The following is a 62,317-nucleotide window of genomic DNA, read 5'->3' as shown; positions in this document are numbered from 1 at the left end:
GAAAGCTGTAGAGCTAAGTACATGATCTCTTTAGTAGTCCAGTATCTAAGGATTCTCCCAAATATGAATATTCCAGAGCAGAGTGCAATATAAAGGCCAATAATGAATTCGGTGTCAAATGCCTAAAAAAATACTTTAAAACGTTCTTTGAGCCAAAACAAGAACACACTTGCCACAAAAGGTGTGTGTCTAAATTAGTACAATACAGGATCAGGCTTTTGTTTGCTCTCCGTCTTCAGCTCAATAGATCTTGTGTTAAATATTTCATTCACAGAAAATTGAATTCTTTCAAATCACAAGAAGGCAGGTGATGGGGTTTTGAAGCTGCATGAAAAAAAAGTACTAGAACACAAGGGTCCCACATCACAAATGAGTGCTTTTACTCAAAGCCCAGTGTAGCTGCTGCTTTGGCCGTGTTTCAGAATAAAGAAGTGCCGCTGTTGCTGCCACCTTGCCTGTACTGCCCTGCCTGGGAAGCGTTTTCAGCGTGACCTGCTGAAACCTCCTTGGTTAGGCTAGACATCTCAGAAACTGTTTTCAAGAGGGTGTTTTTGGATTTGGGTGCCTACTTTCTGCTGAAACTCACTGCAGGTACCTAAAATCTCATAGAAATTTGCCTATAAAGCACAGCTGAATTCTGAAGCAAAAGAAGTAAGTTAAAAAAAATCATTAACAGGTTTCTATTCTTCCCTTAACATGAAGCTTATTGATGATTTTCTCATCAGTGCTTGTCCTGGTTAAGGGGAGAGGAACTTCTCCCTTAACCAGGCCAAAGAGACCATGAAAACGACATGGCAGCCTGAAGCCAACCTGCGACCACGCAGAAGGCAGGACATGGTCAGTGCTCCCCTACGCTCCCACAGGAAATCTGTTATGCAGGTACTTTCATAGCATGCTTTCTAACATTCACAGGCAGGCTTGACATCCATGAAAAATATAACTCAAACTGCAGCTAGAGGAGGCACAGAACATCAGCCTTTTGACTGCTAACTCACTAATGAAAACACTTGTGCAGGACCAGAGAGACCAGTGTTCAGTCTCCTCCTCCAAACTTTACAGGAAGCAACCTTCAGATGGAAAACAGAAGAACACTTCCCTCTTTCTCTCTACCTTTTCCTGGCCATTAGACAACAAAATCTTAACCTTTTCCTGATCCAATAAATATCTAAATCCTCTCTGTGGGGGAACTAAGTGCAACTGGTAGAACTATGGCAGGAAAGCTGGAGAATTCAGCTCCTTCCCACCACAGTAACACCACATCACTAACAATAACTGAGCTCTTGGAAGAAAGAGATGAGTGAGTGAGTTTTGACTAGATCAGGTGGAGAAGGGAACTGAAACCAATCTCTCCCTTCTGCCATGGCTGCTTTATTTCAATAAAAAGCAAACGAGAATAAAAACTGTTTGCTCATGTATGGGAGGATAGGAAGGTGTAATATGTCTTCCAACAACCATGTTTTAAAATAAAATGATATTCTCAGTTCTTCAAAAAAAAAAAAACTTATTCTCATAAGTGAGGTTCCTGGCAGTGAATTCAAGCTGACAGAGCCCTGCAAAATGACAAGCAAATGGCTAAGGTATTTGCCTCAGACGTCAGCTATAAGCATCTCTGCCTCAGAGGCAAGCTGGCTGTCACCTCAGGTAGTGCTATTTTGGATTGCATTCAGTTCTAACTCTTCCTGGGCATCAGATAAAGAGCCTAAATGTCTCCCGGTTCCTCTGCAGAGGCGAGTACATAAAGGTTTGATGTGCCGCCCAAGCTCTTAATTGGATCCAACCCTGTAATTTGTTCCATAATAGGATGACGCAGCAGGATTATTTACAGCACAGCATGAAAGCGAATGCCACGGAAGTGACAATGCAGCAGAAAAAAAGTTGCTGTATTGATTGTACAAATTGCCTCATTCAACAGCCTTAGGCTATGAATATTTCAGTGTTGTACATTTCTTCAGTTTCACATCTAATGTGTTTCTTGAGCAAACAAGTGATGCTTGGGAAAGCCTTCCTCCCTTATAAACAAAATAAGACAAGGGTTCCCAAAGAAAGCTCAGCAGTAATCAGAGATTTTAAAATTAAGTGAGGCATAATGGAAGTCTCTTATAAAACACATCTTCAAAATAATTCTGTAATAGCCTGATGGTTTTATTCCACTGAATTTAAAGGAGGTAAATTTTTTCAAAATATAATGCCAGTAGTACAAAAAAAAGTTATTGAAAATCCTGTGATACTGAAAGAAAATGGAGCTTCAGATTGGCAGTGTTCAGACAGCACTGGGATTTACTACTCTGCCCAAACAACCAAGAACTTCACAACAGGTTTCAGAAAAGCTGTGGCAAAGTGCTGCTGGATGTTTCAGCGTATTTCTCTACTACTTTAAATTTTGTGAAATGGTGTCACACAGTTTTGAGAGCCAGTTACCAGCAAGGACCTCATTCACAGATTGTGACTGGGGATGAGACAAGCAGGCGTCCACGCTAACAGCGCACTGGAGGAACAAGGTCTTGCCTAGTAAACAGGCAAGATGTGTCTAAACATGCCATCCATGTGTATAACAGCTATAAGAGTGTCTCTGCCATCCAAGCAGATACCAAGGGTGCTAAAACTACTTTTTAAGCTTAAAGTTATAATTTAGCAACCCTCTCTGCAAGGGGAGAGAAGAGGCTGTGCAGTCAGACAGTATTATATCACGTGACTAAGTCCACACATGCTGGAGACAGCTATCTGTAATAGGAAGACAATTTTCCTCATAGACTTTCTGGCTTACTTTTTTTCTGTTCGTGGTAAAAATGTTTATATTACAGGCAGTCAGACTTCTCAGAACTTAAACACAAGTATTTGCGTATTCAGATCAGCCTAGGGTATGCAATGTACAGAACTACTGGATAGCATGACCATGCACGAAGTGCGACCTAGAGAAAATCATGAGTGATACGCTTTAAATTAACCTCTGTTTAAGGCTCGATTTGTGAGAGGTGCTGAGAGCCCAGATCATACATCCCAATATTCAGAAACCAGAAACAGCTCTGGAAATGTTTAACTGAAATTTTTTATCTATCTCTGTCCACAGAATGGGACTGGTGATGATACGTACAGAAAATCTTAAAACTTGTAGTCACAAGCAAGGTATGTAAATGCCAGCTATTATCATGAGCATGTCTGAAGCTGGCTTGACACTGTGTGAATTGAACAGCAGATTACACATTACCAAAAGAACTTTCTGAAGGAAACATTCAACACTGTCGGGAAAAGAGACATGCTAGCTTCTTGCCACCTACAGGTGAAACACTAAAATCCTCATGGTCCAGCAGCTAACTACATCTCAGACTCCAGTGTTAGGAGAGCAAATTGCCTCTGACGTTAAATACAAACAGAACTGGGATTCCAAACATTGTGCAACTTATTTCTGGTTTTATTTCAATGTTGAAGCATTTTAAATACTTCATTTTTTACAATCAGTCCACTTGACAAGGCTTTGTTTGGTTGTTTTTTTTATGAAGAATAGCAGAAAGATCTCCTTTTTTCTTTTTTTTTTTCTTACTCCCACTCCATGCCTCTGCTAATTACCATTGATTAGCAAACAGCTTGCCAATTAAGCCTGACAGGGTAGTCATCGATTTGATAGCATTGTATGTCATCCAAAAGGTAGGGACAATTCAGACAATTAGCGAGGGGCTGGTAGTGCTCACAATCGCCTACAAGCTAAATGTTCCAGAACCGCTGAGACAAATTATTGAATCAATTAAAATGCATGATTAGATGTTTGTAAGTCTATTTAAAGCTAGCAAACTAAGCTTCTAGCTGTTATGGAGTAGAATCAAAAATTAGTGGGAGGAGAAAGACTAGCAGGGTTTTTTTTGGTGTTGTGTTTGGGGGGTTGTTTTGGTTTTTAAGCTGTTGGAGTATGTTCTGTTCTAGTCTGCCATTAACATCAGCTAAACATAGCTAAAAGCTAGTATTGATATAAAGCAAAAGCATCTGTCAAAGAGTAAGATCTAAAATGACTTTCCTTCCAAAGTGGTTAACTTTTCTAAAAGGCAAAGAGGTTGTTATTGCTAATGCTATAATTGCAATATTGACAATTGGTGGGCAGCAACTCTTCTCTTTTTTTACGTTCAGCTGTCCCTGTCATGTTGGGCAGAACCTTATCTATGGGCTGGCTTTCCTAGGAGCTCCTGCGCTGATCCTTCTGGTTGTTGGCTATGCCCTGAATAACCAGACTTGGAGGTTGGTTACAGGCAAAAGGTCTCCTCTTCAGGAAGAGATTACACCAAACCGGTTACTGCAATGCAAACTGATCTGCTTTGTCTTGTGCAGCATCACTGGGAGAGCACTGGTTGCTCCAGTAACATGGCTAGCAGTTACCCTGATAAATGGCTCATATTACGTCTGTGCCATCAGTGAGTATGTCTCTGAGCATTATTATGAAGCTAATCCTAATGTTACTGCTAGTGAACGCAGAAGAATATTGGCTGAATTTCCATGCAGTCAGCTAGTTCCTCCAGAGCTGAGCCGGGCAAGAGATGAAGTGATTCTCCTACTCCGATACCAGTCACAAGTGAGTAACTCATGTTGCTTCTGTTGCCTGCAGATCTAATGATGAGAACTAGAGTTAATTCAGCAGGCAAAGTGTTAGGATAAAACAGTATCTGTATCTTCTGCCTTCAGTGCCACATCTCTGTGTTTTGAAGCCTGCTTTCTTCCTCTAAGTGGAACTGAACTTTAGGTATATAAATTGTCCTGTTTGTTACCTGCTACTGGAAGATACATTCTTCCTTGCTGTAGTATCTTGAAAAGTACTATGAAATAAGACAAATGGAAGTTCAAGAACCAGGAAGGGTATGAAGTTTCTTCATTCAAGCATTAGAAACGTGCGACTAAGGGGCCCAGGCTTTGAGAGCTCCATGTGAAGCAAATTAAAACCTTCTTTTTAGATCAGACTCAATTCTAAAAGCTTACACACTGGGTAAATAATAGAGGGAACATTAAGTTGTCACTGCAGAGAAAATTGATTTTAAACAGGCTATAAGCTAATACAGGCTAGGACTTAGATGGCTTCTCTTCTCACAACAATAGCCGTGGAGGCAAAATCCTTGACAAATTATAGAACAGAATTTCCTTAAACTTGACAGAAAGAAGCGACTTTACTACATAGCTGCCTCTGGTAGACAGGGATTGGGTTTGATGGCACCAGACCCTTACCAGGCTTATACCTTGTTAACCTTCTTATTTGGGAAAAGCATGTAAAGACCATCTTACAGATTTTCTGATGCTCAGAAGTTACCACTGTGAGTATTTTTCAGCTGTAACTGTTTGTTTTTCTGTTCTTTTTCTTTGTAAGGTGGCTGGCTGGCTTCTGATTGCTGTGGTAGTCATCACTGTCTTCTTGTCTTACTGCCTGGTAAGCTGTTTCTCCCCACTCAGCTTTCTACATTTCAGATACTGGAGGAGCTATGTCCATAATGAGCAGGAGCTCTTTGATGAAGCGGCAGACCAGCACTCCAGGTTCTATGCCATGCAGCACGTAAGGAAGTTCTTTGGCTTTGTCCCAGGGAGTGAAAATGTAAAGGAAATCCGTATTCCATCTCTCAGAGAGTGGCAAGCCATTTCTGGACTGGCCTTTCTAAAACAAGTGGATGAGGAGCACTATGACTACAGCCTCCTCCATGACTGGGCACTCAAGGAGTCTGTAAATGGAAAATACCTGAAGACTGATGAAGACCCTGTGATCAGAACACAGCTCTGAGGGTCCAAGCCCCCACTAACACCTTGCAGAAAAGCAGGAACTTGTCTAGCTCCACATCAGATCTGAGCTGCTCTGGAACTCTCCAATGCCTTACTACATTGATATACAAAGTATGTGAGCAAGTACATCTTGTAAATGTGGTCCTTTAGCACGTGCTTACAGCCACCTTTCCTGATGGCATCTGACTCCTGTGGGATGTGATGGTCTGTGGCTAGATTGGGGTGGGCTGTTTCAAGCTGCAGGTCTCTGCTCTCTAATACTTCTGCTAAAAGAATGAGTATCTACTGGGAGAGAAAGTTATTCCCAAATGCTTTTTATTTCCTCCCATTAAAAAATATTTAAAAATTAATAGCTAGACTTTGATTGGATCCTATGAGTCGGTCCCTTCTTTACAGAGCAGGTATCCAGATTTGTCTTAGTGACCCCTAGCAGAAATGCCTTATTTCTCCTCTTCCACACCTTTCTTTTATTGTGTGAATAAAATACACTGGGCTAACTACAAGCTAAGTCTGTGGCTACAGCAGCACAGATGAAACATATGGTGAAACTTCAGCAACAAAGGCTGGGTACAGATACGGGGATGAAAGAACTTCCAATTCTGGTAAAAAAAACACCCACTGAGGGGAACAGGATGGAGGGGTGCAGCTCTATGAACAAACACTTTACATGTGGAAAATTGAGTTCAAATGTATTCTGGCTGAATGCAATAGCAAGGTCAGTCTCCTATTCCTTTCTGATATACTTCAAAATCTCTCAGGTGTTTGTGTGCTTGCCTACTGTACAAATAACAAATCAGGATGAGAAACAATGTGTGTTTCTCTGCACAGTAAGGTTTGCTTTGCCTGCAAACTTACAATTTAATCATACTACTGTGCCCATAAATATTCTGATTAAAATCTACTGAATTTAGTGAAAGAAGGCTTAATGATGTTTTTGTGTTAATTCAATGTGGTATGATGAGATGTTACTGCATTCCCCTCTCTTAACTCCCTATGCAGACGTTTCTAACTCTAAGGGGGCAAAAATGCATACCATAGGTTCTCCTAATGCCTCCAGTATTGCCTTGCCATGTACACATGTGGGCTACAAAGCCATATGCTAGATTATAGGATGCTATCTGCTGTTAATGACCCCAGAGTGTTGTATAATCTAGCACATATTACTAGAAAATGCAGGAACCAGAAGTAAGTTAAATTGCAGATGTTGGTCAATGTGTTTGGTCTTGAAGATTTAAACTTCTAAACAAAAGCAAGCACTGTAGCAAATGCAAACAACATATGTGCTGAATAGCTGGAGAATGATGCATATTTTACATTACTAAACAAATTCTTACAAATTCCCACATATGTATTTCATCTGAATACTAAACTTTCAGGTAATAGAACTGCACTGTGTGTGTGAACTCCTTAGGAAGCCAAGCACCTCTGTTAGTAAACTCAATCTCTAATTTCACTTTTAAAATCATTGTAGCTTTTTATTTAACTAAGATGGAACACTACGGGTAATCTGGAATACATGCAACTGATTTGTGTATCTGAAAGTCCTGGCAAAAAAAAAACCCTATGCTGATGTCTGGATCCAAATGACAAAAAACTAACTGCTGTCTTTATTGTATGTGGGTTCTTTCCATTTCTTCCCTGGCTTTACAGTACTACTATAAAACGATGCAATATTTGCAGCTAAGAGTGAGCTGTCAAATTCTTTTAACTTCCTGCTAAACTAACTTTAAATAAACTTATGTTTTCTGATTTTGTCCCAATTACTATTTGCTCTGTATTTTTTTTTTAATAGTTTATAACTTAAAATAGTGAGTGGAAGTATTATTTGTATCTGTTGTTGTGAAGTCAGCCTGATAATATACAAGTAGACTATGACCCTGTTAGCATATATCAATCCATAGTACTAAATACAGAATACAGCTGTAGTACTATAGGTGATTTGGTGTATTTCCCTTCACTCCTCTGCTCCCTGAAACGTGTCATGGATTGGTAGAGAAGGCACAGATTTCAAAAGAATTTATGATTACAGAAAAATCAAGAAGTTGGTACTGAACAGTCTGACTGTGTCTGCTAAAACCTGAGTCATCATAACCAAAATCAATTTAGAATTGCAGTTTGCTCCCTTGAAGTGAAAATGATTCTCTTTATGTCCATGGTAAAAGTTTTCTGGAAACTCTGGGCTTGTAAAACGCACCTGGGGGAAAAGTGCTGGCCGTAAGCCCAGGAAACTGATGCACTTTAGAACTACTTTATGTACCAATTACCCATCTGGGTCTGCTGTGATTAACCCTCAATAGTCTTAAATTCATGTAATTCCCCCAAGTATGGGAGCTCCCAACACTGCTAGCCTTGACTCCTGTTCTGCACTCACACAATGATGCTGGCTATGCAATGGGAGGTCTGAAATCACTGTGAACATTTTCTGGAAAGTTTACAGGTGCTTTTTATCTCTAAGCTGCACCACCAACTGATTTTTCCAGCTGCATCAAATGAAGTTCCAATTTCAGGCCGAAATGCCATTCATCTGCCTCCATGGCACCCTTATGCTATTCCTTACAGCAACAGTTTTGAATCCCCTTCAGTTCGCTGATCCCTATAAATTCTTAATGAAAGAATGACAAGTAGCGATACCAGCGGAACAGCATTGCCATTTTCATAGTAACTCTGAAGCCCGCGTCTCTAGGTGGGAGTGCAGAGGCCTTCCGAAGTCTAACAGAGCCTGGGTGCCTCACCCACTCAGCACACGGCTATTCCCAGCTGGGCGGTGAGGGGGAGGCCCGAGCGGGTGCCGTGCGGATGGTGAGGGCGGGATTTTTCCAGCACGTCAGGTACAGGTGGGGAAACACATCACGCCCGCCCTGCCCAGAGCAGAACGCCAAGCAGCAAGTACTGGAATTAACTGGCCAGAGGGCGCCGTACTTGATCACTCTCCGTGAAGGCAACAGAACACCCGTCAGGGCAATTATTTCTACCCTGACAACCGCCGGCCGCCTCAGCCCGCCCCGCCCCGCGCTATGGCCGCCCGCCTCAGCGAAGGAGCCCGCCACCTCCCTCCCCTTCAGCCCAAAGGCATCCACCGCCGATCGACTGCGCGCGCGCGGACGGAGCTAGGCATGCCTAGACGATGCCGGAGGGGAGCGCACATGCGCGGGCCGGCGGTGAGCAGCGTCGCGGGGGGGTGGCTTCGCGGTGCGGGCGGTCCATGGCCGTTGTTGGCGGCGCCGGGCGACGATGACCGACTACAGCGAGGAGCAGCGCAACGAGCTGGAGGCCTTGGAGTCCATCTACCCGGACTCGTTCACAGGTGAGCCGCGGCGGAGCCCGCGCCTGGCTGCGCCGCACCGACGCGGCGGGCCGGTGTGAGGGAGGAGCGGGAGGCCCCGCCGGGCGGCAGCCGCCCCCCGCGCGGCAGCCGCCCCCCGCGCCCTGCCCGCCCGGGCTCCCGCGGGCGCCTCCCCGCTGTTAGCCGCACGGGCTGAGGATCTGTCGTCTTTTTCTTGGTTTTCCCTAGGCGGGGAAGCCAAAGCACTCGATGGCGAGGTCTGGGTGGCTCGCGTGGGCGATGCCCGCCTCGGCGGCGTTTAACGCCGGAGTACGGCAGCCCGGCGTGGGCTGCCGTTCCGTATCTGAACCCGAGGTGTGGCTGGTGGAAGGGTGCTCTTTGGAGAAACCCTTCAAAAGATGCGGCCCTAGGTGGAAATTGGGGAACTGGCTTGTGTGTCGGCCAGTTTTCCTTTCTAGTAACAGCTCCTCACAACCGTGAAGCACGGGGTGTGTTGGGTACTGAAAGATGCCGTTCCCTCTGTAAGCGCATTGCCGGTATCTGCCTTATTCTATTGCAGATCTACGGTGGAACAAAGGCAGTGTAGGTGCCTATAGGGAAGTACCTATAACTTCCCAGGTGCAGTACGTTATAGTGCTAAAACTTTCATATGATGGGTACGTTGGATCGTCAGATTTTCAGGACTTCCTATTACCAATTAATAATACCAATAATAAACAATTAAAGAGTATCTGGCATGCTAGCTAATCCAACATGATTTATGGTGCTCAGTATCCAAAGAATTTTAATGGTGAAAAAAATCTGTGCATTTTCTGTTTGCTTCCTGCACAGTAGCTACTCTGCCCAAAATCCCATAGTATTTTACTTGGCAGTAGCTTCATCACACAGACATTTGCCTGGTATATTTGCCTATTGCTTTAAGCTGAAAACATTTTAGGTTCTTCAGTTTTATGTTGAAGGTATATGAATTGATCTCTGGTAGCTGGGGTTGTGGAATCACTGATACATATATGGAAGTAATGTACTGTTATATAGCCTCTACTCTGATGCTTACTCTGAGTTATTGTTTGTTCATGTAATGCTCTTATGCCCAAAAGAAGAGGGAGGAAATAAAGATGGTGGTAGTAGTAGTACGTTAGCAATTAGGCAAAGTTCACTTAATACTGTGAGAGCATATATACTAGATTGAGCACAGGTTATAACAGTGATACAGAGCAGTCCTTATTTGCGGATATGGTCTGCAACCTCCAATTGTGCAATGAGGTTTCTAGTCTGTGAAACTTTAGATCACAAGGCTTGCATTTTGTGCGTCTCTATAGAGCCACTTGTCTGTCTTCTAGCTGCCTCATTCGCGCAATTTCATTCTAGTACCTTACTTAGGTAGGACATTCACGAAGGAAAGCACTGTGTATTCCTTTTTTGTTTTAAGAAGCATTTGTTATGTTAAGCTGTCCTAAATATAGAAATTGGTGCATACATACTGTAAAAATAGCCCAGGGTCAAGAGCGCACTGGCTGCTGGGCACACATATCTAGCGCAATAAAGCAAATTACCTTGGGAGCTTTCTGTACGTATTCAGTGTGCTAACGTAAGTCATTTGATAGTAGGTAGATTTGCACTTTTTTCAAAAAGTGAAACTTCCAAAGGAGAAACTTTTTGGTATTGTTGATGTTACGTGCTCTCATTCAAAGAGCGCTCCAAGCATCACATCATATGGAAAATACCTGTTAATTGAAAAGTATTTATTAGTAGGGTAAAAAGGCCCTTAACACTGTATAGAGAGCTTTCTTGCTTCATTAGTCCTTGAGAAGTTCAATTTTAATGACGTGAAGAAGTAGTTGTCTGATTTAAGGAATCTGTCTCTCTTTTTTTCTTTAAACAGTATTGTCAGAAAAGCCGACGACTTTCACAATCACTGTGACATCTGAAGCAGGAGAAAATGATGAAAGTAAGTTGATCATGTCTTGAACATGTATAGGAGGAGTTTCTGTGTAAGCCTAATTCTATCGCTAACAACTAGGTAAACCTCCACTTAGGTCCTCTTAGGGGCCTGATCCAGCAAACATTCCTCAGAAAATGGGGTTCAAGAGTTCTGGTGTTCTGTGTTTAGTTTACAGAAATGTTGCGCTCTCTCACTATGGCTACTTTCTGACATGCTGAATCTCAAATGCTTTGCAGTGTAGCTTCAAAAAGAATGTGTTGTCATCATCCCTGTAGGAGCTTACAGCCATGTTGTGAGGTGATTTTTTTTCTAGCAACTGTATGTGTACCAGCCACATGGGAGAGTTGGGTCTGTGTGTTGTGAATATCCAGCCCTTAAGGAATAGTTCCAGAAGAAACAGCTGTGAGTCCCAAGTCCCTTTGTATTTGTTGGGCATCAATGGTTGCACGGGCTTGTTGCAAGCAAGCCTTGCTCCATGTAAGTTTGAGAGCTGCTGTTCTGGGTTACTGTGTTAAAAGGAAGAAACTGCTGCTGTCTCCTTCAGTTTTAGAGTAAGTCCTGCGTGGAGCAGTTGTCTCTGTTGAAGAACACAGGGGCTGCTAGAACTGTGAGTCTTGAGGAACTGAAAGAAGACTGCTCCCTGGTATTCTGGCAGGATGCATGAAAGGAACTTGCTTCTCTTTTGCCTTGTTCCCATGTTATCCTTGCTCTGGGTGGCTTTGTGTTGAGTGCTTTCTTCTTAGGCGGTTCTCTGCTTATTAACTTGTACTGGACATTTTGTCCTTGTCATATGATTTATGTGGAGCCCTGGTACCCAACGCAGCCAGGCACACAGAATTTGAAGCATTAATATGCTGAGATTCTCTCTAGATCTGTTGTTAGGACTCTTCATTTTCTTCAGCTTTAAGTGGGATATGAGGTAAAAGAAATTACTACTCTACTACCGACCATACCACAGAAGGTTTTCCAGTCTTTCTAAAGACCTTTGAGACATTAATAGCTTGTAATACTTTATATAAGGGTAAGCTTCATCATCTTGATTTCTCAGAACTCTTGCATTATATTTAAATCTGTTCTTATAGTTTTAACGCCTGTGTAAGGTGACTGTTCCTGTAAGACAAGAATATTGTATATTTTAAAATCTTCACGCTGCTAATGCAATAGAAAAACATACAGTTAGAGTTATGTAAAGTTATCACCATAAGAATATGTGTGTTTTTATCTTTTAGCTGTCCAAACAACCCTTAAATTTACCTATAGAGAAAAATATCCTGATGAAACTCCACTTTATGAAATTGTCTCACAGGAGAATCTTGACGATAATGATGTCACAGACATAATAAAACTACTGGAACAACAGGTAAGGAAAATGGAATAGCTCAATTCACCTTAATATCACTTCACACTTAGCCAGAATTTCTCTCTCAAGTCAGTTGTTTTCTGAGGTGTGTGCTACTGATTTTGAAGTTTGAGTTCGGTAATCAAACTCATTGATTACCCTTTGGTTGAGGGCCGGTATTGAGACCGGCACTGTTTAACATCTTTGTTGGCAACATGGACAGTGGGATTGAGCGCGCTCTCAGCAAGTTTGCCGACGACACCAAGCTGTGTGGTGCGGTCAACACGCTGGAGGGAAGGTATGCCATCCAGAGGGACCTTGACAGGCTTGAGAGCTGGGCCTGTGCGAACTGCATGAAATTCAACAAGGCGAAGTGCAAGGTCCTGCATGTGGGTCAGGGCAATCCCAAGCACAAATAGAGGCTGGGCGGAGAATGGATTGAGAGCAGCCCTGAGGAGAAGGACTTGGGGGTGATTGTTGATGAGAAGCTCAACATGAGCCGGCAATGTGCGCTTACAGCCCACAAGGCCAACCATATCCTGGGCTGCATCAAAAGCAGCGTGGCCAGCAGGTCAAGGGAGATGATTCTGCCCCTCTACTCCGCTCTTGTGAGACCCCACCTGGAGTACTGCATCCAGCTCTGGGGCCCCCAACATAAGAAGGACATGGAGCTGTTGGAGCGAGTCCAGAGAAGGGCCATGAAGATGATCAGAGGGCTGGAGCACCTCTCCTATGGAGACAGGCGGAGAGAGCTGGGGCTGTTCAGCCTGGAGAAGAGAAGGCTCTGGCGAGACCTTCTAGCAGCCTTCCAGTACCTGAAGGGGGCCAGAGGAAAGCTGGAGGGGGACTTTTTACAAGGGCCTGTAGTGATAGGACAAGGGAGCATGTTTTTAAACTGAAAGGGGGTCGATTTAGATTAGATATTAGGAAGAAATTCTTTACTGTGAGGGTGGTGAGACACTGGCACAGGTTGCCCAGAGAAGTTGTGGCTGCCCCCTCCCTGGCAGTGTTCAAGGCCAGGTTGGGTGGGGCTTTGAGCAACCTGGTCTAGTGGAAGGTGTCCCTGCCCATGGCAGGGGGGTTGGAACTAGATGATCTTTAGGGTTCCTTCCAACCCAAAACATTCTGTGATTCTGTGGTTCTATAAATGATGTTATTGAGGTAAATTATATTGATGAGGTAAAAATACAGGGCTAATTCAGTGTGCAAAGATACAACAATGAAATGGAAGTGCTCTAGGGCTTCCTCTCTTTTGCAGTTCTAGCTTAAGGTGAATTTGTTTAACTGTGTATATAGTATTTGTGGAAGTAAGCCACTTCAATTTTATTTGGAAAGATTAAAAGATGCTACACTGATTCTCAGTTCTTTTTAATAACACAACTATTTGGGGATGGAGGGTGAATATCTCTTCAGCCTTTGGGATCAGCTAGAGTGCATTGTAAAGGAATGAGAAGGAAACCCTTCTTTGGTTTCAGGAATTCTTGACAAGTCCTCCCTGTCTAAAAATTTCCATAATATGTTCAGTAGACATTTTTTCTTTTCAGTTTACTTCATATAACCTTCCTTCTATCAACTGATGTTTTTTGTTTTTCCTGGGAAACTCTCCCAGTTCAAAGCGGCATGTAATGGCATTAAGGAATAAGCCATTTCAGGAGAAGAGAGGTTCTGAGTAACTGTTGTCTCTTAAGATTTATGATACTCAAATCTTGGAGTTGTATTCCTGCTATAAGTTTTGTTTCATTCATGAAAAAGCCTTCCTGATGTCTGTAATATGTTGATAAACTGAACACAGAGATCCTCATCATTGGTGTTTTGCTGTGCACCCATGTGGGAGTAACTTTAACTGGATTAACTGGCCAATTGACTTGGATTTTCCAGTGAGCTTCTGAGACTGGTGCAGAGTGCGTCAGCTGTGTTACCTGCATTTGCACAGCATACTGCTTTCTAAACATACTTATGCATTCAGCTGCTGAAGGTTTGAGGTTCTTCTGTTTGAAGTTGCCTTCTTTGTGCTGTAGGCAGAAGAAAATATAGGAATGGTTATGATCTTCACTCTAGTCTCAGCAGTACAGGAGAAATTAAATGAAATAGTGGATCAAATAAGAACACGAAGAGAAGAGGAAAAGAAACAGAAAGAAAGAGAAGCAGAAGAAGAAGAGAAAGTATGTAAAATTATGTTTTCAACTAAAAATTTCCTGCTTTTTTTAAGTGCGTGGGTTTGATGCAGGAGCAATTCTCTATTGCATTGGGAGAGGAACATCTATCCCAGCATTGACAGAACTAAAACTTAAGAACTAGAAGATTCTTTAGTGCTCTTAAGTGATTCCTCCCTCCCCCACCCCATTTTCTAAAGCAGTCTTTTCAGAGACATATTGCATGTTCACAATTCCTTCTAGCCTTACTTTCTAAGGCAGGGGCAGGGGTTTTTCCCAAATGAAATCACAGTTGCTGTAGCCAGTTTTTTGCTTGAAGAGGCAAGAGGTGATGGGGAGCAAAAAAAAGGCGAGAATATGGCACTCTGCACATGGACTGCATGGTCTGAGGAAGTCTCTCTTCCTTGGTAGGCCGAGTGGGTAGGGTGGAAGCAGTGTGACCAGTCTTCAAGACTTCGTTTGTCCTCCCTGCACATGTCCTTTCTACCAGCCACTGTGGAATTGGTTTTCCATTCGTGGAATGTGCTGGGAAAAGTGTAACTACTGAGTCTTTGCTTTCTTCCTCAGAAAGAGCTAGAGGGTGATGGGACTTCGAACATTCAGTGTTTCTGAAATGGCAGAAAAATAGCGAGGAAAAGAGAATAGGTTTTTCTGTCTCAACAAGATAGAAGGGTTAATGTATTTTAATGGAAAATATTTCGGTGTAGATAGCACTTAAGAGCTGATAGCAAGTGTTGCCTACTTATGGATAACCTGTATTAGTGGTGTGTTACTAACTATTGCAATGTATGTCCAAAAGTAGTATGTAGGGGTTTTCCATAAGAATTTCCACCTCACTACAGCTTTTTGAAGGGAGGGTCCCATCACAAAAAACAGTTAAGAATATGTTCTGTGTGTATTCTTAGGGTTAGGATTAATTTCTCAGAATACTTCACAGCAAGCAATGCTTCTGGAACGTTGTTATTTAAATAGTTAAGCAAATGCTTGTCTTCACTCGTAGCTTTGCAAGTTGTGTTTACAGCGTTGTTTTCTGTTCTTTCAGCAACGTTTTCATGGTACTCCTGTTACAATTGAGAATTTCCTAAATTGGAAAGCAAAGTTTGATGCAGAACTCCTAGAAATAAAAAGGAAAAAAATGAAAGAAGAAGAACAAGCTGGCAAAAATAAATTAAGCGGTATGATTTAAAATTGGTCCTGAAGTTTTTGCAGTGTTACCTTACTACAATGACAAGCCTAAGAGTAATTTTTACTCCAAAAGATAATGGTAGTAAATAAACTCTTAACACAGTATTTTGTTATTGTCCTCCATGTTGCATGAAGTCTTTCTGAGTGCTGATTTTGGGCTAAATACAAAGCTAATGGATTCAAGATTTCTGCTGAAGTCATTAAGGATCCCAAACTGTGTGTTTAAGCCTCTTCGGTTTTGTGCCAGACAGTATGCCACTTGGAGCTGCTGCTGACAAGCATTGTTCTGGCAGAAATAGTTGGGGTTTGTTAAGCAACAGAAAGAATCTACATCAGACAGTTTATTGATTTGGCCTTTATTGCACTGGATCGTACAGTGAATTCAGGTTATTCAAGCGCATGTAGGAGCTTGGGATGCTGTTGCTGGACTGAAGCAACACAGAGGCTGGCTGCTGCATATGACAAGCTTACAATGACTAGTGAAAATGGTAGCCTCTGTTCTGATGTTTTGGGGAGGAGCTTGTCCTTGCAGTGGTTTCAGGCTCTGTTTTGCAGATCACAGTTTGTCCAGCAGAAAGCAAACTCTGTATCCAGTGGGCAAAGTGTGGAGCAAATGACATCTTATGAGAACCTGTAGATAAGAATTAAATCTTGGGCATCTTCCTCCACGCTGTCCATGGCTTAGCTTTGGACTGGTTCTGCTGTGATGTTGGATCTACTTTTTAACCTGATTACCTGAAAAAACATAACCAATGTGATCATACTGTATCACTCTTATCTTTTCTACTCCCTTCTGAAGACTTTCAAAACTTTTGGCTAGTTTTGATGAAATTTGACAAAGAGATAGAAATCTTAATGGTAGTAAGCTTCATGAAAAGCTTTTGATGGCAGGGGACACACTTGATTCCCCTCTGAAGGGAACATGTTTGGGAATCTGCAAAGATGACATAGTAGATATCAGGCTGCTTCTAGTTTTCTTGTTCTTAAATTTGTCGTTAGCATGCTGTGTCTGTTTTTCTTTATACAAGTCTAGTTTATAGAAGCTCCCCTTTACAAAACTAAAAACAGGCTTATTCTCAGATGTCAAGAGCATACCTCAATAGAAGTAAAAAGGTGTCTTAAATATTTTACCAGAAACACTAACCAGTCTTGTTGGCGGAAGCTTGCATAAGCAATACAAATGAAGATGGGTGGTTTATGTCGAAAGAGTCCTGAGCTTTTCTTCCCCTACCTCTCAATTAGAAAGGCTTCACTTTGCCTTGTGTGATGTTTCCTTCACAGATATGTGTATAGGAGCTGGTGATTTGTGTGTAGATTGAAGTTGCTTTGCGAATTGGCAGGATATATGGAAAAAAATGGAAGAGGCAGCTAATTTCCTTTCCAGTTCCCACAGAGGGCTTTCTTGTGGAATGCAAGATGAGGACTAATGCAATAAGGACTGAACAAAGACTGTGGGACAGTACAGTGTAAATTTTCCCACCCCCCATTATTAAAGCCTTAGTAACATTAAAGTGAATATAAGAAACAGTGACTCATTTCACATGTAGCCTGTTGGTGTGTAAGAATTCTGGATGAATAGTCAAAAAATCAGAGTGAGGAACTTCTAGAAATGAGCGGCTTAAAAAAAAATGCTCAAATTGTTTAATTTGAAAAGGTTAAAATACATGTGCTAAGTATTTTTGCCTTAGATTGGTAGTTATTTCAGAATTCTACTTGCTTATGTATTATTTTTTATTTATTTCTAGGTAAACAGCTGTTTGAAATGGATCACAACCTTGACACCTCTGACATCCAGTTCTTGGAGGAAGGTAAATTTCTTTTTGTTTCAACAATTGAAAGACAGTGGCTTAAAACAGGTCAGAATTTCTAAGCAAAATCTGTGTTACACTTCTGACTTAATGTCTTACCTCAGTATCACTTTTGTATCGGAAGAACTTTCTGAGAAGTACTGTTTTGCATATTGAACGGAAGTGATTTTAACTTCTTTTGGAAACAAACAAACAAAACATTTTCAAGATGCTAAAGCGTATTTATTTGCAGTTTTGAGTTTGAGTTGGTCTTATTTCTGCTGCTTCTATTCAAGTCTGCAGGGCAGTGGAGGAGGAGGTGCTGATCTCTCCTCTCTGGTCACCAGCAATAGGACACGCTTTTAGTTACGTGGTTTAGTGTTAGGTAGTCCTGTGAGGAGCAGGGAGTTGGACTCCTTCCAACTTGAGGTATTTTACGATTCTATGAAGTGTTTGGACTGGAAGCAAAAACAAATAAAAGCAAAGCAAAAACAAAACAGAAGGAACACAACCAAACCCTGCTTTTTCTTTTTTTCTACTAGCCAGCCTTTTCACCCCCGATTTCAGTCACAGATCTTGAAGTTCTGTCTTTTCTCTGAACTGAAACACCAATAGTAAACATCTTGCATGTCAAATCAAATGCTGTTGCGTCTGTGCAACCCAGTTCTTCATCATAGTTTTGTGCAGATTTGTCTTATACCTTGCTGAAAAAATTGACCTAGTGCCAGCTGAAAATTTTGTAAGCCTGTGCAAATGATGTTAAACTTGGAAAATCCATTGGAGATAAATCAAATAAATCTACTCATAGTATTTAATTTTCTGTCCTGCCTTTTAGTATCCTAGTTTAAAAAACTGATTTTGAGTTAAGACAATTCTTTAATGTAGCTGCGTTATCTACTGGTATTGCAAAACACATGCAGAAGAGCGTCAAGAATTTTCTCTGCAAGTAACAATTTAAAAAAAGTTGTTTATGAACATCAGTGAGTATAAACTTCAAATGGCAGTCATGGGGGAGTTGAGGGTTTTTTAGTTAGAGGGCATAATTTAACCTTGTCTTCTTCCAAAATTCCTAAAGTGAAGGTGGGTTGTTGATAGAACATTTGGCTATCTCGAGGGAGGAACAGGCCCCTGTATTTGGGCTCTGTGCCCGAAAGGCTTCGGATTAATATATTAACTTCTAATCCTGTTCAATTGGTGATGGAAAACTCCTGTTGTTATTGCTGATTTGCATTCTATCATAAATGCAACAGGCTACTAACTGCACTTTAATATTACAATACCGTGTAATAAGTAATACTAATTTTCACAGCTTAAACAGGATAATAGCATTACCTTTTAGATGGAAACGTTTATAAAGGCTCTTTCAAAGCCAGTGAAAGACGAGAACCTTGTTCAGTGGGCAGGAGGTGTCGCTGTTGATACACACAAAATAGCAGGAGTCCTCAAGTGTTATCCCTAGGTCAGCATCATCTCTTTCAGAAGAAAATGTGAAAGCACACAAACATTCATCTTGCTTTTAAAACTAAAATCTGAAAACAAATGTAGATATATAAATAGTGTGTAAGGGTGGGGTGGGTTTTTTTTAATAAAGCTTATGTGTTTCTGTGGCTATGATAGTTGTAACTATTCCAGCTGTGGGGTCCTGAGCTCCTACTTTGACAGTACCTGGGAGAAAGAATCTCTGCTTCTGGGAACTATAAATGTTAACGTCATTCTCCCAATGGATTCCGAGGTCCTGTGTGACATTTGGCTGGGTTTTGGTATGAGAGAAAAAAGCTTCACTTCAGCTGTAAAAAGATAAAATGTGACATTTCCTTTTCCATGTCTATTTGATATATAAAAAGACAAGTAAGTTAACAGCTACCTACGCTGAAGAATGAATATGAAAAAGTGTTGTGTATTTTGTTGTTCAGGTACTGTTTTCCTACTTGCATGAAAATAAATTACTTTTTTGTTCTTTGCAGCTGGAAACAGCGTGGAGGTTGATGAATCTTTATTCCAAGAAATGGATGATTTAGAGTTGGAGGATGAAGAGGATGACCCTGACTACAACCCTGTTAATTTAGATAGTGATTAGACTTTTTTGAACTGGCTCTGTCATTAGTGTGGACATATGTAAGGAGAGAGGGGCAGACAGGAAAGCCACAGCATCTGTGGTTTCAATAATGTGTATCAATTTTCTTTTTTTTCTTTACTTTTTTTTGTTTCCAAAGAAAAAAAAACAATTTTTAATCCAGGAGAATGATCTTCTGATGACTTTCATCATGAATAAATTTACTTTAATATTTCAAATGAAAAATTTGAGGAATAGTGATCTGAAAATGCTGTTCTATTTTCCTCTTATTTTGTCCTTCCTATTTCTGTAACTGTCCTTTCAAGAGATGTGACAACAAGCAAGATGGAAAGATGTTATATCAAGCACTAAATACACCTGCACGTGAAGGCTGAGCAGATATTCTGCTATCTTTTACCTAGGATATTCAGGGGCAGCTTTGGTGAATAAAAGGGATCACATACTATGCCGTTATTTTTTTATTATTATTTTTTTTTTCTTCTGTGGAATTTTATAACAATTCAAGTAATGGTCAGTAGTTCTGGTACCACAACCAGTCAGCTGCAGATAGGTAGCACTAGTGACCTTTTAATAAGGCATAGCCTTATTAAAGTTTAGTTTAAGCCATTTCCGTACTATTACAGTAAAATCCTTTGCCGTAATTGAGGATAATAGTTTGAAAATGACTAGTTCGAGTCTGTAGGAAAAAAAATCAGAATGAGATGAAGTCTTAAAAAGTTTGGTTGATTTGTTCAGAGAGGGTTTTTTTTCACTTTGAGCTGTACATCAATTAACTGCATGGGGAAAAAAAACCCTCACCCTAGGAAAATTAGTTTGCTTTTTTGAAACACTACCAGTGGAGTACAGAATACAATATCAGGATTTATAGAGTGTTTATAGGTTTGAATGTAATGGCTGTTGTTTTAGAAGCATCTTGTTGGCAGCATATAAAGCTTAGCACAACTCCCAGTAAAGCTACACATCAACACGTGGATGTTAACCGTCCTGCAGAGTTGCTTATGGAGCTAATGGCTTGATGTTAGACTCCTCGCTTCCAAATCCAGTAAACCCAAAACACTGCAAGAACTGTGGTCTTTAAACATGCTGTGTTTAAGACCACATCAGCTAGAAGGATGATGGTGTGGATGAAGGTTTAAAAAGACAGCTCTCCAAACAGAGAGCCACCAGGCACCTCAGTGATTAAACACTGTGTGCTGGATTTTAAAATACTGTTAGCAGACTGCGTTAACTGCGCCAGCTTCAACGTTTGAAGAGGATTGCCCTAAAGTATCACAGTGCTTAGAGGAATAATAAATTTAGGATCTTTAATATTCGGAAGTTCCATATTCAAAAGGAGAAATTTAATTCCGGAAATAATTTAACAGTGTATGAGATTCTCTGCTCATATCGCTTGAGTACATCTGTTTAGGATGATCTCCTTTCCCATGTTTTGGTAATTTCCCACCATTCAAGTACCCTGTAAATACTTTTCTAATTTAACCATGTGCCTTTGTTCCTACTGTCCTCTATTTGGACTTTTTAATTTTGGCTACTAAGAACTCTAGACAAGCATCAAGGTTTCAATGATGATGTGGTATGTTTCAAAGCAATAAGCAGGATCTGTGTTCCAGCAGAGTTACCAAATATATTAGAAAATTGTGAGCTAATGTGATACTAAAACTGACTTTTCCAAAGATATGGTTGGGTTGAAAACTTCATAGTGACTACATCCAGCTTCCTGTGTAACTGCTAGTATGCTTTAAAATGCTCTTCAGCACCGAACCTGATTTACTTCTGATATGTCTCAATTCAGCTGCATAGAAAACATTTAACTCCTAAGGCTGCTTTCCATTTTCAGCTATGTATGTTTAATGCTGGTGTTTTTTCATAAAAGGAGTGAATTGCTTCTCTTTAAATGAGGACTGAATCCAAGAATGCTGTGTAGTCTGTGCAAAATGGGGTAATCTGGGAAAAATTTCCAAGTGGGTCACTGATAAGAATGAAAAAAGTTTCTTGTTATTGGTATTTCTAGATTAATGAGATTTTCTAGTCTGTTTTCACACTATCATATTTTTTTGGTTTTCATGCAGAGGATGTGTAGTTTAAAAATGTTAAAATGATGTCAAACAAGTTAAAAATGTGAAAATGTGTTTTCACTGTTACATCTTATATTTCAAAGCAGAGGAAATAATGAGGGTTGAAGTGACAAAAAATCACATAAAGTCTCTTCGTCCAAGTCTTTGGAACAAGTTTCAAAATTTTCTCAACTGGAACTTCATATTTGTTTGGCTTTGTCAGCAAATAACAGCTGTGAAACAAAAGGGAATTTGACTGAGAGTAAGCGCAGCTATGTGTGCGTGTTTCAGTTTGCTGAAATGGACTGAGGTAAGCTTTTTTAGGAGGAAGAAGTTTAGGTGAGGTATATAAAGTTTACTTATGTACTTTGGATTAGATTGAATTCTAATTCATATTAATCTAATAAAATTCCATCGATAGACTTTGATGGAATTTTAGCAATTCAAAATCTTGGTGCTGACAGCCTTGCTTGTATCTTGCTTTTAACTAAGTCCAAAGCGTACACTGTAATGCGTTGTCCTGGTTTTGTGGGGATAAAACTTACAGAATCACTTTTCTGTTACATTTTGTTTCAGTTTGTGGCCAGCCATGGTATGGTGATCAAGGCCATTAGCACTGAAAGCCAGGGCAGCTGACCCAGACTGGCCCACAGGTGTATTCTGTAACATTAATGTCGTGTTCACTATAAATGGGCAAGCTTGATGGGGATCTGGATCTCTTTGCTTTGTTCTCTTCTCCCTGGTTCTGTTTCTTCTCTCTTCTCAACAGTTGTGATCCCTGGAGGAACCACTCTGTGGGCTGAGTATAATTTTATGGGTTTTGTATTAGTGTTGATATTGATTTTCTAATTTTATTTAATCTGTTTAAATTTCAACCTATGAGTCTCACTCCTTTTCCCAATTCCCTGTCTCAGCTGGGGAAGGGTCACTGGGTGATAGAACAACTGGTTGTTCTTTAGCCTTGGGTGGGTGCTAAACAGATGTTTGGGTGGGGAGATCACTATGGGTTGCAATGCTGCACTGTGACTAGAGCTAATTTAGTTTTCATCATGCTGAACTTTTTGAATAGTTGGTGCCTGATCTCTAGTGAAATTCAGAGGATGGTGCCCATCACATCAAGATGCTGTAGGAGTACAGTCTCGGGCATGCTGTAAAGCCTAGGATTTTGCATCCAGATTATGATTGCATTATGATCTGCTTTAAAGCAAACAAAACCTAAGGGTGGTATGTGGCTATTTTTTTTTTTTCCTCCCTCCCTCCTTCCATCTTGGCCAAAAATGGGGAGCTTGATATACATTTCTGTCACGGTTTAAAGCTGGGCTGGCTATTAACCAGGTTAAATAACCAGAATTGGCAAAGCTGGTACCAATCAGTGGGAGACAGGAGGGCCCCTCCCTCCTGGGCCCCACCTCCAGGAGGCAGTGGGTTAGTGATAAATAGGAAAGAGAATGACGTGTATGGGATGGAATACCTCCTTGGTCAATCTTGGGTCACCTGCCCTGTCTGCTTCTCCCTGCAGGTGCGACCCCCCTTTGGCTCTTCACTCGTAAGCAGTGAGGAATTTAGCAGTGACCTTGGTTTCTTTAAGACTAATTGGCCTGGTTTGGGCCAAACCAGGACAATTTCCGATGGGGAAAATTAACTTCAGTCTTTCTCCTAGGAGACCTAAAACTGTCAGGCTACCTCCAGTTTTTAAACTATGTGGTTGCTGAAATAAATTCAAAGCTTGTTGGACCAGGGAGGAGACTGTGCCTGGATCCTAGATCCTGAGAGAAGGAGCTGTCATGTAAATGCTTTCCCTTGTGTTGCAGAATCTGAGAGTGCCTGAAATAATACTTTTTGTTGTTGCTGTTTAATTACCCTTCAGTACCTTGCAAAGGTAGGATCAAGTTCCTACGTGTAATCAGGAGTTCTGTTTGTACTTAATGGCAAACTCAGTGAAAGGTCTGTGTTACGCTCCTGACTTTGAACTAGTTTTACCTTTTCTGTGGCCAAGGTAAATATGTACAAGTGGAAAAGGTCACTGGTCCCCTTGTGGGAAGTTCAGTCCAGGAGGTCAGGGGATGAGGTGGTTACGTAAGTCACATAAGGGACTTTTTATAATTTAGTTTCTTGGTATCAGGGATGCAAAGGTCCAGAAGGAAACATGGTCCAGCTGTACATTTGAAGGACATGGAAACGTTCTTCTTGTCGGCTAATTACATGAGGTCATCTTTGCCTAATAGAAGCAGCTGACTATGCAGTGCATGAAGTAATTCTGTCCAGGAAAAAGCAGGAAAAATGCCTCAGAAGGCTAAAATACGTGGACTGAACATGAGAAGAAAGAGCTGGTCCCTTGGGACCACTGAAAGAAGCAAACAAAAAAAAAGCCATTATGTGAATTGGAAGGCTATTTTACATTTTTGAAACAATTTATGGGAAAGCCAAGGTTAGACGCTCTTTGTCAAATCAAAATGATTATTTGGAATGTTTTTTAAATTAGAAGTTGTATTGTGCTGTGGGCGGTTGTTAGGACATTGATTCAATAGCAATCAAAAGCAGTCACCATAGTTTGATCACATAGAGATCATAGCAATAAGCAGGGATGAGGGTCCAAAAGTTGCCTTTCCTGCTAGGGAAGTGCGGTCGGTGTCTGGAAAAAAGATGGAACAAACTTTTTCCTCCTCAGATCATGTCCTTTCCCTCTGCCCTCCTGACTGAGGCTGTACTGGAAGGGATGGAAGATCATGGTAGGGGAAAGAAATGCTGGAGATGTATCAGAGACTTAACAGTGCGTACATGGGGAGTGGAGGAACTACATCTCTAGTTTGTGAGTAGTTTCAATGGATAGAGTTGAGAAATGTGAAGGAGTTGCACGTCCCTTTACAAGCAACATGAACGTCATTATTGCCTACAAAGGTGAATATATCATAGACCAGATGCATGTCAGAAGTAGAGTTGTTGAACTTGCAAATATTTTCTGAGTTGTTGATAGAAAAAAAATCTGGAGATTTTTTTTGTTTCAGTACAAACACCAAAGGATGATGAAACCCAAACCAGCCTACATTTCATCGTTAATATCCCAGGTGAATTTGATGGGCAGGGTCTTCATTTTCTCTTTAAGAACCTCATCAAATCTTTCACTCTGTGCCACTGTCATGATGTTTTTCCAGTCTCCAACAGTGCCTGAGGAAAAAGACAGCAAAGGGAGGTGAGAAGCAGAACATGCAAATCTCTGAAGCCCACTGCAAAAAGCAATGCCTCTCGTAATCCTTGGAGGTCTCCTGCTACACTGAGCATTAGGATATCTTAGCAATGTCCAGGAGCCCAGGGATGCCATGTATGGACTCAGAGTGTAGTTGATCAAGAAGGTCTATGCTCACACAGTCAAGGTGACTCTTCCCTTGAAAGGTAAGAGTAAAAAAAAAAAAAAAAGTATTATCTTACCCCTGGCTTGGTACAACCCTTAAATCCTTTCCTGTATCTGACAGCCCTGGCTACAACTTGCATTACAATCAGTAAAACATTACTGTTTTGTTATACCCAGGACAATATGGTAAAATCACAGATGCCATGGCAATAAAATTGCTCTTATAAATTTAATTTCCCACTAACCCAAACTCTCCCTCTGCAAACGGGGCATTGCAGCTGAGACCAGAAATCCTAGGTTCATCTCACACCAAGAAGTGTGGGATCAAATAGTTGTTGCATTGGACTGCTTCCACTTTACCTTTTCGTAGAAATCTACCGTCGTTTTTCGGTACGAGGCCACCTGGCAGGTCCTTATAATTTGCCCTGTGATCTTCTCTCATGCTCTCAAATGTAGCCTGTCTCACAACACTGTCCACTTCCTCTTCGCTCAGCTCCTTGCCTATGAAGCTGCAGATCTTCAGCACAGCACTTCTGAGATCCTGCAATAATGTGACTTTGAAGAGTCTTGATGATGCAAAGAAATAAATGCATAGAGCAGTGGAATACAGGATAATAAAGGACATACATCTGAATGCAAAAATGACCATAATTTTTACATGAGCATCCTCTCGTTTGCATCAGTTGAACACTGGAGAGCAGTGACGCTGTAGCTCACTGCACCAGCGTGCCCTTGGGGATGGGGAATTCTGTGTTCTGCTCCCCATGCTGCAAACCCACTCTGCATCTCATGTTAGATGCCCTGGCAAAGTCACCCCTGGAATCGCACCTGTCACTGAGAAGGCACTCAAGCCATGGGGATGTGGTCAGTTGTCTTGTCCTAGTGAGGGACTCAACCTGAGCAACCCCAGGCTCTGAAGGCTGAGGGACCCATGTGGAGACATGTGATGTGGACTTTGCTGCCATGGCTGGGGTGCTCTGGGGCTTGCCTGCAAGGAAAAGGGCAGCCACCCTGGAGAAAGGAGAAGCCGCACAAAAGCGTGGGCAGCCACCAAGCAGGCAGCTTCTGGTCAGCAATTTGAAAGCTCCTCATGTGCTTCAAAGCCTGCCTCTTAAGCACTTCCTTCCTTTAGTGCAACTGTCCTTATGAGCACAACATTCCTGGTGAATATACTTGTGAAAGTCTTGTTCTGTACGATTTCAGAAAGGGTTTTTTGGGGTGCCAGAGAAGATAACTTCTGTCATACTGGAAAGTGTTTTGCCTAACAATTGTCTACTGATTGAGAAGACCTTGAACCAATGAGACAAATGACTTCATCCTCTCAGAAGTCTCAATTTGAGCATACTCTGCATTGGATTAAGCGCTTTCCAATATCAAGTGTAATTATAAAGAGCTGTCTGAAAGTGACCTCAATATAGGAAGAGAATATCTTGAATACAGTGATACTAGTTTACCTTACCTTTTTCATTTCTTCATAGGTAAGGAAGAGTATATTGAAATCCTCTGCATGACTGTACCAGCCTGTAACGTGATCCAGCCACGAACTGGGAGCAACTTAGCAAGGGAAATTATTAAAACAAAAAAATAAAGAGAAACACTATTAACAGCTAGCAGGAAAACCAGTAAAATTATCAGTCGTTTAGGTCTTTGAAATGTTTTTTTTTTCAATAGTGTTTTTTGATAATTTGAGGGATGCATGCTCACAGTCTTTGTGACAATTCTCCGAGCTAATGTGGCAAATCCCCTTTTGTTTCTCGTAATCTGAACTAATACTGGCAGAAGCAAAAAACTGCTTCTCTGTCTTTGCTGTACAGTGCCTGTTCTTGTGGGTTCACCTCCACTAACCACGTGCAGAAAGCATAAAGAGATTTTCAGTCATAATGTTTATATTCTGAATCAGCATCCAACTCAGAAAAAATAAGCAGCTTACATGTTGGGGAGCAGCAAAGCCATAACTATGCTACTCCCTTTGGACCAGCTTTCATCAGAAAATGGTGTCAAGCTCAGACAGCCTCTGCAGCTTTGGGTTCAGATTACTGCATAGCTGAGGATTCTGGTAACTGATATTTATTGATACAATTCATCTCCCTTCAATCTGAGGTCATGAAATGGGATTTGGTCTCCTTAGTAAAAAAAAAAAAAAAAAAAGCCTACCTTTGCCAGCCAAAAATCGCTCCATAAAAAGATTAAAATCTGGTACTTCCTCTGCTATGGGGAAGAATTTGGAGAAGTGGTAGTAAGAAACCATAACATCCTTAGGGTTCCTGGAAACATAGATGATCTGCAAAATAAGACGATGACTCGTCTCAGAGATGTTAAAGACTCCATTACCCTACCATCAGTGCATTTTTCCATACAGGTCCCGCTAAAAATGCGTGAAAACAATTTGAAGGTGACAATAGCATTAGGGCAGTTATGGATAATGTAGCGCTGTCAATTTGTTTATAGGTAGTGTGTTCCTGTAGTTGCAGTCGTTCAGTGCCTGCGGCTGACTCTCTTCACGTCATCAGCGTTACAGGCTTTGATAACACTGTTCGCTTGCGCAAGGCAGGTTGCAATAACAGCACTAGCAAATTCTTAGGTTGCTTCAGCTTCCCATTTCTGTGTACGGTCACGATGAAATGAAGAAGAATTCCTTGTAAATCCTGGCTTTGGTAGTGTTGACAGCATCAGTACTCTGTGACCTCAACTCCCTGGCCTGTGGTGCCAGTGGCAGAGGCAGCACACAGGCAGATTTTGAATGGCAGGTAAGAGGGAGCCCTGACATCTTAAAAGAAGGAGCTGTTATTGGCAAGGGTTATTGTGGCTCCTGCTGGCCCCTGACCACATGAGAGCTGCTGCCTCAGGCACAGACCAGGCACCACCAGTGAGATGGGCAGCCTTCTGCCTCTCAACTGGCAGCATGTGCCAGCTTCTACTAAGTTTCTGCTCCTTAACACTGAATGTCTGATTAGGGAGAGAAAATACAGCCTGGCATGTCACCCTTACGAGGTTACAGCTGTTTGCAGAGAGAGACAGAAGAATCATGTTCTCAGACTGCCCTTCTAACTGGGTAAAATGACTACTTTTGATTCCTGCCTAATTGAAAATTTGTCTGATTATCTTCAGCAAAACCAAAACCGTTATTTCCAAGGTATATAAAATAAGGATTCCTAAACGCATTGCAGGAAAACTCAATAAATGCCTAGTTCAAGAGCTCTGACCTGAAATCACAGAAGAAGTTATTCTATGATTTAATAGAAAATATCAACGACCTGAGTGACATTTTCAAGCAGAGGTGGAAAAGATCCCCTCCCCAACAAGCAATATTCTTCTGAAACCACAATAATTTCCATGTTTTCTGACATGCGTGCTCTGGGTGATTTCAGGCAATTTTCTCCTTCTTTGTTTGGCATCATTTGGGTTTCAAATCTTCTGCATGTGAACTTTCTCTTCCAGATTTCACTGGTACTGTGAAGGGAATGGTGAACACACTGCAGTTTCCCATTACACTTCTATCTGTGAAGAAGGTAACAGCAGCACTAAGAGCTTGCCTCCATAGCTGCTGCAGGCAGAGCTCTGCCACAGCTCTGCTCTCACTCAGCCGTGTGGAACCCTACATCAAAAATAAGGATGGAAGGGGCAGAAGCCATTGGGACCATTGTAAGAAAGACTAGCAGAAGTACGAGATCCTTTGCCAGGGAGCAAAGTAACCATTTGCTGTAAGGCGGCTAAGGCAGTTCCTGGTGTGCTTTTAGAAGTATACATCCCATATACATCTTCAGACTTGCCTCCATGTCCATGTTCTGTCAGTGAGTGTTAATCATAGAATCAAAGAATGGTTTTGGTTGGAAGGGATCATAAAGATCCTGTAGTTTCAACCCCCCTGCCATGGTCAGGGACACCTTCCACTAGACCCAGTTGCTCAAAGCCCCATCCAACCTGGCCTTGAACACTGCCAGGGAGGGGGCATCCACAGCTTCTCTTGGCAACCTGTGCCAGTGTCTGACCACCCTCACAGTCAAGAATTTCTTCCTACTGTCTAATCTCAATCTACTCTCTTTCAGTTTAAAACCTTCCTCCCTCATCCTATCACTACATGCCCTTGTAAAAAGTCCCCCTCCATCTTTCCTGTAGGCCCCCTTCATGTACTGGAAGGCTGCTAGAAGGTCTCCCTGGAGCCTTCTCTTCTCCAGGCTGAACAACCCCAACTCTCTCCGCCTGTCTTGATAGGAGAGGTGCTCCAGCCCTCTGATCGTCTTCGTGGCCCTTGTCTGGACTTGTTTCAACAGCTCCATGTCTTTCTTATGTTGAGGCCCCCAGAACTGGATGTAATACTCCAGGTGGATCTCACAAGAGCAGAGCAGAGGGGCAGAATCACTTCCCTTGACCTGCTGGCTCATGTTGAGCTTCTCGTCAATCATCACCTCCAATTGCTTCTCCTCAGGGCTGCTCTCAATCCATTCTCCGCCCAGCCTGTATTTGTGCCTGGGATTGCCCTGACCCATGTGCAAGAACTTGCGCTTGGCCTTGTTGAATTTCATGCAGTTTGCACAGGCCCACTTCTCAAGCCTGTCAAGGTGCCTCTGGATGGCATCCCTTCCCTCCAGCATGTCGACCGCACCACACAGCTTGGTGTTATCGGCAAACTTGCTGAGAGCGCACTTAATCTCACTGTCCATGTCTCCAACAAAGATGTTAAACAGTGTTGGTCTCAATACCAACCCCTGAGGAACGCCACTCGTCACTGCTCTCCGCTTGGACATCGAGCCGTTGACTGCAGCTCTTTGAGTGTGACCATCAAGCCAAGTCCTATCCACCGAGTGGTCCGTCTGTCAAGTCTTCATCTCTCCAATTTAGAGACAAGGGTGTTGTGAGGGACAGGGTCAAAATGTAGTAGCCTGGTTAGACCTTCTCTAAGGAGACATTTTCCATGGGAGAGAAGCCTTGAGCTATGGCACAGTTCATGATGGAGAGTCCTATTCTGAAACTCACAGCAGCGCGGAGCAAGAAAAGGCAGTTCTCACATTCCTTCTCTACCTATTATAGTCCCACCCTACTTATGTTTTCAGTGTGGGAGACCTTTTTTCAGACCTTTAACTTCGGTGGAATCGGGCGCTTTCACAAGGGGAAAAAATCAGTGCAAGTCTTTGACCCTGGCAGATCCTCCTGAGATGCACCACCTCTCTCTCTAACAGTGTCAGTGCTGAGAGATTTGGCAAAAGGAAAAAGAAGAAAAGGGCTTTAGAAGGTGCCTGAACTCTCCCACATAGATGAAGCAGGTGGTGTTTATACCGAGACATGGGGAACTGAAAGAGGAAAAAGGTAGGATTTGGACCAACTCCCTGAGGTAAATTGGCATGATTGGTTTTAAGGAAATTGCAAAAATAACATCACTTACACGTCCTCTTTTCTTTCTCAGGTCTCTTGGAACTAAGTAGTAAGGCAGGTGGGTGGCAAAAACACGAGGCAGAGGAAGAGCTGCATAATCCGCATTTTGTATATTGTATTCCAGCCATGGGATTCTGTCTATGGTCTTCACATTTTCTGTTCCATTACGGTGGCCTTCATGAATTATTAAGCTCAAAATGTTCTGAGTCCACACAGTTCCTGAGAAGGAAACCTTTTTATTTGAACCTTGCTTGAGGTTTTTTTTTTTTTTAAGTAAAGATAGTATATTGTCATAAACAGAGCCTCTGCCCAGCTATAAATAGTTTCACTTTGTGAATATAAATGCAACCTCACATACTGAAGAAAGCAAACACTGTCTTGGTGACTGCTGAGTGCAGAAGGGAAGCATATTTTTCTTTTGTCCCTGCAGAAAAGCCATGGCCAGTAACTAAACCTTCAGTTCCTTCACCCAACATTCTCAACTTCCACACAAGTTATGTCTATCCTCACCCTCTTGTGGCAACATGAATTGCTGCATCTCTGTGGGTCACCACCTGAAAATATCTCATATTGAGTCACAGGGCAAGAAAGAGAAATAGCCCTAGGATTCAGAGGAACAATACTCAGTGATTTCACAGCTGTGTTGATTGTCTTGTGCTGCTTGGCATAATCAACCTGGACAATTTTTTTGCGCTGTGGTAGAGATTCAACAGAAGGATTAGGGGGCACCTTAGATTAATAACTGGCGAGGAAGCAAGAGGATGGTGGGGCAGGATGGAGGAAAAGGTGTGAAAGAGAGAGATGACATTCTGTGCAATTCATAACTCAAAATCATCTTCCAACTCCTCCCTGTCCCAGGGCAGCCTGTCACTTTGCAACACGAAACTCCTTCTTGCAAAGTTGTGCTCATCTTAGTGCCATAACATCTTTACCCCTGAAATACTGCCTTCTCATCCTCCCTCTCTGCCCCTACTTTGACAGCTAACCCCGATGCTGCCTGACGATGAGCTAGCATTGCTTGGGCTCCCTGTCCCCTCGCTCTGTTACCCATGACACCTCCACAGGCTTCTCATATCACATCTACCTTCCCCACAACCACACATGGTGCTCCCTGCCACTCTCTCTGGGCTCCGCTCAAGAATGTCTTTCTGCCCCAGGTATTTCACTGAATACCTGAGGGAATAGTGAATTCCAGCAAGATGTTCAGTGACACCAGGAAGAGGGTGTATGTTAACAAAACTCTGGTTATATTATGCAAAGGCTGCATCTTGAAGGCTGCAGAAGTAAACCAAAGGATAATGGCAGAGGTTCCCAAGAGCACAAACAGAAGAGGATAGCAGAGGCCTTGAAAGTACAAGCACAGATTGGTACCAGACATGTCAAGGCTTTAGTCATAAATCACTGCTTAATGCATGCTCAAGTCATTAATTACTAATCACTGAAGAAATGCAGTCTTGAAAAACGGAGAGACCAGTTTTAGAGCATAAAGTGAACCAGTATTTAAACATACAGGTCTAGGCATGTCAAGACTTTAGATTTCATGTAAGATGACAGTGGAGCCAGGTGATTGCTCAGCTGCATTTGCTTTAGAAGTAGGAATGCAGAATTCATCTACACTAGTGTCCTGTATTGCTATTTAGGTAAATAGTACTTTATTATCGTTGAAAGGAGGTATATATCAGTGACTCATGTTTGCTCTGTTCCTGCTTGGTTGTAATTTGGATGCAGCAACCTCCAAACCACCTTCCATGTGAGCCCACAAATCATTCCAGATATCCCACAATCATCTCCAACCCTCATGCACCCAGCCCTACCAATACTGTACACACAAAATGTGTATTTTGAGGCACAGGAGGTCAGTTTGTTTCGTGTGTAGCTTGCTCTGAGTACACCTACAAGATTGAGTCCAAGAACGAGGTAGAACAATTTGGTTGGACATAAGCAGGAACCTTGTGTCTGGCTGTTCAGGCCATGGCTATGCAGGGTCTGTACTTAATGCTACACTGCACATACTCAGAGATGATTCAGGTCTAAAAGCAAAGCAAACAACCCTAGGTACTTCTGCAGTTAGATGGATGAATAAAGGCAGATTTTTTTCCCCTTCCATTCTTACCTGATTTTGGGTAAGTAGTTATAAATATGTCACTATCTTTGATTTCAAAATCCTCCAGGGTAGCTACGTACTCAGGTGAAGTATTTACACCAAAATAAACCCCTTTGTATTTGAATACATATTCTTTTGATGGTTCCATTGTTAATCTGTTGCCCCTATAGGCGAATAATCTGCAATAAAAAATATAAAGTTATATCTTTTTCCTTGGTTGTTGTGGGGTTTCTACGAGACAATGGTCACGTACTGAACGAGCCATGTCCAAGGGGGTGGTAGTAGGTGGTGATGAACTGACCAATCATAACGACGAGCAAGGACCTTGGCTACTGAGACAAGCGAAATATGTAGAAGTCGAAACAAGATTGATACAAGAAGAATGTCATGACAGCATAGTATGGCCTGTTAGCATAAACCAATCAGAACTAATATAGAGGTGCGTGGACAAAGCATGCTCACGAATCATATTAGTACATGTAAGGTATGTTAACCAATTAGGATTAAGACGACACGCACACGGAGCGTGCACGGTAGTGAAATAGTATAAATGTACCCTCAGATACGCGAATAAAGGAGATTTGCTTAACGACCATATTGGTCTGCGTGCATTTACTCCGTGCCCTCTCGTGGACTGCGTCGTGGGACTCTGCTACGACAAGTGGCGCCCGAACAGGGACCCTTCCCCCGGACCAGGGGCCTTCGGCCGGAGACTGCGGAGAAGCAGCGGACAACGGCACGAAAGGAAAGGGACGAGAGGAAGCCAGCTGTAGAGTGCTGCCCCGGCACTGGATTTTCGCACCGGCAGGAACGGATGCGGTAAGCCCAAGATTTGTCGCTAGCGGAGGAAAAACCTGGGTAGGGCTGCCCAGGCAGCTGGGGAGGAGATGGGGGCTACCCTGACTAAGACAGAAGAGGCAGTGGTGAAACTCCTCCAACATATTTTCTCTACGAGAGGAATTAAATACGATGAAGCTGTATTGAAGCAGTTGCTGTTCTGGGCAAAGGATAAAGGACTTTTTGAGACTTTTAATGATGTTTTTGAAGTGACCTTATGGGAGAAGATTGGTGCGTCTCTCTGGGATGCGGTAACTAGTGGTGATAAGGACGCAGTAAAATTGTCAACTACATGGAAATTAGTAAGTGAGGTGTTAAAAGAAATGAAAGCAGAGAGAGAAGTTACACACACAGCTTTTATGGCTCTAGGACCGCAGGCATCTGCTACTGCGACTCCCTCGCCTGCTGCTATTCCCTCAGTGCCTGTTGCTACTTCGCCTGCTACTCCCTCGCTGTTTACGGGACAGATAGTTCCAAGGGCCCCAGTAGCAATGCCAGTTGCAGCTCCTTTACCGTCACGGCTACAGACAGCTCTGACACAAGCTGAGGAGCGAAAAGCAGGTCCAGACTCTGCAAACGATGACAAAGAGAGTCGGCCAAAATCCCCTCCTCTCATTGAACTTTCTATGGATGAGGTTAAACAGGAGAGCAAGAAGGAGAATGAATTTGCTCTGTATCCACATTTACCGGATTCGCCATTTCCAGAGACACCAAAGCCAGTAGTTCTGCAGTCGCATGGATTGAAAGAGAAAGGATCGTTACCACCTCAAAAGGCTGCAGAAGATGGACGTGAACTTGATATGGAAGAGCTTGGTAGACGACTGGAAGAATTAAAACAGGAATTGCAGCGCCGTCCAGCCAACGCACCAGAACACGTGACTATATCTCCCCCAAACCCTCCTCCGTATTCGGGACAAGTATTGGGGCCACCTCAACCACCTCAACCTCCTTTACAACTACCTCAACAATCTCAACTACCTCAATTCCCTATTCCACCTTTAGATCAGGGATGGGGGGGTGGTCAGGGTGGTCTGCATCCATCTGGTAATGTGGGAGAGGGAAGGCGTCTGTTTGCATGTATGGGGGAAGGGGGAGAAGGGAGGGGAGGAGTGCAATGGAAAGGGATCATTCGGGATGCGTTATTAGAAGGAGTTATATTTCCACAGGCATATCATGTGCATGTAGGTGTGGGTCCTGAAGGAAAAAATGTTTGGCAACCATTAGATTGGAAAATTATCAAAGAGGCGCGTCAGTCTATACAGTCGAATGGCTTGAGCTCTCAATATACACAGGCTTTGCTTAAACATATTTTCACAACTAACCTTCTTACGGCAAATTATATTCGGCAATTAGTGTCTATGTTGTTGTCTCCTTCTCAAATGTTGCATTTTCTTAATGCCTGGACTAGTGCTTGTCATAAAATAGCTAATACACCTAGGGGTCGAGATGAACCTCTTTTTAATATTACAGCACAAATGCTGTTAGGAGAAGGTCCTTTTGCTACTGTAAATTGGCAAGCGCAGTTTAATGTTGAGGCATTAGCAGCAGCTCAGGATGGAGCATTTCAAGCGTTAATGTCGGTTCCTAGTGAAGGTGTTCAACAAGCGTATACCAGAGTTTTTCAACAGATAGGAGAACCATATGGTAAATTTATAGATCGTCTGTATGCAGCTTTGCGAAGTACGCCTGATTTAGATGAAAGAACTAGAGACAAATTAATGGATGTTCTTGCTTATGATAATGCAAATGAGAAAACTAGAAAGGCATTGGCACATTTACCGAGAGGTGCAGGTGTTGCAGCTATGCTGGAAGCAGTGGACAGAATGTTAGGTGTAGAACAGGCTCAGGTTATGGCTGCTGTAGTTGGAGCAACAGTGAAACCTTTGTTGGGAGCAGGAGCAAGGGCTAAGGAAAAGTGCTTTAAATGTGGAAAGATGGGACATTTGAAAAGAGATTGTAGACAGGGATCTGGAAAGTGGTCTGCTAATTGCAAAAGGTCAAATCACAATACAACAGAGTGTAGACGAGTGCAGGGAAACTTCCAGCCGAGCGCGCCGCGCCCGCGCGCGCAGACAGCAAGTCAGGGTGCTTGGACCGCCACTCCACGGCCACAAGAGGAAGTGCCGGAGTGGATGTGGAAGCAAAATTAGATATATACTTAACAGACAAACAAGTAACTGTGGTGTTAACTAACATGAAAGGACCTTTAGGACATGGTTTAAGTGCGTTACTTCTTGGACGATCATCTATTTCTAAACAAAGAATAATTATACTGCCAGGGGTTATTGATGCAGATTATACAAGACAGATATGTGCTATGGTATACACCTTATCCCCACCTGTATTTATTCCAAAGGGTCAAAAGATTGCTCAGTTAGTTCCCTTTAAGGGCTGTGTTCCGAACGCGTAAGACAAAGACAGGGGGGAGGGTTGTTTCGGATCAACTGGACAGGCATTGGTTAATCTTGCTATTGACATCACGAGAAACCAACCCGTGAAAGAGTAACATTAAGGAATCAGTACGGGGAAGAAAGACAGATCTCTATGCTAATTGATACAGGAGCTGATGTTACAATTATTGCACAACAACACTGGCCACACACTTGGGCTGTGCAAGCGGCTCCAGTAGCAATAGCTGGAGTTGGGGGTTGTACTTTACCAATGATGAGTCAGCAACCGGTACAGCTACAATTTACAGATGGAGTCTGTGTGAATGTTAGACCCTATGTTATGAGGGTGCCAGTATCTCTTGTGGGACGGGATGTGTTAACACAATTGGGTGCAAAATTGGTAACGCCTTTTTAGGAGCGGTCACTGAAAAAGGGCCTGTCCTACCTTTAAAATGGAAAATTGAAACACCAGTATGGGTGGATCAGTGGCCGCTTAGATCAGACAGGCTGGAACAGGTTGAACTGTTAGTCCAAGAACAGCTAGAAGCAGGACATATCAGACCATCCACAAGTCCTTACAATACTCCAATTTTCACTATTCCGAAAAAATCAGGCAAATGGCGATTGCTTCATGATTTGCGGGCCATAAATGATATTATGGAAGAAATGGGAGCATTACAGCCTGGACTACCTACTCCTACCATGATTCCAGAAGGTTGGCAAATTTTAGTAATTGATTTAAAAGATTGTTTTTTCACAATATTTTTGCATGAAAATGATTGTGCCAAATTTGCATTCACTGTTCCTAGTATTAACAAACAGGAACCTGCTAAAAGGTATGAATGGGTAGTCTTACCTCAAGGTATGAAAAATTCTCCTACATTGTGTCAATTATATGTTGCATGGGCTTTACAACCTTTTCGCTAAAAGTTTCCTAACCTTTTGATTTATCATTATATGGATGATATTTTGATTGCTGGTCAGGATTTGAAGGTGGAATTTGTGTTACCAGTGTTAGAAAAAATGCTAGAACAACGGGGACTGAAAATTGCCCCTGAAAAAATACAAAGATCGGAGCCTTGGAAATACCTAGGCTGGGAGGTAACTAAGCAAACAATACGACCTCAAAAAATCACTCTAAAAGTGGATATATCAACATTGGCTGATGCTCAGAAATTGTTAGGAGAATTGCAGTGGGTTCGTAATACTTGTGGCATTACAAATGATGATATTGCACCATTGATGCCATTGCTTGGACAAAACCCTGATGTCACTGTGAGCCGTACTCTCACAGCAGATCAACAGACAGCTATAGACAAAATTGCACACAAGGTGGCAACACAGGATGTGGCTCGCATTACTGAAAATGAGCCACTCTCAGCAATTATAGCAAACACATCACTGGAAAACAAACATTTGAAAGCTTTAATAGTTCAATTAAATCCAATTGTTAAAATCATAGAATGGGTTTTTCCACCTTTTCATCCTAGGACAACAATCTGTACCAGAGTGGAAGCAATAGCACAACTGATTGTTAAAGTGCGTAAAAGAATTACAGAAATTAATGGCCTGGATCCAGATTCTATCTATGTACCTATCAAGAAGGAATATCTACAGTGGTTAACAAATCAGTCAACTATTTTTCAAATGGCTTTACAGGACTTTACTGGACAATTGTTGGTACATTTACCAAAAGATAAAAAGCTACAGTTTATTTACAAACAGGATTGGGAAGAACAACCTATCAGATCAGAGATACCTGTATCTGGACTAACTGTTTTTACTGATGCAGGAAAACGGTCACACTCTGCAGTTATTACCTGGCAAGAGGATGGACAGTGGAAACATTGCAAATTCTCAGGACAGTCTGAGGACTCATTGCAGACACTTGAACTTTTTGCAATATACCAGGTTTTTGTAAAATGGAAGGATTCACCTGTAAATATTGTAACAGATTCTCTTTATGCCGCAGGCATTGTAAATCGAATTGAAAGAGCTTTTATACGTCCAGTGAAAAATATGCGACTTCACACCATTTTGCTACAGTTGCATCAAGCAATAAACCTCAGAGTGGTATCTTATTTTGTCACTCACATTCATAGTCATCAATTTGGTCAAGGCTTGAGCATTGGCAATAATAAAGCTGACACACTTGTGTCCTATACACAAGTCTCACCAAATTTATTTGAACAAGCTCGCCTATCTCATCAATTCTTTCATCAATCAGCAAAAATGTTAGCGAAACAATTTCAGCTTACCATGGCACAAGCACGCGAATTGGTCAGTGCTTGTCCTAATTGTCAGAAAATTGGCATGGGAATTGGAATAGGAGTAAATCCTCGAGGGTTGAGTGCGTTGCAACTGTGGCAAATGGATGTTACTCACATTGCAGAATTTGGAAGGCTCAAATATGTTCATGTATCTATTGATAACGTTTTCACATGTGATATAGGCTACAGCGCAAACTGGGGAAACTGGTCGTCATGTCAAACGACATTTACTTGCTTGCTTTGCGAGTCTTGGGGTTCCACAACAGATTAAGACTGATAATGGGCCAGCATACTGTTCACAGATTTTTCGTCAATTTTGTCAACTATGGGGTATTACACATGTCAGTGGGATTCCTCATTCGCCTACGGGTCAGGCGATTGTGGAACGTGCTCATGGTACATTGAAACAGCTTCTGCAAAAACAAAAAGGGGGAGAGGTGACTGAACCTTCTGAGAGACTTGCAAAAGCTGTTTATGTACTCAATCATCTAGCAGGAGATAAGGAGCGACCCCCAATAGTAATACATTGGGAGGCAGTTCGACAGGGAGCAAGCTATGTGCAAAACAAGGGCAAAGTGTGGTATAGGGATCCAGGTACTAACGAGTGGTTGGGACCAGGGGAACTGTTACTAATGGGTCGAGGTTATGCTTCTGTCTCTACAGGCACAGGTGTACGGTGGTTTCCGGTCAAGTGCATTAAACCATATGTGGAGGTGGAATCCAGATCCGGAGATCCGGCAGAGAGAACAGCACCGAGCACTGAGAGTATTGACTCCATACCTAAAGAGATTGGGGATTGCGACATCATCGTTGAGCAATCTTGAAGATATCTTCACGTCATTACCACCTTTACGTGTAACAGCTGAATAGGAAGTAAAATTGGCACGGGGCTGTGATGGACATAAACAGGGTTGTAGACCACGGGTTCTAAAAAAGTGTAATGTATGTGGGAAAAGTAAGTAGCGGGTTATTCAACCATCTGAGCCGTGGTGGAGACATTTTTGGTGTGTAGTATGTGTTAGATGGGCTAGAGCAGAAAGTTCATTAGAAAGTCAGGCAATTCAGTTATTAGAGAAAGAGGCTTATTCACTTGGGAGATTTGATGCTCCAGCACTTCATGTGGCACAGAGAATTGGCGATTATCAACAAATTCACATAGCTGAAATAGCTAGCACGTTACACAGACGCTTGCTAGAGCAGCAAATTGTATTGGCAGGAAGTGTGGTCAAAATACAGTGTGGAGAAAAAATTAACATACCACGATCATGGGAAGTTTCTCCCAAGGATTGGGAGCGACAGCAGTTGCGATGGTCTTGTACATCTCGACCATTGCGCAAGCGGTGATAGACATCAGACAAAATATCTGGGTTACCATTGCAAATGCGACTGGACAACAATCATTTTGCTTGTCCATGGCAACTCCTGGAGATCCTTTTTGTACTTGCCTGATAGGTGTTCCTGTTTTTAATCCAATCAGTTTTCAGGGCTACATACAAAACCCTACTCTTGCTACAATGAGTGCAACAACAGCTAGTCAATGTGCAAACTTCATGAATCCAGGTGTCAACTATACTGCCTGGTGGCAGGGACAGATAATCATGTCACTTAATCACACTATGATAGAACCACAGGAGCTAGATTTATTAGGTGCTTTAGGGCCTACCTATGGAGCAGTCATGTTTAAAAGTGACAAGGCAATTGCTCATGTTCGCATTGATGACAATACGCTACTATATGCTGTGCAAGATGTATCTCCAAAAAATGAGTTATATACAGGAACAGGGAAAAATTACTTCCGTCCATTGGAGTGTCGATATTCTGATACGAAAGGAAACAACATGTTAGGCCGGAAATTACCAAGAGGCTTGTTTTTAATCTGTGGTGATCGAGCCTGGCCAGGGATTCCTAGTAGACCAGTTGGAGGTCCATGTTACCTAGGGAAACTTACTCTGTTTCGACCTTCAGTGGGAAAATTGGTAAACAAAACAGTATGGAACTACATAGCCTCTCGGAAAAAGCGTGCGGTATTACCGCTGGGACCAGGATGCAATGATAATGTACGATACGGGGACAGACCTACTAATTTCATTGCTGCTTTGTTTGCGCCAATAGGGACTGCGAAAGCGTTACAACTAACAAAAACACTAGGGTGTTGGACAGCTAAACAATTAAATATAACCTCTGAGATACTTTCAACTTTAGCTACTGATGTTGACAGTATTAGACATGCGGTATTACAAAATAGGGCTGCAATTGATTTTTTGCTTTTAGCTCAAGGGCATGGATGTGAGGATGTAGAAGGAATGTGTTGCATGAATCTTTCAGATCATTCTGTTTCTATTCACCAACATCTTCGGCAACTGAAGGACAACATGAACAAACTTACTGTATCAACATCACCCTTACTGGACTGGTTACAATCTAAAGGCATTACAGGATGGGTAAGGGAATTGTTGGTACAGGGAATAACTGTGTTGGTTGTTGTAATAATTGTCTTGCTAATAATGGGATGTGCAATGAGTTGTATCAAGCAAGCATTGCTGAAAATGTTCCATCAGACCTGGCTCGTTCAAAAACAAAAAGGGGGATTTGTGGGGTTTCTACGAGACAATGGTCACGTACTGAACGAGCCATGTCCAAGGGGGTGGTAGTAGGTGGTGATGAACTGACCAATCATAACGACGAGCAAGGACCTTGGCTACTGAGACAAGCGAAATATGTAGAAGTCGAAACAAGATTGATACAAGAAGAATGTCATGACAGCATAGTATGGCCTGTTAGCATAAACCAATCAGAACTAATATAGAGGCGCGTGGACAAAGCATGCTCACCAATCATATTAGTACATGTAAGGTATGTTAACCAATTAGGATTAAGACGACACGCACACGGAGCGTGCACGGTAGTGAAATAGTATAAATGTACCCTCAGATACGCGAATAAAGGAGATTTGCTTAACGACCATATTGGTCTGCGTGCATTTACTCCGTGCCCTCTCGTGGACTGCGTCGTGGGACTCTGCTACGACAGGTTGTCATCTCACAGAAACCAAAAAGCAAACAAACAAATGAGTAATTCAAAGAAAGAATCCAGTACTGGCAAATTTTAGCAAAAGGCATTTCAGCAAAATTCTGGATCTGAGTGTCTGTAGATTTTCCTTTGGAATGTCAGTAGCTCTTTAACAGGGCTAACCTAATTACCAAGCTCTCATTCTGAATTTTGTGACTGAAACTCTGTTCATGATGTCTTATTTCAATTTCTGCCTCCTTCTACTTATTCTCTGTCTCATTCCTAATGGTTCTGCCATAGTAAGCATGATTTCTGCAAACTAGAATGGGTAATCATGAACGTGGTATTTTCTTAAACATGACTACGGGTTTTATGAGGTTGTTGTCTTGTGTCTCATTAACACCATTGCCGTATATTTGCCAGAAAAAGACATTAATCATCATTGTTGTGGGGACTAGGGAAGAGCAAACACTTGGGGAGATACAGGAAGAGTAAGAGAGAGACCGAAGAGAGAGACTGACTCTTGTAGCTGAGCCAGAGCCTAATGGAGCATTGTCACAGTTTAAAGCTGGGCTGGCGATTAAACCTGCAGCAGACGCTCTCTGTTAACCCTCCCCCCCCACCCGAAGGGAAAGGGAAAGGGAAAAGGGAGAGAGACTTACGGGTTGGAAAGTTAAAACAGTTTTAATAAACCTATAATAATGAAAAAAAAGAGTATAATAATAATATTGGAATAATCAAATATATACAAATATATATACAAAACCAAGATCGAGCTCCCCCGATGTCGGCAACGTCACCACCGGCACTGCAGGGCAGGCTCCGGGAAGGCCCAGGCTGGGCCTAGCGACGGTCGAGAGCTGGATTCAGGGATGCACAGATCAGGATCGGGGGCAGCAGGAAAACAGACAGAGTCCTCCTTGGACACCGGCCATAGCAGAAAAAAGCAAGAGCGAGCAAGAGGCGCGAGACCCTCGTGATCCCCCCGCTTTATACCGAGAATGACGTGTATGGGATGGAATACCCTCGTTGGTCAATTTTGGGTCACCTGCCCTGTCTGCTCCCCGCTGCAGCTGCGACCCCCCTTCGGCTTTTCACTTGTAAGCAGTGAGGAATTCAGCGGTGACCTTGGTTTCTCTAAGAAAAAAGTACAGCAAGAGCCTTACTGCACAACATCCCTACCGGTGCCTCAGCGATAACTACAAACTTCGAGCGTTATCAGTCCTGGAAGCAGACACTGTCTGCAAAAACATGCAGTTAGTTTCAGAAAGTGCAGTTACTTAGAGGAGACTTAGCTGAAAGTAAAAATCACTGAAAGGAAAATCGGCCTGGTTTAGGCCAAACCAGGACAAGCATCAAGATTTGAAGGTTTTGATCTATGTCTCTCCTGCAGTCTTTCAGCTGAACGATACACCCATGGATTTTTGTGAGCTTAACATCCCAGTCTCTCTCTCCCTGCTCTGTAGATGAACTATTTATTATTACCCTTAGACAACGTACAAGCCATGGCAGAAGTGACGTAAGTGAGTTCACTTCCAGGGTTGGATATCACAAGCACTGTCTCATGTAGGTTAAAATACGTTTGGAAAGATGTTCCTATCTGGAATTTTGCCTAGGTTCCTGTCCCCTGCCTTCCCCTTGCAACGTGGCTGCTGTGTTTGCCATTGCTTCACCATCGGGATATCACCCGACACAAACACATACCTTAGTTTTATGAGATTACTTTCAAATTTAATTTCTCTGATTAATACCCGCACTTGATATCATTAGACCACAAAAAGATCTTTGGCTTTGGGGGATCCACAAGCTCAGTTCTACTGCCAAAGACCCGCAGCTGGATGTCACCTTCCTGGGAGTACCGACCCCCGTGCTTATGCTGCCCTCCCTCCACCCGTGCCAGTGGTGTGGGCCATAGGGAGGGCAAGGGGGGGGAAGGGAGGGCAGCCGCGGCTGCGTGTGATGAGGGGCTGCCTGCCTCACCTCATGGCGACAGACGCTGCCCATGTCAAATCCTGTGAGGTGTTTCAGCCTCACGGTGGAGCCTGCATTTCACTGACTGAAACAACCCCCAGCGAATCAGAGCTCTAAACAGAGAAAAACCCACATTTAGGAACCAAGGTAATGATGCACTTTTAAAATCAAGTTGTGAGAACAAAGCTGGGGAAGTCTGAAGAGTGCAAAGATATGGAGAATGAGTGAAAACTGTTACGGGAGAAAGAGCCAGGAATTTGTGGGAAACAAAAAGGGGACAGAGCATACAGAAAGCTTCTTGATCTCGTTCTGTCAAAAACATGAGGTTTTTTATCACTTTGAGACAAAGGTTATCACACTGCTTGTTTCTTACAGATGTATGAATACATCATGAAAAAATATACCATGGAAAAAGAGCCTTGCTCTGTTTCCTGGAAAGCTGATTCACGATCTAGTGTATCATGGGAGAAAAAACCAACATTCAGGTGTGCTCGTATGAGCCAGCTACACATCTCAAAAACGCATCTCAAAAATCTGTCTCCAAATGCAGACACAAAGGTGCCTGCCAGTTAATCTCCTAAATCCACACTGACGACACACTTTTACTGTACTTAGTTAATTATCTCACAGGTACGACTCCAATTTCTTTGTTGAGTGATACAGAAAAGCCAAAGCGAGACTCCAGTTTCCACATCTGCACTGAGCTAACCCTGCTCTGGTCAGCCGTCCTCCTCTCAAGCACGGACCAGCTCTAGCCCCTAGTTCTCTGCAACTCTTTCTGGCAGTACATGCCAAAATGGTCTACAAAAGAGGTCTATGTGCAGTTATTATTATTTTACTGAGAGGGAAATAGAGTATCATTTGACTCACAGATCTACCGTTCTAATGATTTCAGGCATACTTACCTCCTCTGCTCTCCTTTCGGTGCCCACAGAGACGTGTGCTACTGCTTCCGAGCTCAGTGAATGTGAGTAACTCTAGAGATGCGTGAGACGTCACATTTCCTTTTTAACTGAGATGTGAACTCGTGGACACAGTGCTGGTTGGCTCGCTTTCAATATTTCCTTATCTTCAATGCAGAGAGAGATTAGAGAACTAATATAACTCGTGAAAAAGTGAAAGCAGTCCAGAAAGGTTTTTGAAATTATTTAAATGCTCATTTTGATTTCTGTTCCTCCTTGTATTATCAATAGCATTATTGAGGAAGGTTGGAGACGAGCCGAAGTGAATAAGATCTTTTGCTTTTTGCTAGATTTTGTTTTTTTTTTTTCTCAGTTTTCACTGAACTTTCACCAAGCCTGAATACACTACTCCACCCAAGTGGTTGATCAGACTGGTCCAAACTGGTCTCAGCCATGAGTCTGGAATGAGCTACCTGGGTTAATCATGTGTATGTGTTCATATTAAGTTTTTCTGTGAGGTATTTTATAATTGAAATAAAATAATACCTGAGACATTTCTCACTGAAACCTGCAATCCAACAACATCACAAAGAAGAATATTTTGTTCCCCAGTTCGGTATTGTGTTTTGTATGGGATTACTTTTTAACTTGGATTAATTGCCGAGGTCATCCTCAAACTTGCACAACCCATCAGTCACGTTGGTGAGCATGTGAATGAGCCAGGAAGAGGAGTAGGGCTGAGGTGTTTTTCACCACAAGGAAACTCTTACGGTGAACGATTAAGCCTGTTCAGCTTTGCTTGCTGCTCCAATCAGGTATCTCTCTTGTATTTTGTCACGGCAATTTCTAGTCTAAGTGTTTAATAGTAATGGAAAACAACATCTATTAATCCCAAAACGAGACAGGGAAGTGCTCCACCAGATGTTCCAGCCCCTGGCACATCACTCTGAAGTATCCAAAGAGTAACAGCTATGGTCCCACATCAGCTTCGTGAACTAGCTGGAGAGCCAACAAGGTGTGAGTTAGGGCAAGAAGCAATACTTTCCAGTGAAAGGACACAGCGTGTAAAGTCATTTCGCCTTCAGACACATAGTGAGTGGGGAAAGAGTATGAATCCTAAGGATATTGTGAAACATCAGCATCCTAAAATTAGGATTTGTTCCTGCTTGTCAGTAACACCGAATTACAGTCTATCTGCAGTTAATTGAACAAGAGTTTCATGTATATTATCTTTTTCAGGACAAACAGTCCATAGCAATATTAATAATTAACCTGTGGGATCCAAATACCTAGCATATACTTATATTGTAGGTGCAGTTGCACAAAGTTCATTGGCAGAATGGGAAAGGAAATGTATGGTTTATTGTCTAATTTAAACAAAACCAAAGTTCTCAGTGCTGTTAACATCTTATTCCTTCTCTGGTTGTTTCCTCTGGTACTTCAGAACAATACAGTTCTGTACACACTAATCAGAAAGGTCTCCTGCCCACCTATATAGTAAAATTAAAATGTAAAGTAAATGCCTAAATTAGGCACATGGAATCCCATACTAAGTTTCATACAAGTTACTGCAAAATACATTCAACGTGTCATAGCAAAAAAGGGCAGGCTAAATTAGACCACTTCAACACTCATTTTAGAAATCTGCGTAGGAACAGATTGTTGCCCACCAACTGAGGGAAAAAAAATAAAAGGTTTGTAAGGCATGCCTTTATTTTAGATGTGCCTCAGGTACTATTACATACTAATAACATCTAGCATTGACTCTTATTGCACAAAATCCATGCCAAAGATACGTGATGCCTGAGTTACTAGAGAAGCTTCTCAGAAGTTAGCATTACCTAAGGGCCACAGTCAGTGTGGAAGGCAAAATGTAGCCACTTCTCAGGAGTAGTCTGTCTGCTCTCCACCACAGGATTTCTCGCCAGCATAGTCTCTCTCCCTCTCTCTTTCACTCCTGTAATTCACAACTGCATAGGTTTTACCTCTGTGTCCTGCATTCATGTTCAGCAAAGTGCCAGGGGGATTGTAGATTTCCACAACAATTCTAAACCACCATGAAACAGATTTGTCTTTGGAAGATGAGGTTTTTGGGCAGTTTTGTTTGTGTATCCCCACTAAAGCACCAGAGCAGGATTCCAGCAGAGATGCTTCAACAAGTGCTGTTAATTTGAGGGTACATTCTTTCTTTCTCTGAGAAAGAGTTTTCTCTCTGATAGCCATTAGTTTGTGTTGTTTCCCCAAAGTTTTCTATCTAGAGAGAGGGAAGAGTTTGGTGCATTTACACTGCAGAAAAATGAACAGGGTGAAGGTGAGGCCTGAGAAATTTTGGGAAGAGTTATAGGGACAGTGTCAAAGCCAAACCCCAAATGTATATGTGGCACAGTGGAAATCAAACGTTTTCACATAACATGAGTGGTATGTGAAAAGGTGATGTTGCCAGGGCAAAGTGTATGGGCAGTCATAAGGAGGATGGGGCTGATTTTCCTCTGCAAAGGATATGGAATAGTGAACCAAATAGGTTTACCATTTGGTGAAACAAATTCAGAATTTTCTACTATTATGTGTATTTTTGGCCCATTTTAACTTGCATTTATCTGTTGCTTTTCTTCTGGGAAAGCAAAGTAATTAACATGAATTTCAGTGACTTAGCTGTGGGCCAGCTGCCTGTGCTTGCTCCTTGACTCATGTGCTCCAGAGGGTATGTCAGTAAATAGGTATTTCCATGCTGATTTCAAATTGATAAAAAACCCTGGAAAACAAGCTAGTCTAGCTAAAAAGAATGTGCTTGATCACCCTAACTTTTTTCAATCCTTAGATACAAAGTCATTTTACAAAGTGAAGCTCATAAGCAATGGGATGAATCTTGAGTAAAATCTTGGTCGTGGAAGAGTGAGAACCAGGACAGCAGGTAGTCTAGAACAGATCGTTTTTGTAATAATTTTTGCTTAATTTTTTATTAGACCCTGACCCCCTGCTTCAGTACGTTACTAGTCGATGAAGGTCAGAGTTCTCAAAATATATAAAATGAGGAACAATATCAGCTATTTAAGCAAAGCAGGCTAACAGTCTGAGCACAGGATTCCTCTGTTCTAGTTTCAAAGATGGTGTCTTCCTTTTGAGTATGAGGATTTGACTAGTGCTGCATTATAACCCATTTTTCATAAATTTGAAGGAATATTGATCTGAAAATGCTATCCTATTTTTCTCTTATTTTTTCCTTCCCATTTCTGTAACTGTCCTTTGAAGAGATGTGACAATGAGCAAGATGGAAAGATGTTATAGGAAGCACTAAAGACACCTGCACCTGAAGGCTGAGCAGCTCTTCTGCTATCTTGCGCCTAGGATATACATGAGCACTTTGGTGAATAAAAGGGATCACATACCATGCAGTTATTTTTTTTTTATTTTTTTTTTCTTCTGTGGAATTTTATAACACTTTAAGTAATGGTCAGTAGTTCTGGTGCCCTAACCAATCAGCTGTAGAGAGGCAGCACTAGTCACCTTTTAGTAAGGCATAGACTTATTACTTACTACTTACTACTAGAGTAAATTCCTTTGCTGTAGTTGAGGATAATAGTTTCAAAATGACTAGTTCAAGTCTGTAGGAAAAAAGTCAGAATGAGATGAAGTCTGAAATAATTTGGTTGATTTGTTCAGAGAGGATTTTTTTCATTTTGAGCTGTACATCAATTAACTGCATGGGGAAAAAAAAACACCTCACCCTAGGAAAATTAGTTTTCTTTTTTGAAACACTCAGTGGAGTGCAGAATACAGTATCAGGTTTTATAGAGTGTTTATAGGTTTGAATGTAATGGCTGTTGTTTTAGAAGCATCTTGTTAGTAGCACATAAAGCTTAGCACAACTCCCAGTAAAGCTACACATCAACACGTGGATGTTAACCGTCCTGCAGAGTTGCTTATGGAGCTAATGGCTTGATGTTAGACTCCTCGCTTCCAAGTCCAATAAACCCAAAACACTGCGAGAACTGTAGTGTTTAAACATGCTGTGTTTGAGACTGCATCAGCTAGAAGGATGATGGTGTGGATGAAGGTTTAAAAAGACAGCTCTCCAAACAGAGAGCCACCAGGCACCTCAGTGATTAAACACTGCGTGCTGGATTTTAAAATACTGTTAGCAGACTGCGTTAACTGCGCCAGCTTCAACGTTTGAAGAGGATTGCCCTAAAGTATCACAGTGCTTAGAGGAATAATAAATTTAGGATCTTTAATATTCGGAAGTTCCATATTCAAAAGGAGAAATTTAATTCCGGAAATAATTTAACGGTGTATAAGATTCTCTGCTCATATCGCTTGAGTACATCTGTTTAGGATGATCTCCTTTCCCATGTTTTGGTAATTTCCCACCATTCAAGTACCCTGTAAATACTTTTCTAATTTAACCATGTGCCTTTGTTCCTACTGTCCTCTATTTGGACTTTTTAATTTTGGCTACTAAGAACTCTAGACAAGCATCAAGGTTTCAATGATGATGTGGTATGTTTCAAAGCAATAAGCAGGATCTGTGTTCCAGCAGAGTTACCAAATATATTAGAAAATTGTGAGCTAATGTGATACTAAAACTGACTTTTCCAAAGATATGGTTGGGTTGAAAACTTCATAGTGACTACATCCAGCTTCCTGTGTAACTGCTAGTATGCTTTAAAATGCTCTTCAGCACCGAACCTGATTTACTTCTGGTATGTCTCAATTCAGCTGCATAGAAAACATTTAACTCCTAAGGCTGCTTTCCATTTTCAGCTATGTATGTTTAATGCTGGTGTTTTTTCATAAAAGGAGTGAATTGCTTCTCTTTAAATGAGGACTGAATCCAAGAATGCTGTGTAGTCTGTGCAAAATGGGGTAATCTGGGAAAAATTTCCAAGTGGGTCACTGATAAGAATGAAAAAAGTTTCTTGTTATTGGTATTTCTAGATTAATGAGATTTTCTAGTCTGTTTTCACACTATCATATTTTTTGGTTTTCATGCAGAGGATGTGTAGTTTAAAAATGTTAAAATGATGTCAAACAAGTTAAAAATGTGAAAATGTGTTTTCACTGTTACATCTTATATTTCAAAGCAGAGGAAATAAGAAGGGTTGAAGTGACAAAAAAGCGCGTAAAGTCTGTTCGTCCAACTCTTTGGAACAAGCTTCAGTGACTCAACTGGAACTTCATATTTGTTTGGCTTTGTCAGCAAATAACAGCTGTGAAACAAAAGGGAATTTGACTGAGAGTAAGCGCAGCTATGTGTGTGTGTTTTAGTTTGCTGAAGTGGACTGAGATAATTTTTGGGGGGAGGAAGAAGTTTAGGTGAGATATATAAAATTTACTTATGTACTTTGGATTAGATTGAAGTCTAATTCATATTAATCTAATAAAATTCCATCGACAGACTTTGATGGAATTTTAGTAATTCAAAATCGTGGTGCTGACAGCCTTGCTTGTATCTTGCTTTTAACTAAGTCCAGAGTGTACACTGTCATGCATTGTCCTGGTTTTGTGGGGATAAAACTTACAGAATCACTTTTCTGTTACATTTTGTTTCAGTTTGTGGCCAGCCATGGTATGGTGATCAAGGCCATTAGCAGTGAAAGCCAGGGCAGCTGACCCAGGCTGGCCCACAGGTGTATTCTGTAACATTAATGTCATGTTCACTATAAATGGGCAAGCTTGGTGGGGATCTGGAGCTCTTTGCTCTGTTCTCTTCTCCCTGGTTCTGTTTCTTCTCTCTTCTCAACAGTTGTGATCCCTGGAGGAACCACTCTATGGGCTGAGTATAATTTTATGGGTTTTGTATTAGTGTTGATATTGATTTTCTAATTTTATTTAATCTGTTTAAATTTCAACCTATGAGTCTCACTCCTTTTCCCAATTCCCTGTCTCAGCTGGGGAGGGGTCTTGGGTGATAGAACAACTGGTTATTCTTTAGCCCTGGGTGGGGGCCAAACAGGGATGTTTGGGTAGGGAGATTACTATGGGTTGCAATGCTGCACTGTGACCAGAGCTAATTTAGTTTTCATCGTGCTGAACTTTTTGAATAGTTGGTGCCTGATCTCTAGTGAAATTCAGAGGATGGTGCCCATCACATCAAGATGCTGTAGGAGTACAGTCTCGGGCATGCTGTAAAGCCTAGGATTTTGCATCCAGGTTATGATTGCATTATGATCTGCCTTAAAGCAAACAAAACCTAAGGGTGGTGTATGGCTATTTTTTTCCTCCCTCCCTCTTTTCTTCTTGGCCAAAAATGGGGAGCTTAGTATACATTTCCTATGGGAAGAATCAACTTCAGTCTTTCTCCTAGGAGACCTAAAACTGTCAGGCTACCTCCAGTTTTTAAACAGTGTGGTTGCTGAAATAAATTCAAAGCTTGTTGGATCAGGGAGGAGACTGTGCCTGGATCCTAGATCCTGAGAGAAGGAGCTGTCATGTAAGTGCTCTCCCTTGTGTTGCAGAATCTGAGAGTGCCTGAAATAATACTTTTTGTTGTTGTTTAGTTATCCTTCAGTACCTTGCAAATTGACTGAGAGTAGGAGGGAGAGGGGAGAGGCTTTTCAGGATCAATTCTCTGACGTAATTGCTGTTAATTTGATTTCACTTTCTGCACTGCATGTTCATGAAATCTGCGACTGATAGAGCGAGCTGATACCATTGGGCTGTGGCATATGGTGTAGCGTGAGGTTTACATGGCTTTTATTACTGTGCTGGGACTTCCTGTCACTGGAAAAAGAGTAAAGATCAAGGTCCTATGTGTAATCACGAGTTCTGTTTGTACTTAATGGCAAACTCAGTGAAAGGTCTGTGTTATGTTCCTGACTTTGAACTAGTTTTACCTTTTCTGTGGCCAAGGTAAATATGTACAGGTGGAAAAGGTCACTGGTCCCCTTGTGGGAAGTTCAGTCTCAGAGGTCAGGGGACGAGGTGGTTACCTAAGTCACATAAGGGGCTTTTTGTAATTTAGTTTCTTGGTATCAGGGATGCAAAGGTCCAGAAGGAAAGATGGTCCAGCTGTACATTTGAAGGACATGGAAATAGTCTTCTTGTAAGCTAATTATATGAGGTCTTCTTTGCCTAATAGAAGCAGCTGACTATGCAGTGCATGAAGTAATTCTGTCCAGGAAAATGCAGGAAAAATGCCTCAGAAGGCTAAAATACATTGACTGAAAATGAGAAGAAAGATCTGGTCCCTTGGGACCAGTGAAAGAAGCAAACAAACAAACAAAAAGCCATTATGTGAACTGGAAGGCTATTTTACATTTTTGAAACAATTTATGGGAAAGCCAAGGTTAGATGCTCTTTGTCAAATCAAAATGATTATTTGGAATGTTTTTTAAATTAGAAGTCATATCGTGCTGTGGGCAGTTGTTAGGACATTGCTTCAATAGCAATCAAAAGCAGTCACCATAGTTTGATCACGTAGAGATCATAGCAATAAGCAGGGATGGGGGTCCAAAAGTTGCCTTCCCTGCTAGGGAAGTGCGGTCGGTGTCTGGAAAAAAGGTGGAACAAACTTTTTCCTCCTCAGATCATGTCCTTTCCCTCTGCCCTCCTGACTGAGGCTGTACTGGAAGGGATGGAAAATCATTGGAGGGGAAAGAAATGCTGGAGATGTATCAGAGACTTAACAGTGCGTACATGGGGAGGGCAGGAACTACATCTCTAGTTTGTGAGTAGTTTCAATGGATAGAGTTGAGAAATATGCAGGAGTTGGATGTCCCTTTATAAGGAATGTGAATGTCATTATTGCCTACAAAGGTGAATATATAATAAACCAGGTGCATGTCAGGAGTAGAGTTGTTGAACTTGCAAATATTTTCTGAGTTTTTGATAGAAAAAAAAATCTGGAGGTAACATCTCTGTACTTCTCAGTGGAAGCCTGTGGGCAAGCTGCTGCATGAAACTGAATCATGGACAGGTTAAACCATGATAGTGAATCAGTGAATATATGAGGAAGGATGTAGTCATAGATAGCTGGTAGATGTTTACATCAGTAGGTCTAGCAGATCATCAGGTATGATAGAGTAGATATTCACTTAAAAACTGCTATGACTATGGCTTGTGTTTTTTCTCACAATTTCAAGTAGCAAATTGTCAGACACAACCTCGAGAACCATATCAGACAATGCAATGAAGTGTTTCAGTCAATAAGCAACACCAGAGAATGCAACACAAAAGTCACTTTAATAGCAAATGGCTGAGTATTGGTGTTTACCAAGGAAAGAGGAACTCAGACATATCACTGCATAACCATACCACAGCTGGTCAATCTTACTTCCAGTTTGGACGTAGAAGGTTCTAGCAAAAGAAGCCTCATAAAACACACAAGCGAAACATTTTTCAGAAACGTTTTAGCACCAATCTGTCCTCACCTGGTTGTCTACAACTCTGTTTTTATTGAAGTCAATGAAAGTAAAAGCAAACATGAAGAAGGGAAATCAGTTTACTAAGAAAGTTAATTAAAATACCTTGTAAAATTACAAACAGGAAACTGGTGCAATTGAACAGCTTCCTCAGACAACTCACATTTTGTGACTGAGTTGTCATCATTATTGTTTATATAACATAGCTGAAAATGGATGAATTTTCTTCTTCTAGATCTTCAGATATGTCCATTCAGTAGAAACACCAAAGGATGATGAAACCCAAACCAGCCTACATTTCATCGTTAATATCCCAGATGAATTTGATGGGCAGGGTCTTCATTTTCTCTTTTAGAACCTCATCAAATCTTTCACTCTGTGCCACTGTCATGATGTTTTTCCAGTCTCCAACAGTGCCTGAGGAAAAAGACAGCAAAGGGAGGTGAGAAGCAGAACATTCAAATCTCTGAAGCCAGCTACAAACAGCGAGTGCTAGTCTTGGGAAGCAATTGCTGTCTTCCTTAGCATCTCCCTGTCGCTGGCCTGCCAGGTGAGGCTCTGTGTGCTCTTTTGAGGACGTGCTTCCAAATCTAGGCGCTGTGAATAAAACACAGCATAGACCTATAGCCCTGACTCCTTGTAAATTTACTCAACTCATTTCTTCTGGTGTTGTAGTGATTGTAGTTCTTGGCTTGAAAAGTAAGAAACAGGAAAAAAAAAAAAAGCATTATCTTACCTCTGGGCTTGGTAGAACCCTTAAATCCTTTCCTGTATCTGACAGCCCTGGCTACAACTTGCATTACAATCAGTAAAACATTACTGTTTTGTTATACCCAGGACAATATGGTAAAATCACAGATGCCATGGCAATAAAATTGCTCTTATAAATTTAGTTTCCCACTAACCCAAACTCTCCCTCTGCAAATGGGGCATTACAGCTGAGACCAGAAATCCTAGGTTCATCTCACACCAAGAAGTGTGGGATCAAATAGTTGTTGCATTGGACTGCTTCCACTTTACCTTTTCGTAGAAATCTACCGTTGTCTTTTGCTACAATGCCACCTGGCAGGTCCTTATAATTTGCCCTGTGATCTTCTCTCATGCTCTCAAATGTAGCCTGTCTCACAACACTGTCCACTTCCTCTTCGCTCAGCTCCTTGCCTATGAAGTTGCAGATCTTCAGCACAGCACTTCTGAGATCCTGCAATAATGTGACTTTGAAGAGTCTTGATGATGCAAAGAAATAAATGCATAGAGCAGTGGAATACAGGATAATAAAGGACATACATCTGAATGCAAAAATGACCATAATTTTTACGTGAGCATAATCTCATTTGCATCAGTTGAACACTGGAGAGCAGTGACGCTGTAGCTCACTGCACCAGCGTGCCCTTGGGGATGGGGAATTCTGTGTTCTGCTCCCCATGCTGCAAACCCACTCTGCATCTCATGTTAGATGCCCTGGCAAAGTCACCCCTGGAATCGCACCTGTCACTGAGAAGGCACTCAAGCCATGGGGATGTGGTCAGTTGTCTTGTCCTAGAGAGGGACTCAACCTGAGCAACCCCAGGCTCTGAAGGCTGAGGGACTCATGTGGAGACATGTGATGTGGACTTTGCTGCCATGGCTGGGGTGCTCTGGGGCTTGCCTGCGAGGAAAAGGGCAGCCACCCTGGAGAAAGGAGAAGCCGCACAAAAGCGTGGACAGCCACCAAGCAGGCAGCTTCTGGTCAGCAATTTGAAAGCTCCTCATGTGCTTCAAAGCCTGCCTCTTAAGCACTTCTTTCCTTTAGTGCAACTGTCCTTATGAGCACAACATTCCTGGTGAAGATACTTGTGAAAGTCTTGTTCTGTACGATTTCAGAAAGGGTTTTTTCGGGTGCCAGTGAAGAGAACTTCTGTCATACTGGAAAGTGTTTTGCCTAACAATTGTCTACTGATTGAGAAGACCTTGAACCATTGAGACAAATGACTTCATCACTTAGTGCTGTGGTCTAGTTGACCTGTTGGTGTCAGGGCAATGGTTGGACTCGATGATCCCAGAGGTCTCTTCCAACCTGATTGATTCTTTGATCCTCTCAGAAGTCTCAATTTGAATCTAGTCTACAATGGATTAAGCGCTTTCCAATATCAAGTGTAATTATAAAGAGCTGTCTGAAAATGCACTCAGTACAGGAAGAGAGTATCTTGAATACAGTGATACTAGTTTACCTTACCTTTTTCATTTCTTCATAGGTAAGGAAGAGTATATTGAAATCCTCTGCATGACTGTACCAGCCTGTAACGTGATCCAGCCACGAACTGGAAACAACTTAGCAAGGGAAATTATTAAAACAAAAAAATAAAGAGAAACACTATTAACAGCTAGCAGGAAAAACAGTAAAATTATCAGTCATTTAGGTCTTTGAAATGTTTTTTTTTTCAATAGTATTGTTTGATAATTTGAGGGATGCGTGCTCACAGTCTTTGTGACAATTCTCCGAGCTAATGTGGCAAATCCCCTTTTGTTTCTCGTAATCTGAACTAATACTGGCAGAAGCAAAAAACTGCTTCTCTGTCTTTGCTGTACAGTGCCTATTGTTTTGGGTTCACCTCCACTAACTGCCTATTGTTTTGGGTTCACCTCCACTAACCAAGTGCAAAAAGAGTTAAGAGATTTTCAGTCATAATGTTTATATTCTGAATCAGCATCCAACTCAGATAAGATAAGCAGCTTACATGTTGTTGGGGAGCAGCAAAGCCATAACTATGCTACTCCCTTTGGACCAGCTTTCATCAGAAAATGGTGTCAAGCTCAGACAGCCTCTGCAGCTTTGGGTTCAGATTACTGCATAGCTGAGGATTCTGGTAACTGATATTTATTGATACAATTCATCTCCCTTCAATCTGAGGTCATGGAATAGGATTTGGTCTCGTTAGTAAAAAAAAAAAAAGCCTACCTTTGCCAGCCAAAAATCGCTCCATAAAAAGATTAAAATCTGGTACTTCCTCTAGTGTGGACACGAATTTGGAGAAGTGGTAGTAAGAAACCATAACATCCTTAGGGTTCCTGGAAACATAGATGATCTGCAAAATAAGACGATGACTTGTCTCAGAGATGTTAAAGACTCCATTACCCTACCATCAGTGCATTTTTCCATACAGGTCCCGCTAAAAATGCGTGAAAACAATTTGAAGGTGACAATAGCATTAGGGCAGTTATGGATAATGTAGCGCTGTCAATTTGTTTATAGGTAGTGTGTTCCTGTAGTTGCAGTCGTTCAGTGCCTGCGGCTGACTCTCTTCACGGGATCAGCGTTACAGGCTTTGATAACACTGTTCGCTTGCGCAAGGCAGGTTGCAATAACAGCACTAGCAAATCCTTAGTTGCTTCAGCTTCCCATTTCTGTGTACGGTCACGATGAAATGAAGAAGAATTCCTTGTAAATCCTGGCTTTAGTAGTGTTGACAGCATCAGTACTCTGTGACCTCAACTCCTGGCCTGTGGTGCCAGTGGCAGAGGCAGCACACAGGCAGATTTTGAATGGCAGGTAAGAGGGAGCCCTGACATCTTAAAAGAAGGAGCTGTTATTGGCAAGGGTTATTGTGGCTCCTGCTGGCCCCTGACCACATGAGAGCTGCTGCCTCAGGCACAGACCAGGCACCACCAGTGAGATGGGCAGCCTTCTGCCTCTCCACTGGCAGCATGTGCCAGCTTCTAAGTTTCTGCTTCTTAACACTGAATGTCTAATTAGGGAGAGAAAATACAGCCTGGCATGTCGCCCTTACGAGTTTACAGCTGTTTGCAGGGAGAGACAGAAGAATCATGTTCTCAGACTGCCCTTCTAACTGTCATTTTACCAATGACTACTTTTGATTCCTGCCTAATTGAAAATTTGTCTGATTATCTTCAGCAAAACCAAAACCGTTATTTCCAAGGTATATAAAATAAGGATTCCTAAACGCATTGCAGGAAAACTCAATAAATGCCTAGTTCAAGAGCTCTGACCTGAAATCACAGAAGAAGTTATTCTATGATTTGATATAAAATATCAACGACCTGAGTGACATTTCCAAGCAGAGGTGGAAAAGATCCCCTCCCCAACAAGCAATATTCTTCTGAAACCACAATAATTTCCATGTTTTCTGACATGCGTACTCTGGGTGATTTCAGGCAATTTTCTCCTTTGTTTGGCATCGTTTGGGTTTCAAATCTTCTGCATGTGAGCTTTCTCTTCCAAACTTCACTGGTACTGTGAAGGGAATGGTGAACACACTGCAATTTCCCATTACACTTCTATCTGTGAAGAAGGTAACAGCAGCACTAAGAGCTTGCCTCCATAGCTGCTGCAGGCAGAGCTCTGCCACAGCTCTGCTCTCACTCAGCCGTGTGGAACCCTACATCAAAAATAAGGATGGAAGGGGCAGAAGCCATTGGGACCATTGTAAGAAAGACTAGCAGAAGTACGAGATCCTTTGCCAGGGAGCAAAGTAACCATTTGCTGTAAGGCGGCTAAGGCAGTTCCTGGTGTGCTTTTAGAAGTATACATCCCATATACATCTTCAGACTTGCCTCCATGTCCATGTTCTGTCAGTGAGTGTTAATCATAGAATCAAAGAATGGTTTTGGTTGGAAGGGATCATAAAGATCCTGTAGCTTCAACCCCCCTGCCATGGGTGGGGATACCTTCCACTAGACCCAGTTGCTCAAAGCCCCATCCAACCTGGCCTTGAACACTGCCAGGGAGGGGGCATCCACAGCTTCTCTTGGCAACCTGTGCCAGTGTCTGACCACCCTCACAGTCAAGAATTTCTTCCTACTGTCTAATCTCAATCTACTCTCTTTCAGTTTAAAACCTTCCTCCCTCATCCTATCACTACATGCCCTTGTAAAAAGTCCCCCTCCATCTTTTCTGTAGGCCCCCTTCATGTACTGGAAGGCTACTAGAAGGTCTCCCTGGAGCCTTCTCTTCTCCAGGCTGAACAAGCCCAACTCTCTCCCCCTGTCTTCTCAGGAGAGGTGCTCCAGCCCTCTGATCATCTTCGTGGCCCTTGTCTGGACTTGCTCCAACAGCTCCACGTCCTTCTTGTATTGGGGCCTCCACAGCTGGACACAGAACTCCAGGTGGATCTCATGGGAGCAGAGCAGAAGGGCAGAATCACCTCCCTTGACCTGCTGGCCACGCTGCTTTTGATGCAGCCCAGGATACACTTGGCTTTCTGGGCTGCAAGCACACATTGCCAGCTCATGTTGAGCTTCTCATCAACCATCACACCCAAGTGCTTCTCCTCAGGGCTGCTCTCAAGCCGTTCTCCACCTAGCCTATGTTTAGGCTTGAGATTGCCCTGACCCACATGCAGGACTTTGCACTTGGCCTTGTTGAATTTCATCCCTCTGGATGGCATCTCTTCCCTCCAGCATATCGACTGCACCACACAGATTGGTGTTGTTGGCAAACTTGCTGAGGGCACTCAATCCAACTGTCCATGTCACCATCTAAGATGTTAAACAGCACCAGTCCCAATACTGGCCCCTGAGGAATGCCGCTCGTCACTGCTCTCCACTTGGACATCGAGCTGTTGACCACAACTCTTTGAGTGTGACCATCCAGCCAATTCCATATCCACCGAGTGGTCCATACATCAAGTCCACGTCTCTCCAATTAAGAGACAAGGATATCGTACGGGACAGCGTCAAAATGTAGTAGCCTGGTTGCACCTTCTCTACGGAGGCATTTTCCATGGGAGAGAGGCCTTGAGCTATGTCACAGTTCATGATGGGAGTCCTATTCTGAAACTCACAGCAGCGCGGAGCAAGAAAAGGCAATTCTCACATTCCTTCTCTACCTATTATAGTCCCACCCTACTTATGTTTTCAGTGTGGGAGACCTTTCTTCAGGCCTTTAACTTTGCTGGAATCGGGCGTTTTCACAAGGGGAAAAATCAGTGCAAGTCTTTGACCCTGGCAGATCCTCCTGAGATGCACCACCTCTCTCTCTAACAGTGTCGGGGCTGAGAGATTTGGCAAAATTAAACAGAAGAAATGGGCTTTAGAAGGTGCCTGAACTCTCCCACATAGATGAAGCAGGTGGTGTTTATACCGAGACATGGGGAACTGAAAGAGGAAAAAGGTAGGATTTGGACCAACTCCCTGAGGTAAATTGGCATGATTGGTTTTAAGGAAATTGTAAAAATAACATCACTTACACGTCCTCTTTTCTTTCTCAGGTCTCTTGGAACGAAGTAGTAAGGCAGGTGGGTGGCAAAAACACGAGGCAGAGGAAGAGCTGCATAATCCGCATTTTGTATATTGTATTCCAGCCATGGGATTCTGTCTACAGTCTTCACATTTTCTGTGCCATTACGGTGGCCTTCATGAATTATTAAGCTCAAAATGTTCTGAGTCCACACAGTTCCTGAGAAGGAAACCTTTTTATTTGAACCTTGCTTGAGGTTTTTTTTTTTAAGTAAAGATAGTATATTGTCATAAACAGAGCCTCTGCCCAGCTATGAATTGTTTCACTTTGTGAATATAAATACAACCTCACATACTGAAGAAAGCAAAAACTGTCTTGGCGACTGCTGAGTGCAGAAGGGAAGCATATTTTTCTTTTGTCTTTGCAGAAAAGCCATGGCCAGTAACTAAACCTTCAGTTCCTTCACCCAACATTCTCAACTTCCACACAAGTTATGTCTATCCTCACCCTCTTGTGGCAACATGAATTGCTGCATCTCTGTGGGTCACCACCTGAAAATATCTCACACTGAGTATATCTGGAAAAGACCTTTGCTTCCAGAACTCCTGCAAAGCATTGTGAGATGTCATGAAACAAACAGCTGATAACACCATGCTTGTAAAGCACTAACGAGCCCCACAAAGAAAATGCTTGTGGCAACAGGCACTCTAAAGTTCCTTGGGGAAGGCCTGACTCCTGTGTCACAGCTGCTGGCAAGGATGGTCTAAAAAGGCAGGACCCTGAAGGGGGCTGGGCTGACCTCCATGCCAGTATGTGTTCATGTGCCAGCTGGTAATGGTGGGAGGCAAATCCTGAATGATTAGCCCACTTGGCCAATGAGCAGAACTGTTGCACTCCATGTCCTCTGGCCTTCTCAGCACTATTCTAGTGGTGGTTCCTTTCCCCTTTTATACTATAGGCCAGTAAAGATGGACACTTGAGAGAATTCAAATCAATGCAGAAGAGCAATGAATTATTGCTGTAAGTTACCCCAAACAAGCACAGAGAAAGGAAGGCATCTGAAACTGAAGCCTAGTTAAGATCTCACGTGGGAAGGAAGCTCTTAGTTCTGGAGATTAGACTGTATGCATGTTGTAGATTTAAAGTCACTGGGCAAGAAGGAGAAATAGCCCTAGGATTCAGAGGAACAATACCCAGTGATTTCACAGCTGTGTTGATTGTCTTGTGCTGCTTGGCATAATCAACCTGGACAATTTTTCTGCTCTGTGGTAGACATTCAACAGAAGGATTAGGGGGTAGCTTAGATTGATAACTGGCGAGGAAGCAAGAGGATGGTGGGGCAGGATAGAGGAAAAGGTGTGAAAGAGAGAGAGATGACATTCTGTGCAATTCATAACTCAAAATCATCTTCCAACTCCTCCCTGTCCCAGGGCAGCCTGTCACTTTGCAACACGAAACTCCTTCTTGCAAAGTTGTGCTCATCTTAGTGCCATAACATCTTTACCCCTGAAATACTGCCTTCTCATCCTCCCTCTCTGCCCCTACTTTGACAGCTAACCCCGATGCTGCCTGACGATGAGCTAGCATTGCTTGGGCTCCCTGTCCCCTCGCTCTGTTACCCATGACACCTCCACAGGCTTCTCATATCACATCTACCTTCCCCACAACCACACATGGTGCTCCCTGCCACTCTCTCTGGGCTCCGCTCAAGAATGTCTTTCTGCCCCAGGTATTTCACTGAATACCTGAGGGAACAGTGAATTCCAGCAAGATGTTCAGTGACACCAGGAAGAGGGTGTATGCTAACAAAACTCTGGTTATGTTATGCAAAGGCTGCATCTTGAAGGCTGCAGAAGTAAACCAAAGGATAATGGCAGAGGTTCCCAAGAGCACAAACAGAAGAGGATAGCAGAGACCTTGAAAGTACAAGCACAGATTGGTACCAGACATGTCAAGGCTTTAGTCATAAATCACTGCTTAATGCATGCTCAAGTCATTAATTACTAATCACTGAAGAAATGCAGTCTTGAAAAATGGAGAGACCAGTTTTAGAGCATAAAGTGAACCTGTATTTAAACATACAGGTCTAGGCATATCAAGACTTTAGATTTCATGTAAGATGACAGTGGAGCCAGGTGATTGCTCAGCTGCATTTGCTTTAGAAGTAGGAATGCAGAATTCATCACACTAGTGTCCTGTATTGCTATGTAGGTAAACAGTACTTTATTATCGTTGAAAGGAGGTATATATCAGTGACTCATGTTTGCTCTGTTCCTGCTTGGTTGTAATTTGGATGCAGCAACCTCCAAACCACCTTCCATGTGAGCCCACAAATCATTCCAGATATCCCACAATCATCTCCAACCCTCAAACAAAGCAAACAACCCTAGGTACTTCTGCAGTTAGATGGATGAATAAAGGCAGATTTTTTTCCCCTTCTATTCTTACCTGATTTTGGGTAAGTAGTTATAAATATGTCACTATCTTTGATTTCAAAATCCTCCAGGGTAGCTACGTACTCAGGTGAAGTAATTGTACTAAAATAAATCCCTTTGTATTTGAATACATGTTCTTTTGACGGTTCCATTGTTAATCTGTTGTCCTTATAAGCAAATAATCTGCAATAAAATATATAAAGTTATATCTTTTTCCTTGGTTGTCATCTCACAGAAACCAAAAAGCAAACAAACAAATGAGTAATTCAAAGAAAGAATCCAGTGCTGGCAAATTTTAGCAAAATGCATTTCAGCAAAATTCTGGAAACAATACACTGAAATTTAGCCTTCAGATTTTCACAAGAACATCACTCAGGATACATTTTTAATGAAAATAAAAGAGAAAGGTGTATAGTAATACCCTTTACTCATACAAGTGTATGCTACACGCATGTAAAAAGTAATGTAACTGAAGGCAACCTACGTAAAAATCGTGCCAAGATTCCTCTAGGATCTGAGTGTCTGTAGAGTTTTCTTTGGAATGTCAGTAGCTCTTGAACAGGGCTAACTTAACTACCAAGCTCTCATTCTGAATTTTGTGACTGAAACTCTGTTCATGATGTCTTTTTACAATTTCTGCCTCCTTCTACTTATTCTCTGTCTCATTCCTAATGGTTCTGCCATAGTAAGCATGATTTCTGCAAACTAGAATGGGTAATCATGAACGTGTGTTATTTACTTAAACACACCTACTGGTTTTATGAGGTTGTTGTCTTGTGTCTCATTAACACCATAGCCGTATATTTGCCAGAAAAAGACATTAATCATCATTGTTGTGGGGACTAGGGAAGAGCAAACACTTGGGGAGATACAGGAAGAGTAACAGAGAGACCGAAGAGAGAGACTGACTCTTGTAGCTGAGCCAGAGCCTAATGGAGCATCTAGATTTGAAGGTTTTGATCTGTGTCTCTCCTGCAGTCTTTCAGCTGAACGATACACCCATGGATTTTGGTGATCTTAACATCCCAGTCTCTCTCTCCCTGCTCTGTAGATGAACTCTTTATTGATACCCTTAGACGACGTACAAGCCATGGCAGAAGTGACGTGAGCTCACTTCCAGGGTTGGATATCACAAGCGCCGTCTCATGTAGGTTAAAATACGTTTGGAAAGACGTTCCTATCTGGAATTTTGCCTAGGTTCCTGTCCCCTGCCTTCCCCTTGCAACGTGGCTGCTGTGTTTGCCATTGCTTCACCATCGGGATATCACCCTTGCCCAGATTTATCGAATCAGCCGATTGTGCAACATGTACCGGCCAAGTGGTCTGAACTCACCACAGTAGGCAGTCCCTGGCCATGCTGCCACCAACCCCGCCTGTTATCATCAGCTTCTCTCCAGTTGGAGATCTGCTTCCCCTTTGCCTTCCTGCTCTGTGAACACCCCTGGCTGGGTGCTGGCTCCCCACCCGGCCCTGGGCCGTCCCGCTGCACCGCCCCAGCCACGCTGCCTTTGGTGGGAGCACTGCCCTTGGGCCTGCAGCCAAGGACGTGCCCTCTCGCTTGGCTGCCTCAGCGGGATCTCACCTGG

General features: G+C 42.3%; 4 protein-coding genes across 5 annotated transcripts; 2 read left to right on the top strand and 2 right to left on the bottom strand.

Moving 5' to 3' along the window:
* Window positions 1–3,997: 3,997 nt before the first annotated feature.
* CALHM4 (calcium homeostasis modulator family member 4) lies at window positions 3,998–5,743 on the top strand. Its single transcript, XM_068414512.1, has 2 exons — window positions 3,998–4,555; window positions 5,339–5,743. The coding sequence occupies exons 1-2, from the start codon at window positions 3,998–4,000 to the stop codon at window positions 5,741–5,743; spliced, it is 963 nt and encodes a 320-aa protein (XP_068270613.1).
* Window positions 5,744–8,880: 3,137 nt separating this feature from the next.
* Window positions 8,881–19,950, top strand: RWDD1 (RWD domain containing 1). 2 transcript variants are annotated; one of them, XM_068402983.1, is made up of 7 exons: window positions 8,881–9,046; window positions 10,908–10,973; window positions 12,197–12,327; window positions 14,325–14,468; window positions 15,502–15,634; window positions 17,390–17,452; window positions 19,396–19,950. In XM_068402983.1, exons 1-7 carry the CDS (start codon window positions 8,974–8,976, stop codon window positions 19,506–19,508), a joined length of 723 nt encoding a protein of 240 aa, XP_068259084.1. In that variant the 5' UTR covers window positions 8,881–8,973; the 3' UTR covers window positions 19,509–19,950. The 2 variants fall into 2 exon arrangements, with proteins under 2 accessions (XP_068259084.1, XP_068259094.1); XM_068402993.1 differs by lacking the exon at window positions 14,325–14,468.
* A 4,649-nt stretch (window positions 19,951–24,599) lies between these two features.
* On the bottom strand, window positions 24,600–43,800 carry LOC137669939 (amine sulfotransferase-like). The gene is made up of 7 exons (XM_068412426.1): window positions 43,765–43,800; window positions 32,392–32,561; window positions 30,289–30,497; window positions 27,063–27,189; window positions 26,368–26,462; window positions 25,269–25,449; window positions 24,600–24,724 (listed from the first exon to the last, which is right to left on the bottom strand). Exons 2-7 carry the CDS (start codon window positions 32,528–32,530, stop codon window positions 24,600–24,602), a joined length of 876 nt encoding a protein of 291 aa, XP_068268527.1. The 5' UTR covers window positions 32,531–32,561; window positions 43,765–43,800.
* An 8,613-nt stretch (window positions 43,801–52,413) lies between these two features.
* On the bottom strand, window positions 52,414–60,892 carry LOC137670202 (amine sulfotransferase-like). The gene is made up of 6 exons (XM_068412900.1): window positions 60,745–60,892; window positions 58,307–58,515; window positions 55,060–55,186; window positions 54,337–54,431; window positions 53,142–53,322; window positions 52,414–52,538 (listed from the first exon to the last, which is right to left on the bottom strand). Exons 1-6 carry the CDS (start codon window positions 60,881–60,883, stop codon window positions 52,414–52,416), a joined length of 876 nt encoding a protein of 291 aa, XP_068269001.1. The 5' UTR covers window positions 60,884–60,892.
* Window positions 60,893–62,317: the final 1,425 nt, after the last annotated feature.

The sequence above is a fragment of the Nyctibius grandis genome, chromosome 1 (assembly GCF_013368605.1).
Source record: "Nyctibius grandis isolate bNycGra1 chromosome 1, bNycGra1.pri, whole genome shotgun sequence".
Taxonomy (NCBI): domain Eukaryota; kingdom Metazoa; phylum Chordata; class Aves; order Nyctibiiformes; family Nyctibiidae; genus Nyctibius; species Nyctibius grandis.
The sequence above is the reverse complement of the archived record's forward strand: the minus strand, read 5'-3'. Positions and strand labels throughout refer to the sequence as shown.

What these genes read in the sequence shown, in the direction of transcription:
- RWDD1 (XM_068402983.1), top strand. Translation starts at nt 8,974, where the DNA reads ATGACCGACTACAGCGAGGAGCAGCGCAACGAGCTGGAGGCCTTGGAG. An exon ending in AAGCAGAAGAAGAAGAGAAA is followed by an intron (nt 14,469 to 15,501) that starts GTATGTAAAATT and finishes CTGTTCTTTCAG; the next exon opens with CAACGTTTTCATGGTACTCC. An exon ending in TGGCAAAAATAAATTAAGCG is followed by an intron (nt 15,635 to 17,389) that starts GTATGATTTAAA and finishes ATTTATTTCTAG; the next exon opens with GTAAACAGCTGTTTGAAATG.
- LOC137669939 (XM_068412426.1), bottom strand. Translation starts at nt 32,530, where the DNA reads ATGGAACCATCAAAAGAATATGTATTCAAATACAAAGGGGTTTATTTT. An exon ending in AACTACTTACCCAAAATCAG is followed by an intron (nt 30,498 to 32,391) that starts GTAAGAATGGAA and finishes TTTCCTTCTCAG; the next exon opens with GAACTGTGTGGACTCAGAAC. An exon ending in TGAGAAAGAAAAGAGGACGT is followed by an intron (nt 27,190 to 30,288) that starts GTAAGTGATGTT and finishes CTTATTTTGCAG; the next exon opens with ATCATCTATGTTTCCAGGAA.
- LOC137670202 (XM_068412900.1), bottom strand. Translation starts at nt 60,883, where the DNA reads ATGGAACCGTCAAAAGAACATGTATTCAAATACAAAGGGATTTATTTT. An exon ending in TGAGAAAGAAAAGAGGACGT is followed by an intron (nt 55,187 to 58,306) that starts GTAAGTGATGTT and finishes CTTATTTTGCAG; the next exon opens with ATCATCTATGTTTCCAGGAA. An exon ending in GCGATTTTTGGCTGGCAAAG is followed by an intron (nt 54,432 to 55,059) that starts GTAGGCTTTTTT and finishes TCCCTTGCTAAG; the next exon opens with TTGTTTCCAGTTCGTGGCTG.
- CALHM4 (XM_068414512.1), top strand. Translation starts at nt 3,998, where the DNA reads ATGACTTTCCTTCCAAAGTGGTTAACTTTTCTAAAAGGCAAAGAGGTT. An exon ending in TACTCCGATACCAGTCACAA is followed by an intron (nt 4,556 to 5,338) that starts GTGAGTAACTCA and finishes TTTCTTTGTAAG; the next exon opens with GTGGCTGGCTGGCTTCTGAT.